The sequence below is a fragment of the Triticum aestivum genome, chromosome 4A (assembly GCF_018294505.1).
Source record: "Triticum aestivum cultivar Chinese Spring chromosome 4A, IWGSC CS RefSeq v2.1, whole genome shotgun sequence".
NCBI lineage: Eukaryota > Viridiplantae > Streptophyta > Magnoliopsida > Poales > Poaceae > Triticum > Triticum aestivum.
In genome coordinates, this window is record NC_057803.1 from 293,627,316 (window position 1) to 293,699,404 (window position 72,089).

Here is a 72,089-nt window from a genome sequence, read left to right on the forward strand (position 1 = left end):
ATGTATCCTATATGCATGCAGGACAAACTTGATGACGTGTTGCCGCACGTGCCTATGAGGCGCGACATGGAGCAACTCCTAGACCAGGTGATGGAAAACATGGACCAAGATGAGTTGGCCACCAAATCCGCACCTCCGGCCAAGTCTAGTTCGGTGGCGAAGCATACGCCCCCGGCAGCGAGTGATCTAGCTGCGAATTCTTCAACTGTGGCAGGGAGCGATCTCGTTGTAAAACCCGCCTCCCTGGTGACAAAGCTCGCTTCTTTAACCACATCAACATGCACCCCCGAAGTCGAGGAAAAGCGGTCATCGGGAGCTATCAATGACAAGGATTTTGGGATAACAGCAAAGAAGCCAAGGCCGTCTGCTTGCGGTACGTGTATAGTACCCCCGCCACCTTTGCATGAATTTTCTTTTGATGCTTTCTTGACTCTTTATCTTTTTGTCACCTTTATAGATGTCTCCAGCAAATCAACTAATCTACAAGGCTTTTATTCCCCTGAGGCAAAGGAGCTCCGTGTATTAATTGAGCAACACCAGAATATCCTTGCTGGAGAAAACACTCTGCTTGAGAAGCTCAAAGTCCCTCCAACTAATAACATCTCAACGCTAAGCCTTGTTCTCCCGCCCGGAATAGCAGCAAAGTACATCTCAATAGGAATCAAAGATATACAAGAGGCGCTAAGGGAGCAGCCGATCAATGAGGAGCTAAGCATAACGAGAATAGAGTCTGCGATAAGTATGTGGAAGATCCCGTATGCGAACGAGGTCCCGCCAGACCTCAAGATTCTGATTCGCCACCTTGAAGCAGTGGTGGCTCGTCTGGGCGGAAAAGGTGGTCTTGCCACTTCCTACACATCAGCACCCGCGCCGGCACATGTGTCATCTCTGCTGGAGAAACTCGATGCAGCTCATGCGGGGATCACTCAAGGACTTCGCCGCCTCGAGAAGGAAGGGCCGCGCCTGGAGAGACGCCTTACCGACCTTGCCTCCCTCTGCAAAAGACAAAAGAAGTTGGCCGAAGAACATCGGACACTTGCCGACAAACAATAGCAGCTTGCCAAGGAGTACAAGTCCCCCTGCGAGAAGGAAACCGAGATGGCAGCACTGGCTGAAAAGCGCACATGTGTCCTAGCTGACATGATGACTTCTAGCTCCCGCCATCTTGAAGCTCATGAGGATGTAGTCCGGAGTTTGTCGCAGGTGGCCGAGTCGTACACAAGACGCCGTGCGGAGCGGTTTTATTGTTTGAAGTTTTCTAAGATAGCAGGCCCCCTCGTCGCTCCCGTGCGAGCGCTTCGGGCGGAAAAAAGCAACCCTAGATCCCCGCCGCAAAATCCTCCCTCTCCTCTCCGCCGCCGCCAGAGGAAGCTGCAGGGCGAAGCCTCTGCGGCTGACGGTGGCGGCGGAGACCTTGCTCGCGTCGTGGGAAGGCCTCAGGCACGGCAGAGCCCTCCCTCGGTGGTCGTGGCGGCGTTCTCGTGTGGGTCTCGGATTTGGCATAGCCAGCTCCGGCGACCTACATCTCGTCCGTGCCGTGGCTTGGCCGCTCGAGTGCGGCGTTGGGGTGGTGGAGCGGTGTAGTGGATGACCCTGGTTCGATCCGGGACTGCCCTGTTGCAGCCTCGGTCTGCGTGGCAATGGTGGCCGCTGCGGCCGCTAGGCCGGCGTGGTGGTCGGGCCTAGGCGTGGTGTTGCTGCCACGCCGGGTGCTCGCGGAGGAGGATGGGGTTGGCTCTTCTTCGGCCTGCTCGGCGGCCAGCGGTGTCGTCCCAGTGTCCAGGGGATCAGGTCCGGTGGGTGGCTCCTCCGGCAGCGTCTCCTGGCCTGGTGTGGAGAGGATCCGGCAGTTAGGGACTGGCTCGTGTGGCGGCGCACGGGGCCCCTGGCTCGGCCCTCAGATCTGGCTGACCTCGATGGGGCGGGGTGGCAGCCCCCCCGTCCTCTGCTCGCAGGCTTACAGCTGCGGTGCGGTGGTGCTGCTCGACTTTGCCGGCGGCAAGGTGTGGTGCTCCTGAGGCGGTGGTGATGCTCAATAGCGGATGAGTAGGATCTGGTCTATAGTGGTTCGGATTTGGTCATGTGCGGCGGCGGGCTGCAGTGACCCTTGCTCTGTGGTGGTGTAGGGAGGAGTGATTCGCAGTCTACCGGTGCTCCTCGGAGGTGGTCTGCTCACTTGGGCGAAAGCCACAGCTCCTACCGGAGCCGGCGATGGTGACTCCCGCGGGTGCCGCTGACCTCCTTGGAGGCATCGCTGTCATAGTGACTTCCCCTTCGAGGCTCCTAGGGAAACCCATGTCCCTGGTCTGTCCGGAACGGCTGATGGCGGCGCTATTCGCGTTGCATTCCTTCCTGAAGGCATCAGCTTGGTGGATTGCGTGGTGGATGCTCACTGCGGGTTGGTCGGCGGTGGTGGCGCGGCCGACTTCTGCTGGTGTGCTCGGAGAAGCTATCAAGGTGTAGACTCGGCTCCTTGATGCCCTTCGGCTTCGCCGGCGGTGCCGCTGTTGTGATGTAGACTCGGCAGCGTGTGACTCTTCGTCCGGTGTGGACTCCGTCGCTCGTTGCCCTTCGACTGCACCAATAGCCTTGAGGCATCATGGATGGTCTCGGTTGATTGGAGCTCTTCGTCTACGGTGGTGGTGTTCTCATGCGGCTATGGTAATGGTTGCTCAAGAACCTCTCATGGTTACCGTTGTGTTGTGGCGAGCTTGGTGCTCTTGGTGTTGTCTCGACTCATCTTTGCTCAAGTATGGCGCAAGATTCCTCTCAAGCTGATATTCGTTCCGTTCTTTCTATGGCGGAGCCCCAGTCAAGGTTCGTGTCTGGGATGCCACTCGTTGGCCGTGGATGCTCCTGAGTTGTGCCATGGGGCCGGTTTGCCTGCCGATGTGTTCGACTGTTTGCAAAGTCCTCGTATTATGATCTCTCGACGACACCCCACATCTACTTGTGTCCCTCATGGTGTTGGTCTTATGTTTGGTTTTCGGCCCAGTTTGCCTTATAAACGGGGTCAATTTGTTTAAGGTTTTCGATTCGGTTTTCCTTATAAACAGGATCACCACTCTGGCATTTTGGCCAATTTGAGTAATATATTTAGGTGGGGAAACTCCCCCCCGGTGATTCTAAAAAGCAGACGCCGTGCGGAGGCAGCTGCCTTCCTGGCTGCCGGTGGAACACTTCCAGAGATTGCGACGATCCTAGCATACAAAGCTCCTGAGTGAGGGAGCGGGCTAAGAGATCATGGACTCCTCTGCAAAAGCTGCACTTAGTTCAAATAGGTTCTATCTTAGTTAAATTCAATTTGTCTTAGCTCATCCAGAACAAAGTTTGATTAGTCCCAGTGAACTTTTGTATCATCGATCAATAAAATGACAACTTTTATGATATATCTCTTTTTTTACTTTTACTCGCCGGGCCTTTGCTTCATACTGGCCATGGAGCTCGTATCAACTTCCAACAACGATGAGGCTAGCTAACCATAGCCTTCCTGGTGTATACGCTGCGCAGTCCTTCCGGCCCAGTCCTCGTTGGCACATCTAGACCTAAAAAATATAACGATCAATCCATCATATGTGCGGGTGTTTGTATGCTTATTTGTATGTCCGCCGTCGCGGCCGCCATGTATAACCGAGGCATATATTTCCGCTGTACATATTGCCCCCCTCAAGCATGCATGTATGTACGTAGGCAAAATTGCCATGCACCACGTACAAGATCAATCAAAAGATTAACTAGTTCGTTCATGCACTAGTCCACCATGTGTGTACATATACTCTTCCCTGTATATCCTGCACTCCCGAAAATTCCTTTTCGTTCAGAAAAAAAATAGTTAAGGGATCAATCATGTAAGAGAGAGAGGAAAAAGAGTTGATCCGTATCTTTTTAGTACTTATTTAAACTCTCTTCTTTAGTACAAAACTGCGTCAAACAAATGCCCCCTCACCAAATAAAGTTTGAGCATGAAGCGATCTAACTTAGTTTGGTGAAAACATTTTTTTGTAACAAATTGGCGCATCAACATGTGTGCAGCCTAGAGAGGTATTGACCCGAGGTTCGTGATATTGAGCATTGTCCCGAAGATAGTCGTCCTCGAAGATGATTGATTGATAGTAATGTAAATTAGTGTAGGCATGTCCATCCACACTTCTGTTCTCTAGGGTGCTCGTTGGATCGTATAACACGCACTATGCAAGCCAACGAAGGAACCCTATCCTGTCTTCATTCCATGGCGAAACATCATGCCTTGTCCTGAAAACAAAAAATAAAAATTTACCAATTTCGTCGAGGCCGTCCAGCTGCTACGGTGCCAGCCGACTTGATTGGAGGGTTTCACAGGTTCACACTGGCCGCACTAGCACGTTGCACTACTCCCATGATCTCCTTGTGTTGATGTAGGCGAGGCATCGGTATACCATCGATAGCTCCGCTTCGTTGAACGAACTGTCGCACCATCCATGCTGTGACAATTCTAGTGTTGCCTTCTAGCACCCATCGTGCATGTCCGTGTAGACCATTGGTTGCGGGGCTGTCGTCGGCGTTGTCAAGGACGCATGGGTATTGCTGCACCCAAACACCCCCGACGTAGTTCGATGTAGTGGCTTGTCGTCAGATTGCCGTCGACGATGACATGGATTGCCTCTCCATGGCTGCAAAGATGTCGGAGGAGCAGAATCTAGAAGCACCAAAGGAAAACAGGCGAAAATGAGAGGGGAAAAATGTTTGTGGGATTTAAAATGTTGGCTTTCCCGTTATACACCAGCTATAGGCGTGATATCTGAGAAGGCTACCGAAGAACTTGTCATTGGGAACCGTCGAAAGACCTTGACGATTGCAACTCAACAACTTAAATAGCTTTGGTGTACGTGTATGAAGACGTCGTGTTTCGGGATGCTTCCAAGAGGCAACGAATATTCATACTCTAGCCCATCATCATATTGAGGGCCCCACAGCTCGACATGCCCCCTGCACATACCCCATGTACCCAGAGACTTGGGTATGGTAAGTTCAGGGCAAGTGGTTTTGGGACAAAGGCTTGGCAATTTTTCTTCGTGCATATTGGGGGTGGTGAACGGCTACCTCCCGCCTTCCTTCCAGTGGGTTCCTTACTAATTGCGACCACTTGATTGCTTCTTGAACTATTGGGATCTTTTCTTGAATTTGCTTCTTGGACTTTTGGAACTTTATTATGATTGCTCACATGGATAATTGGTTGGTCGTGGACTTCATGGACTTATTTTGACATTCGGCTCAAACTTCTTGAGGACTCTTCTTCCAGGATTCTTTGGGACCCACCTTGAGAACTTGGAAGGCAACTATTCACGTCTGTGGACTAGGAAAAACCCTCTACACGTTATCTAGGGCTTCTGGTCACGCACCCCAGGGTTGCCATGTGACTATGCACCAAACCAACTTGTGTTGGGTCAGGCAACTCTCCATGATCTTTTCCTATAGTCTTCCCTGGAGTGCGAGCCTCTGTGAACATGAAGCATGCCAGGAAACATGAAGAGCGCGGGTCTCAATACTCAGAAGTGCCCAAGTAATCATCTCTACTGCCTCCGGAAGCATACACCTTCTACGTGTTGTGCATTATGGGTGTAGGAGCTGCTCCACCTGCAAATTGACACATTGTGCCGCCCTCCAACAAGTCCTAGGGTAGCTGAAACTTCAATCAACAGCGTAGTGCGATAGGGGAAAGCCATTCTTTTGTTGGACTTCGTCCGTAAAAATTGGGGAAAACTAGATATATCCACGAAATGCAATGGAGAATGCACCATGGATCTGATAGCCCATAGAAAAATATTCCCCCAAAAAAATCCGAAAGGCGGCAAAAGAGGCAAAATTTTAAGAAAAATATTTTTTGAGGAACCTTCCGTTGATTGGGGGCATAGGTCGGACTCCTTGGGAATCGATGAGCTGGTATGCTCCCCCGTCGTAAACTTGCTCGATGACGTATAGCCCTTCCCACTTTGCCTCGAACTTGCCCTTCGTCCTGTCCGTCACGACGATGGGTTGCCTAAGCACGAGAACCAAATCGCCTTTTCGGAAGATGCGTTCCTTGACGAGCTTGTCGTAGGTTCTCACCACATTCTGGCTGTAAAGCTCCTGGTTTTGTAGGGCATGAAGTCGCCCCTCTTCAAGGGCGTTGGGCTCCTCGAACCGCGGTTGTACCTGTTCGGCATGGGTGATCTCATCTTGGATAGCCACTCGTAAAGAGGGTAGATGGACCTCCAGTGGCAGGATCGCTTCACTCCCCTAAATGAGAGAAATGGAGTTGCCTGTGTTGGGATACGGACCGTAATGCGGTACGCCCACAAGGACTCAAATAGACTTTCATGGTAATCTCTCTGGTACCTTGTCATTGTCTTCTTGAGCTTCTTGTTGAAGGCTTCAATTGCTCCGTTGGCTTGGTCTAGATGATGGGGATGTGGTGATGAAATGAAGGGAGAGCGGTACGCCCATCGCTCTGGCTCTGCTAAGGCGTATCCATCCATCTTGTCATTGTCCAATGATGAAGTGGGTGGCCTTCGCCTCGTTGGTGCCGGGCGTGGTGGTGTCCGCCTTGTCGGGGTCGGACTGGATGACTTGCCTTCGCCTCATCGGTGCCTGGCAAGATATGGATTAGTTCATTGGGAAATGACATGTTGGTGGAGTACAACTTCGCCTCGCCGATGCTAAGACGATGTTGATGATGTGCATCGGTGTTGATGTTGGGGTAGATGTGGGAGATGTCCGATGTCGGTGTAGCCAAAAATCCTCGCCGATCCGAGAGTCGTCATAAATGATGCCCGACAATGACTTGTGTCAGCTCCAATGTAGACAGCGCCCCACCATGGAGTAGGCTCTGTTTCGACAAATGTGTAGAAGGATATCCTCCTCAGTAGTGGAGTAGACGATGACCTGGCATGGATGGGCTCCTGCGATGACAGTGATAATATAGGTTGTAACGCCCCGAGACCGATGTGCCAGGTGTCCGTCAGTTATTCGTTGTCGTTGTCATGTCATTTGCTTGCGTGTTGCATCTTATCATGCCATCATGTGCATTGCATCATCATGTTTTCGAAACTTGCATCCTTCCGGGTCTCCCAGTTCTCTCTGTTGTCCGTTCTGAGCCTAGACACACTTGCACGCGCCCGCGACATGTCCGAAATATTATTTTATAAGTGGCCGGAAAATGTTCTCGGAATGGGATGAAAGTTGGCGTGTGGTCTTATTATAGTGTAGATGGACCGCCTGTCAAGTTTCATCGCATTCGGAGTTCGTTTGATAGCCCAACCGTTAAACTATTGCAACATTATAGTCCGTCTAACGTCGGACGTTTTCGGTCTCCGGAAACAGATGCCGCCCCCCCTCTCTCTCTCTTCTCCCCCTCGCAGTCTCGCCACAACCCACCTAGTCCATCCCTCTTCGCTTCCGGAGTTGTCCGATGCGACCGCACGGTCCGAAACCCTCTTTGCTCAGTGCATCAAACCCCCTCACGCGCGCGTCCGGAAAGTTGTCCCGGACCCGAACCGGACTTTCGTCACCATTGGATCCGGATCATCCCCAAACATTTACAAAACGTCTCCGTTTTGTTTATTAGGCTTCCTAACCTAGTTTTTCTTGAACCGCCCGATTTTGATCGGAGGGTCCAAATCTACCCTAAACTCCCCTCTTTCCATATATATATAGTCCACTCCTAGACTATTTTGGACAAACCCTAAAACCTAGGGGAGCTGTCCCATCCTCCAAATCCTTCCGCCGCCACGCACCTAGTTTTCTTCCTCGGGATCCCCTCACTCCTTCCCGAGCCAACCCAGCGCCGCCACCTACCTCCATCGATCCCCACGCAGCGCCTCCTCCCCTCGATCCACCCGGCCAATCGGAGGAGCTCCTCTTCTCCCGCTCCTCCCGCAGCCAGCTCCTGTCCCGAGCGCCTCCTCCTCACCTCGTTCCCCCCTCGCGCTGCCCGGCCACCAGAGCCCCCTCTGCCGACGAGCACCACCAGCAGATGAGTGCCCCGAGAGCCCTGCTCCCTTTCCCTCCTGCTTCTGTTTCTCTCTCTCACACACTAATCTCCTTCTCTAAATCCTTCGCAGCGCCTACAGAGAACCCCCCCTGCAGGTTTCCGTCGCCATGGACGACCTCCTCGTCGTCCGTCCGTCGCCTGAGGCTCCGCAGCCGCGCCAAGTCCCGTGCCGTCAAGCCGTCGCCCTTGTTTTTTTCCTCACCATGGAGTCCCCTGCTCCTTCCCGGCGCCTGAAACTGGTTCCGCCGGCCTGTGCTTCCTTCTTCATCGAGCATGAGCTCGCTCAAGCCCCCTCTGTTCGCTGTTTCGACGCCGTCAAGCCATGGAGCCTTCGCCGTTCCTCCTTCACCGCCTGGATTCGGCCCCTTCGTCCGTCCTCGCCGGAGTGCGCGCCAAGTCCCTCGTCGCGCCACCTCGCCAAGTGCCGCTGCTACTCTGCTTCGTTCGAACCAGGAAGAGGATGAACGCTCGCGTTGACGGCATCCAGCGCCAAGGCCAGCCTGATTCCCCTCCAGAGCCGGCCTGCCTGGGCCTCTCCCCCCGATCTGGGCTTGGCCCATGGTGAGGCCATCCCCAGCACCTCATTTTTTTCCCTTCCACTGTTGGGCCGGCCAGTTCCAGCCCATGAACGTTTTTTTTCAGTCCTGGCCGATTTGTTTTATATCTCAGGTTTTACTGTTTTACAGAAAAGCCCCTAGGCTACATGCATATAATAACTCCCAATTGGTGCATCAGATTAAAATGAATTATATATGAAAAATGCTTAGAATTATGTGTAGGTTAATTATATGCCACTTTCAATCATGTTTAAAATGTTTAAAATGCGGTTTGATTAAATTTGCCCCTATGCCATGTTAAAATGGTTTAATTCATAACTAATTAACCGTAGCTCGGAATTTAAAAATCTTTATATGTAAGTGGGGTAGAATTTTGCCTAGTTTAACATGGTGGCTTCACTTTGCATGCTTAACAACTCTAAAATTATGTTTAGGGCAGAACAGTACCAAACCTAATATATGCATATGAGGAGTTTCTGGAATTGTTGTTCGTTGTTTCCGGCCTCAATTAAACTTGACTAGATAGGTAGTTTTCATTTGCTTCACCCTCTTTCCATGCTAACAACATTTAATCTTGATGGGTACATAAACGAGAGAGAACTAAATAAGTCATGTGGTGTTTTCTTCAATATGTAACTCCGTTGCATATTGAGCTCCACTTAATTTATAGAATTGCTTGTGCATTTTGCCATGCCTTGCCTCATTAAACCGGACATGCATCATACTTGTTTGCGCATCGTGCCATGTTGTTGTAGTGGTTGTTTACTTTGTTGTTTGATTTCTTTCCGGTGCACTTCGTCTCGGTAATCCGGTAACATCGTGTTGTGAGGATTCGTTGGCTATGTCCGTTTGTATTCTTCATGGACCAGTTCTTCTTCCTTGCGGGATCTCAGGCAAGATGACCATACCCTCGAAGTCACTTCTATCTTTGCTTGCTTAGTTGCTCGCTCTTTTGCTATACGTATGCTGTGATACCTACCACTTGCTTATCATGCCTCCCATATTGTTGAACCAAGCCTCTAACCCACCTTGTCCTAGCAAACCGTTGTTTAGCTATGTTACCGCTTTGCTCAGCCCCTCTTATAGCGTTGTTAGTTGCAGGTGAAGATTGAAGTTTGTTCCTTGTTGGAACATGGAGATGTTGTTCCTTGTTTGGAACATGTTTACTTGTTGGGATATCACAATATATCTTATTTAATTAATGCATCTATATACTTGGTAAAAGGTGGAAGGCTCGGCCTTATGCCTGGTGTTTTGTTCCACTCTTGCCGCCCTAGTTTCCGTCATATTGGTGTTATGTTCCCGGATTTTGCGTTCCTTACGCAGTTGGGTAATAATGGGAACCCCTTGATAGTTCGCCTTGAATAAAACTCCTCCAGCAAGGCCTAACCTTGGTTTTACCATTTGCACTAACAACCTATAACCTTCCCTTGGGTTTTCGCGAGCCCGAGGGTCATCTTTATTTTAAACCCCTCCGGGCCAGTGCTCCTCTAAGTGTTGGTCCGAAATGGGCAGCCTGCGGGGCCACCTCGGGGCAACTCGAGGGTTGGTTTTACTCGTAGCTTAACCTATCCGGTGTGCCCTGAGAACGACATATGTGTAGCTCCTATCGGGATTTGTCGGCGCATCAGGCGGCTTTGCTGGTCTTGTTTTACCTGTCGAAATGTCTTGTAACCGGGATTCCGAGTCTGATCGGGTCTTCCCGCTAGAAGGAATATCCTTCGTTGACCTTGAGAGCTTGTGATGGGCTAAGTTCGGACACCCCTGCAGGGATTTAACTTTCGAAAGCCGTGCCCGCGGTTATGGGCAGATGGGAATTTGTTAATGTCCGGTTGTAGAAAACCTGAAGTTGACCTTAATTAAAATACATCAACTGCGTGTGTAACCGTGATGGTCTCTTTCCGGCGGAGTCCGGGAAGTGAACACGGTGTTGGAGTTATGCTTGACATAGGTTGTTCTAGGATCACTTCTTGATCATAGTTTTTTGATCGTGCTTTGCCTTCTCTTCTCGCTCTCATTTGCGTATGTTAGCCACCATATATGCTAGTCGCTTGCTGCAGCTCCACCTCATACCTTTACCTTACCCATAAGCTTAAATAGTCTTGATCGCTAGGGTGCGAGATTGCTGAGTCCCCGTGACTCATAGGTACTTCCAAAACCAGCTTGCAGGTGCCGTTGAACCATGCAGATGACGCAACCAAGCTCAGGAGGAGCTCGATGAAGATCTTGTCCTTTGTGTTGTTTCGTTCTAGTTGATCAGTAGTGGAGCTCAGTTGGGGTCGATCAGGGACCTTGTCGTATTTGGGATTCTCCTTTTATTTTGGTTCCGTAGTCGGACCTTGATTGTATTTGGATGATGTAATGCTTTATTCATGTATTGTGTGAAGTGGCAATTGTAAGACAACTATGTATTCTTTTCCCTTATGTATTACATGGGTTGTGTGAAGATTACCTCACTTGCGACATTGCTTTCAATGCGGTTATGCCTCTAAGTCGTTCCTCGACACGTGGGAGATATAGCCGCATCGAGGGCGTTACAAGTTGGTAATCAGAGCCTTCCCCGACCTTAGGAGCCCCCACTGCTTGATCGTATTTAGCAGCCGTTGTTGAGTCGAGAAAAATGTTTTGAGTCATTTAGGAATTATATATCGGAGAGTTTAGGAATTCTTTTTCTCCCCAGTCCCTTCATTGCTCTGGTAAGGCATCCTGACGTAGAGTTTTGACTCTTCTCTTCTCAAATTTCACTAAAAAAATTTAGGATCACGCCGGTATCTTGGAATTGTTCCGATGGTTTTGTGATGAGAACAATGTTCTTGGTGCCTCCTGTCATTTAGGGGTTGTGGCAGTGTCCCGGGGAGTTGAGCTCCGAGGTGTTGTCGTCACAAATTTATCGTTGCAGTTGTGGAATACCTGAGTTTAGTTTCGCCGACATCGAAAATCTCTTTTATGCAGTTGTTGGTGAGATAACCTCGACGCCACCTAGTACTGGGGCGGGAGTTCGGGAGTATTGCCATAACTTGTATAACGGATGCTTTTCGAAGGTTGAGGTAAACGATTTCCGAAGGTTTCTTGGTTATGTGTTGAAGGATGGATACAACTGGATGTAGGATTTGCTAGATTTGGGTGAGATATTATGCTTCCCCTGTATCCCCAACACCTGATTGCATAATCGGAAAATTTCGGGAGTTTATAAGTGGGAATTCAAGTAGCTCTTAGGATATCTTTCCAACAGATGTATGATATGAAATTGGGGTTCGACGTCTAGTGGTCCGCCTATTCACGGTTGGTTTTACAGTGGTCTCGTTGTGTCTTAAAGAGTCCTTGGCTATGCCGACTCGGGGACGCTTTGTATGTCATGTGCACTGCCTTGTACATGATGGTGTTGTACGATCGAGCCCGTGTAGGCCCCACCACAAAAACTTCGGACGAAATCTCTATCATATGTTTGTTCCGGCTTATTCTGCAAGCCAATCCTGTGTTTTGTTTTGAGTTGTGGTATTCGAGTTGCTTCAAAGTCAAATGTTGATTCCATACCTTTTCCTAAGTGGTGTTCTCATACTCCGATGTGGATACCAATCCTTCTTGATCATCAAGATTGTCTTGTCAATCCTTTTCACCGGCGTGTTTCTCTTCAAGTGGATCCGATCATTTCAACATCAGCAAGATCAATTATCTTTTCTTCTCAACGGTGTTCGTTTCATTCTCAAGGTGTTTTCCCACCCTCCCACCCTTGTTTTCCTTGAAGGATTCATATTTCTTGATCAAGTATCCATCTTATTGATGTGTAGTCTCTTCATTCCTTTTCCATCAATGTTCTTGCACAGTGATGCTCATGAAGATTCTAGTGGAGCTTCAAGCTCATCATTCTCGGTTTTCTTTCTTCTCCGGTGGAACCAAGTCAAGCCTTGTAAATCATATCCTTTTTCCTTGTTTCAAATACCTTTTTCTTACTGGTGCACCTTCTTATCATTCACTTCTCGCTACTTAATTGTTCCGGAGTGCTCAAGATATCTCGAAGATTCGTGTTTTCCACTCTGCATTCGTTCAAGATCTTTCGAGGTTTGTTATCTCTTTCAAGCCATTTAATTCAACCGGGGCAACCTCTCTTTTCAAGTAATCTTTTCAACATTGTATCTTTTGAGTGGGCCCTAACCCACAGGTCTTTTCCCAGGATCTTACCTGACTCTTCTAATTTTCCCGGAGCTACCCTCAAATTTCATTTCGAAGTTTGACATAAGAATGAATCATCATAAGTTTTATGTTTTTCTCCAAGATCGTCCACATTCTTTTCATCATTGGCTCAATCTCTTCGCTTTTGATTCTTTCGGAGTATCTCAACAATTTGGTGGTGTTTCTCATCGCCATTCTCAGATTTTGAAGACCGAAGAAGAGTTTCTTTTAAATCTTGCCCCATTCTCTGCCATCCTCCCATAATTGTTTCGGTTGTGAGAATTTCTTTTCACCCATCCGGAGTAATTCAGAGTATTTTCAATTTGATTATCCGGAGCCCATCATTTCAGAAGATTTATTCATTCTCATCTCTTAACTATTGTTCTCCAAATTTTTACCGGTGCTTCATTCAAGTTTTATCTAAGCAGTTCTTGATCTCTTCATCCACTTGTATCTAAATACCCTCAAGTATCTTCACTCGTTCTTCATATTCTTCCCGGTTAATTGTGCCTTTGCTTCATTCATTTCACAATTCTTACCAGTGATTCATCCTTTTACTTTATTTGTTGTTCAATTCTTACGGTGGTTCTTCTAGGATTTTCTTTCGATGTTATCATATCAATTCATTCGTTGTTCCAATCATTCCGGTGGTTCATTGAAGACCTTTCCCAAGTTTATGTTATATCTCTCTTAATCTTTTCTACGAGAATAAGTAATATGTCGAATCCGTTGATTGTCATCAATTTAATTGGTGAAGGATACGCATAATGTAATTCTTATTCTTGTTTCATCCAAGTGATCAATTCCTTCCTTCGGAGTTTGCTCATGTCGAATAAATTCTTGATTTCTTTTATTCATCTTTCTTTTCCGGAGTTCCAAGTTTCCACTTTAGCTCGTCGCAAAGCTTCATCTAAATCATTGCAAGGTTTCACCTTGTGTTTTCAACTTCCCTTTCTTCTCGTTATCCTTTTGTTAACGGAGTTCTTCATGGATGTTCTACATGACAATTCATCAAGGATTTAATTCCTTCTCAAAGTTTTCATTGAGATTCATTTCTAGGGAGCTCAAGCATTCTTCTTCTTGCAATCCGGAGTGCAATTCCTTTCTTCCATATCATTGAAGGTGGTATTATGTTATTCTTGATAATTTTCCCTTCGTGTTTCATGATTCACAAGTTATCAAGAATGAGGTAGTTTAAATCCATTAATCTCTTCATTGGAGTTGTCTTGTGTCATATTTTCACCTAAATCCTTCCTGAAGGATTGTTGCTATCTATGGTGCTTATAATGACCCAAGTTCTTAATTTATCCTCCCGGTGAAATGAGTTTCTCGTCTCCTCGTTCATATCAATCCAATATTTTGTTTCCGTTAGTGGCAGAATTTCACCTCAGTTTTGAGATGTTTTCCTTAAGCCCACATCAAGCTTACTCTTTTCGTTGTTGGTTTTCCAACAACTCCGTTCAACTCTTCTCCTAAAGATGCTTTTCAAGCTCATTTGAGGTAGAAGATGTTGTTTTCTCCTACGTTCTTTTGATTCCATTATTACTTTTGTTCCAGAGGCATTGTGATGTTGCTCTATTCAACCCATCATTTTGTTTTTCAAGATCATGTTCAATTCCTTCCATTTACAGTCAGAGTGCTGCCCAAATTATATTATTCTTATTCCTTCTCTATCTTGTTTAACCGGAGTGTTGTGTCTATCTTTACTCTTCTAACCGGACTCTCATCCAAGTGCTTTCATTTTGCCAAGCTCATATTCTTTACCTTCCTTTTCCGATTGGAGTGTTATCGTAATTGATCTTTATTGTTCCTTGTACATCTCGTTTCAACTGGAGTGCTTGCATGTACTTCTTGTCCTTTGTAACCCTTTTCTTATGTCTTTCAACCTACAAGATTCTAGTAATGTTCATCGTTCCTCTTTTCTAACGGAGTGTTTTCAACTTCGTTCATCTCGTTGTATTCTTCTTTCAAATTGTTTAACCTCTCAAGGTTCATTGGTTTCACTCGTTTGTCAAAGAAGAAACTTAGTTTTACCTCTTCTCTTGCTCTTCCGTTTTCCCCTCCGGTGCCATTCTAGATCTCGGGACGAGATCCTCTCGTAGTGGTGGAGTGTTGTAACGCCCCGAGACCGATGTGCCAGGTGTCCGTCAGTTATTCGCTGTCGTTGTCATGTCATTTGCTTGCATGTTGCATCTTATCATGCCATCATGTGCATTGCATCATCATGTTTTCGAAACTTGCATCCGTCCGGGTCTCATAGTTCTCTCCGTTGTCCATTCTGAGCCTAGTCACACTTGCACGCGCCCGCGGCATGTCCGAAATATTATTTTATAAGTGGCCGGAAAATGTTCTCGGAATGGGATGACAGTTGGCGTGTGGTCTTATTATAGTGTAGATGGGCCGCCTGTCAAGTTTCATCGCATTCGGACTTCGTTTGATAGCCCAACCGTTAAACTATAGCGACATTATAGTCGGTCTAACGTCGGACGTTTTCGGTCTCCGGAAACAGATGTCGGGCCCTCTCTCTCTCTTCTCCCCCTCGCAGTCTCGCCACAGCCCACCTAGTCCATCCCTCTTCGCTTCCGGAGTTGTCTGATGCGACCGCACGGTCCGAAACCCTCTTTGCTTAGTGCATCAAACCCCCTCGCGCGCGCGTCCGAAAAGTTGTCCCGGACCCGAACCGGACTTTCGTCACCGTTGGATCCGGATCATCCCCAAACATCTACAAAACGTCTCTGTTTTATTTATTGGGCTTCCTAACCTAGTTTTTCTTGAACCGCCCGATTTTGATCGGAGGGTCCAAATCTACCCTAAACTCCCCTCTTTCCATATATATATAGTCCACTCCTAGACTATTTTGGACAAACCCTAAAATCTAGGGGAGCTGTCCCATCCTCCAAATCCTTCCGCCGCCACGCACCTAGTTTTCTTCCTCGGGATCCCCTCACTCCTTCCCGAGCCAACCCAGCGCCGCCACCTACCTCCATCGATCCCCTCGCAGCGCCTCCTCCCCTCGATCCACCCGGCCAATCGGAGGAGCTCCTCTTCTCCCGCTCCTCCCGCAGCCAGCTCCTGTCCCGAGCGCCTCCTCCCCACCTCATTCCCCCCTCGCGCTGCCCGGCCACCAGAGCCCCCTCCGCCGACGAGCACCACCAATAGATGAGTGCCCCGAGAGCCCTGCTCCCTTTCCCTCCTGCTTATGTTTCTCTCTCTCACACACTAATCTCCTTCTCTGAATCCTTCGCAGCGCCTACAGAGAACCCCCCTGCAGGTTCCCGTTGCCCTGGACGACCTCCTCGTCGCCCGTCCGTCGCCTGAGGCTTCACAGTCGTGCCAAGTCCCGTGCCGTCGAGCCGTCGCCCTTGTTTTTTCCTCGCCATGGAGTCCCCTGCTCCTCCCCGGCGCCTGAAACTGGTTCCGCTGGCCTCTGCTTCCTTCTTCATCGAGCATGAGCTCGCTCAAGCCCCCTCTGTTCGCTGTTTGGACGCCGTCAAGCCATGGAGCCTTCGCCGTTCCTCCTTCGCCGCCTGGATCCGGCCCCTTCGTCCGTCCTCGCCGGAGTGCGCGCCAAGTCCCTCGTCGTGCCGCCTCGCCAAGTGCCGCTGCTACTCTGCTTCGTTCGAACCAGGAAGAGGACGAACGCTCGCGTTGACCGCATCCAGCGCCAAGGCCAGCCTGATTCCCCTCCAGAGCCGGCCTGCCTGGGCCTCTCCCCCTGATCTGGGCTTGGCCCATGGTGAGGCCATCCCCAGCGCCTCATTTTTTTTCCCTTCCACTGTTGGGCCGGCCAGTTCCAGCCCATGAACGTTTTTTTTCAGTCCTGGCCGATTTGTTTTATATCTCAGGTTTTACTGTTTTACAGAAAAGCCCCTAGGCTACATGCATATAATAACTCCCAATTGGTGCATCGGATTAAAATGAATTATATATGAAAAATGCTTAGAATTATGTGTAGGTTAATTATATGCCACTTTCAATCATGTTTAAAATGTTTAAAATGCGGTTTGATTAAATTTGCCCCTATTCCATGTTAAAATGGTTTAAATGGGGTAGAATTTTGCCTAGTTTAACATGGTGGCTTCACTTTGCATGCTTAACAACTCTAAAATTATGTTTAGGGCAGAACAGTACCAAACCTAATATATGCATATGAGGAGTTTCTGGAATTGTTGTTCGTTGTTTCTGGCCTCATTTAAACTTGACTAGATAGGTAGTTTTCATTTGCTTCACCCTCTTGCCATGCTAACAACATTTAATCTTGATGGGTAGATAAACGAGAGAGAACTAAATAAGTCATGTGGTGTTTTCTTCAATATGTAACTCCGTTGCATATTGAGCTCCACTTAATTTGTAGAATTGCTTGTGCATTTTCCCATGCCATGCCTAATTAAACCGGACATGCATCATACTTGTTTGCGCATCGTGCCATGTTGTTGTAGTGGTTGTTTACTTTGTTGTTTGCTTTCTTTCCGGTGCACTTCATCTCGGTAATCCGGTAACATCGTGTTGTGAGGATTCATTGGCTACGTCCGTTTGTCTTCTTCACGGACTAGTTCTTCTTCCTTGCGGGATCTCAGGCAAGATGACCATACCCTCAAAATCACTTCTATCTTTGCTTGCTTAGTTGCTCGCTCTTTTGCTATGCCTATGCTGCGATACCTACCACTTGCTTATCATGCCTCCCATATTGTTGAACCAAGCCTCTAACCCACCTTGTCCTAGAAAACCGTTGTTTGGCTATGTTACCGCTTTGCTCAGCCCCTCTTATAGCGTTGTTAGTTGCAGATGAAGATTGAAGTTTGTTCCTTGTTGGAACATGGAGATGTTGTTCCTTGTTTGGAACATGTTTACTTGTTAGGATATCACAATATATCTTATTTAATTAATGCATCTATATACTTGGTAAAGGGTGGAAGGCTCGGCCTTATGCCTGGTGTTTTGTTCCACTCTTGCCGCCCTAGTTTCCGTCATATTGGTGTTATGTTTCCGGATTTTGCGTTCCTTACGCGGTTGGGTAATAATGGGAACCCCTTGACAGTTCGCCTTGAATAGAACTCCTCCAGCAAGGCCCAACCTTGGTTTTACCATTTGCACTAACAACCTATAACCTTCCCTTGGGTTTTTGCGAGCCCGAGGGTCATCTTTATTTTAACCCCCCCCCCCCCCCCGGTCTAGTGCTCCTCTGAGTGTTGGTCTAAAACGGGCAGCCTGCGGGGCCACCTTGGGGCAACTAGAGGGTTGGTTTTACTTGTAGCTTGACCTATCCAGTGTGCCCTGAGAACGAGATATGTGCAGCTCCTATCAGGATTTGTCGGTGCATCGGGCGGCTTTGCTGGTCTTGTTTTACCTGTCGACATGTCTTGTAACCGGGATTCTGAGTCTGATCGGGTCTTCCCGCTAGAAGGAATATCCTTCGTTGACCGTGAGAGCTTGTGATGGGCTAAGTTGGGACACCCCTGCAGGGATTGAACTTTCGAAAGTCGTGCCCGCGGTTATGGGCAGATGGGAATTTGTTAATGTCCGGTTGTAGAAAACCTGAAGTTGACCTTAATTAAAATACATCAACCGCGTGTGTAACCGTGATGGTCTCTTTCCGGCGGAGTCCGGGAAGTGAACACGGTGTTGGAGTTATGCTTGACGTAGGTTGTTCTACGATCACTTCTTGATCATAGTTTCTCGATCGTGCTTTGCCTTCTCTTCTCGCTCTCATTTGCGTATGTTACCACCATATATGCTAGTCGCTTGTTGCAGCTCCACCTCATACCTTTACCTTACCCATAAGCTTAAATAGTCTTGATCACGAGGGTGCGAGATTGCTGAGTCCCCGTGACTCACAGGTACTTCCAAAACCAGCTTACAGGTGCCGTTGAACCGTGCAGATGACGCAACCAAGCTCAGGAGGAGCTCGATGAAGATCTTGTCCTTTGTGTTGTTTCGTTCTAGTTGATTAGTAATGGAGCTCAGTTGGGGTCGATCGGGGACCTTGTCGTATTTGGGGTTCTTCTTTTATTTTGGTTCCGTAGTCAGACCTTGATTGTACTTGGATGATGTAATGCTTTATTCATGTATTGTGTGAAGTGGCGATTGTAAGCCAACTATGTATTCTTTTCCCTTATGTATTACATGGGTTGTGTGAAGATTACCTCACTTGCGACATTGCTTTCAATGCGATTATGCCTCTAAGTCGTTCCTCGACACGTGGGAGATATAGCCGCATCGAGGGCATTACATAGGTGCCCCCCAGCCTTGGGCGAGCCCCATGTTGGAGGTTGCTTCGACGGGCGCCCAACTTAGGGGCTTCATATTGGCGGTGACACAGATTGCAGATCACCTCGGGTGAGCTCCATGTTGAAGGAGGAGTAGACCACTCCTAACATGTATGGGATCCGTTTCAATGATGTACTAGATGACACTCTTCCATGGACGAGCCCCGACTCTGCTAGACACACTGGCTTTGACGAGCTACATGTTCAACGCGGCGTAGACGATGCGTCGCTTTGGGCATGCTCCAGGTTCGCAGTAGTGTAGACGGCATCTCGCCTTAGGATAGCTCCGTATCCGCAGGACGCCCTGGCTTGGGCAAACTCTAGGTTGGTGGCGGTGTAAAAAGGCTATCATGTCTTGGGCGAGCTTCGAGGTGGTGTGTGAATGATGCCCAACTTTCGGGTGAGCTCCATGTTAGAGGCAGAGCATAGGGGACACCCACCATGGGCGCGTTCCCAAGCTATGTAGATGGCACCTGCATTCAGGCGATGTTTCATGTCGGAGGCGTTGTGGACAACATTCCACTCCGGGCGAGCTCCACATCGGCGGCAGTGTGGACGGCACCCGCCTTGGCCGCCCTGCGTTGGTAGAGGTGCAAAAGGCATACCCGCCTTTGACAAGCTCCAAGGTGATGTCAACTGCGCGCACCCTTAGGCGAGCTCAGTGTCGGTGACGGTGTAGATGATGCCCCCGCCTGGGGTGTGCACATGTCTACGATGGTGTAGACCCAGCCCCACCCCAGGCTAAGCTCCTCGTTGGTGGCAGTGTAGACCAAACCCCTCCCGGGCCAAGCTCTGCGTGGATGGTAGTGTCGACCAAGCCCCGCTTCTGGCAAGCGTGCTCCATGTCGATGGTGGTGTAGATGGTGTGCCTCAACATCGATGGGCTTGGTGTGGACGGTGGTGTAGGTGTCCCGCATTGGACGAGCTCCATGATGTCGATGGTTGACGGCACCCCGCCTCGGGCGGGCTTTGAGGCGAAGTAGAGTATGGCCATCTTTACGCGAGTTCCGTGTTGGTGTAGAAAGTGACACAGAGCTAGCCTTGTATTGGCTTAGCCTGACATTGGCTCCCCTGACGGCAAACGCAGAGAGGCCACCATCCTGAACCCGATGCCATTGACCTCAATGACAAGCATTAAGGGACAACCTTATCATGGTCGCGCATGCCGCTGTGTATTCTGTGACGGATTCCGACGAAGAGCACGGAAAGCCAGCTTCATTGTGGCCGAGTCTGACTGCCATCAACTCCAGCCGAAGCATTGGAGACGGCGTTGGCCTCATCGTGGTTCAGCACGCCACCATCAACTCTGGTGGCAGTGTGGAGAAGTTGTAGGTCCAATGTGTCCGAGCCCACCGCCATCTTCCATCAGTGTTTCCCCCAACGGAGGGGCCAGTGCTTGATAACCCACAAGTATAGGGGATCGCAACAGTTTTCGAGGGTAGAATATTCACCCAAATTTATTGATTCGACACAAGGGGAGCCAAAGAATATTCTCAAGTATTAGTAGCTGAGTTGTCAATTCAACCACACCTGGAAACTTAATATCTGCAGCAAAGTGTTTAGTAGCAAAGTAATATGATAGTGGTGATAACGGTAACAAAAGGTAATAGTAGTAAAAGCAATGTTTTTGGTATTTTGTAATGACGATAGCAATAGAAACGGAAAAGTAAATAAGCGGAGAACAATATATGGAAAGCTCGTAGGCAATGGATCGGTGATAGAGAATTATGCCGGATGCGGTTCATCATGTAACAGTCATAACCTAGGGTGACACAGAACTAGCTCCAGTTCATTGATATAATGTAGGCATGTATTCCGAATATAGTCATACGTGCTTATGGAAAAAACTTGCATGACATCTTTTGTCCTACCCTCCCGTGGCAGCAGGGTCCTTACGGAAACTAAGGTATATTAAGGCCTCCTTTTAATACAGAATCGGAACAAAGCATTAACACATAGTGAATACATGAACTCCTCAAACTACGGCCATCACTGGTAAGTATCCCGATTATTGTCATTTCGGGGTTAATAGATCATAACACATACTAGGTGACTATAGACTTGCAAGATAGGATCAAGAACACTCATATATTGATGAAAACATAATAGGTTCAGATCTGAAATCATGGCACTCGGGCCCTAGTGACAAGCATTAAGCATAGCAAAGTCATAGCAACATCAATCTCAGAACATAGTGGACACTAGGGATCAAACCCTAACAAAACTAACTCGATTACATGATAGATCTCATCCAACCCATCACCGTCCAGCAAGCCTATGATGGAATTACTCACGCACGGCGGTGAGCATCATGAAATTGGTGATGGAGGATGGTTGGTGATGACGATGGCGACGGATTCCCCTCTCCGGAGCCCCGAACAGACTCCAGATCAGCCCTCCCGAGAGGTTTTAGGGCTTGGTGGCGGCTCCGTATCGTAAAACGCGATGATTTCTTCTCCTTGATTTTTTTCTCCCCGAAACTCAACATATGGAGGTGGAGTTGGAGTCGGAGAGGCAACAGGGGGCCCACGAGGTTGGGGGCGCGCCCCCCACCCTCGTGGCAAGACGGTGGGCCCCCTGGCCTTCATCTTTGGCAGGTATTTTTCTTATTTTCTGAAAAGTGTCTCCGTGAAGTTTCAGGTCATTCCGAGAACGTTTGCTCCTGCACATAAATAACACCATGGTAATTCTGCTGAAAACAGCATCAGTCCCGGTTAGTTCCATTCAAATCGTGCAAGTTAGAGTCCAAAACAAGGGCAAAAGTGTTTGGAAAAGTAGATACGTTGGAGATGTATCAACTCCCCCAAGCTTAAACCTTTGCTTGTCCTCAAGCAATTCAGTTGACAAACTGAAAGTGATAAAGAAAAACTTTTACAAACTCTGTTTGCTCTTATTGTTGTAAATATGTAAAGCCAGCATTCAAGTTTTCAGCAAAGATTATAACTAACCACATTTGCAATAACGCATAGGTCTCAAGTTTACTCATATCAATAGCGTAATCAACTAGCGAGCCATAATAATAAAACTCGGATGACAACACTTTCTCAAAACAATCATAATATGACATAACAGGATGGTATCTCGCTAGCCCTTTCTGAGACCGCAAAACATAAATGCAGAGCACCTTTAAAGACCAAGGACTGACTAGACATTGTAATTCATGGTAAAAGAGATCCAGTCAAGTCATACTCAATGTAAACTAACGATAATGAATACAAATGACAGCAGTGCTCTCCAACTGGTGCTTTTTAATAAGAGGATGATGACTCAGCATAAAAGTAAATAGATAGGCCCTTCGCAGAGGGAAGTAGGGATTTGTAGAGGTGCCAGAGCACGGTTTTGAAACAGAGGTGAATAATATTTTGAGCGGTATACTTTCATTGTCAACGTAACAGCCAAGAGATGGTGATATCTTCCATGCTACACACATTATAGGCGGTTCCCAAACAGAATGGTAAAGTTTATACTCCCCCTTCCACCACAAGCATCAATCCATGGCTTGCTCGAAACAACGAGTGCCTCCAACTAACAAGAGTCCCAGGGGGACTTTTGTTTGCAATTATTTTGATTTAGTTTGCATAAAGCATGGGACTGGGCATCCCGGTGACCAGCCATTTATCTCATGAGTGAGGAGCGGAGTCCACTCCTCTTGAGAATAACCCACCTAACATGGAAGATACAGACAGCCCTAGTTGATACATGAGCTATTCGAGCATACAAAACAGGATATTTATTTGAAGGTTTAGAGTTTGGCACATACAAATTTACTTGGAACGGCAGGTAGATACCGTATATAGGTAGGTATAGTGGACTCATGCGGAATAACTTTGGGGTTTAAGGGATTGGATGCACAAGCAATATTCCCGCTTAGTACAGGTGAAGGCTAGCAAAAGACTGGGAAGCGACCAGCTAGAGAGCGACAACAGTCATGAACATGCATTAAAATTAATCAACATCGAATGCAAGCATGAGTAGGATATAATCCACCATGAACATAAATATCGTGAAGGCTATGTTGATTTTGTTTCAACTACATGCATGAACATGTGCCAAGTCAAGTCACTTAAATCATTCAGAGGAGGATAGCACCCTATCATACCACATCATAACCATTTTAATAGCATGTTGGCACGCAAGGTAAACCATTATAACTCGTAGCTAATCAAGCATGGCACAAGAAACTATGATCTCTAGTTGTCATTGCAAACATGTTTATTCATAATAGGCTGAATCAGGAACGATGAACTAATCATATTTACAAAAACAAAAGAGGTCGAGTTCATACCAGCTTTTCTCATCTCAGCCAGTCCATCATATATCATCATAATTGCCCTTCACTTGCACGACCGAACGACGTGAATAATAATAATAGCCCACATGCATTGGACTAAGCTGGAATCTGTAGGCATTCAATAAACAGGAGAAGACAAGGCAATATGGGCTCTTTTGTCAGATCAACAATAATGCATATAAGAGCCATTTCAACAATTTAATTATGGTCTTCTCCTATCGACCCACAAAGGAAAGAAAAGAAATAAAACTATTTACACGGGAAAGCTCCCAACAAGCAAAAGAAGAACTGGAAATCTTTTTGGGTTTTCTTTTTAATTATTACTACAAGCATGGAAATTAAACTGATTAAAAGCTACAACTAATTTTTTTTGGTTTTTTAAGGTTTATTAAACACACAAGAAGAAAGCATAAAAAGGAAAACAAACTAGCATGGATGATACAATGAAAAAGTATGAGCACCGACATCTAGCAATGAGTATGTGAGCATAAATGTAATGTCGGTGGGAAATATGTACTCCCCCAAGCTTAGGCTTTTGGCCTAAGTTGGTCTATGGCCACTGCTGGCCTGGCTGATATCCATAATAATAGTTGTTGGGGTCGTACTGTGATGCAGCAGCTATCGCCTGCTGAGCTGCAGCGTGGCGACGAGCAGCCTCCTCTCTCCTCTCGTACTGATCTGCCTCCTCTCTGGTAATAGTATATCCTCCTCTTGCATGATAATCAAAGAAAGCAGGAGCAGGGAGAGTAATATGGACAGCACGGCATCTGTCAAAGATTAGTCGATACTGGAGAGGTGATTCCTTCCTCTCGACAAACTGGTGGTGAACCATAGCATTAATATCTAGATAGGCAGGAGGTAATTCAATATCATCTTCGCGCACATCTATACCAAGAAAATTAGCTACGCAGATTGCATAAATTCCACCAAAGAAATCTCCATTAAGTCTATTAAGATGCAACCTACGTGTAACAATGGCTCCCAAATTATATGATTTGTCTCCTAACACAGCACTCCTAAGAACACTAAGATCAGGGACACACACGTGACATGCCTCATCTTTACCATTTATGCGTCTACCTATGAAGAGAGCAAAATAATGTATGGCAGGAAAGTGAATGCTCCCTATGGTAGCTTGTGTAATATCTCTAGATTCTCCCACAGTTATATCAGCAAGAAAATCTCTAAATTCAGATTTGCGAGGATTCCTTATACTACCCCATTGTGGAAGTTTGCAAGCAGTGGTAAAATCCTCTAAGTCCATGGTATAAGATTTATCATAAAGATCAAACAAGTCAGTTAGAGAATTACGTGAAGTTGAAAATTCAAACCTCCTCACAAAGGAGCTAGTGAGCTCATGATACTGACTGCACTTCTCTTCCTCAAAGCTCATGAGATCAGCGTTATGCAAATATGCGTTGAACTCTTCTTTTATTCCCGCTTGCTTCATAAAATTTTCAGAAGGCCACTCACAAGGACGCACTGGAGCGTCTCTTGGTGGCTCTTCGTCAACATCACGCATTGCAAGCCTGGGTCCTTGCTTCTTTGAAGAACCACCTTGGAACATTTTCCTAAGCATTTTTCTTCCTCTGAAAAATTCTGAATTTTTTTAGTAACTTCAAAATAAAAGTAAACCAAACTCAATAGTATTGATAGTAACTACTCCTACAAGTGCCTAGGGCCTATATCATGCATCAAAACTACTTTTGACCATATAAATTTGACATGCAAGCTCAAGAACAGGGTCACCTAAGCAGCAAAAAATTGCAATGAATAAAGCACTAGAACAAAAACTAATTGGACCAATGGAGGAGTCACATACCAAGGAACAATTTCCCCAAGCAGTTTTGTGAGAGGTGCTTTGAGCAAGGAGATCGAAAATGGCAGCAAAACGAGCTTGGACTCGGGTTTGAGCTGGTTATTCGTGTTTGGAGGAGGAAGATGAAGTGTATGGGTGAAAGGATAAGTGGAGGAGGGCCACCGTGGGCCCACGAGGCAGGGAGCGCGCCCTAAGGGGGTGGGCGCGCCCTCCACCCTCGTGGGCAGGTGGTTGACCCCCCTGGTGTGTTCTCAGTTCCATAAATCCTCAAATATTCTAGAAAAAAATCATATTTAATTTTCAGGGCATTTGGAGAACTTTTGTTTTTGAGGTATTTTTATATTGCACGGATAATCACATAACAGACAGAAAATTATTTATTTTATTTTATTTAATATAAATAACAGAAAGTAGAAGTGGGGTAGAGAAGGTTGTGCCTTCTAGTTTCATCCATCTCATGATCATCAAAAGGAATCCACTAACAAGGTTGATCAAGTCTTGTTAACGAACTCATTCCGAATAACATGCAACCGGAGAATTTTCGAATAACACTATGTTACCTCAACGGGGATATGCACATCCCCAATAATAAGAATATCATATTTCTTCTTGACAGTAGGAAGAGGAAATTCAAAACCTCCAAATATAATCGATGGAATTTTTCCAATAGAGTTGATACTATGAACTTGAGGTTGTTTCCTCGGAAAGTGTACCGTATGCTCATTACCATTAACATGAAAAGTGACATTGCCTTTAGTGCAATCAATAACAGCCCCTGCAGTATTCAAAAAGGGTCTTCCAAGAATAATAGACATACTATCATCCTCGGGAATATCAAGAATAACAAAGTCCGTGAAAATAGTAACATTTGCAACTACAACAGGCACATCCTCAGAAATACCGACATGTATAGCAGTTGATTTATCAGCCATTTGCAAAGATATTTCAGTAGGTGTCAACTTATTCAAATCAAGTCTACGATATAAAGAGAGAGGCATAACACTAACACTAGCTCCAAGATCACATAAAGCAGTTCTAACATAGTTTCTTTTAATGGAGCATGGTATAGTGGGTACTCCTGGATCTCCAAGTTTCTTTGGTATTCCACCCTTAAAAGTATAATTAGCAAGCATGGTGGAAATTTCAGCTTTTGGTATCTTTCTTTTATTTGTAATAATATCTTTCATGTACTTAGCATAAGGATTAGTTTTGAGCATATCAGTTAATCGCATACGTAAAAAGATAGGTCTAATCATTTCAGCAAAGCGCTCAAAATCCTCATCATCCTTTTTCTTGGATGGTTTGGGAGGAAAAGGCATGGGTTTCTGAACCCATGGTTCTCTTTCTTTACCATGTTTCCTAGCAACAAAGTCTTTCTTATCATAACGTTGATTCTTTGATTGTAGGTTATCAAGATCAACATCAGGTTCAATTTCTATATCATTATCATTACTAGGTTGAGCATCATCATGAACATTATTATTAACATTACCACTAGTTTCAGGTTCATTACCAGGTTGTGTTTCAGCATCAGAAATAGAAATATCATTTGGATTCTCAGGTGTTTCAACAATAGGATCACTAGAAGCATGCAAAGTCCTATCATTTTTCTTTTTCTTCTTTTTAGAAGAACTAGGTGCATCTATATTATTTCTCTGAGAATCTTGCTCAATTCTCTTAGGGTGGCCTTTAGGATACAAAGGTTCCTGAGTCATTCTACCACCTCTAGTCATAACTCTAACAACATTATCATTATTCTTACTGTTCAATTCATTGAGCAAATCATTTTGAGCTTCAAGTACTTGTTATACTTGAGTGGTAACCATAGAAGCATGTTTACTAATAAGTTTAAGTTCACCTGTAACATTAGCCATATAATCACCCAAGTGTCCAAGCATATTTGAATTGTATTTTAATTGTCTACCAAAATAAGCATTAAAATCTTCTTTCTTAGCCATAAATTTATCAAACTCATCTAAGCATGGGCTAGCAAACTTAGTAAATGGGATTACAACTTTATCATATCTATAGAGAGAATTTACCTTTACTACATGTGTCAGGTTATCAAGACCATGAGTTTCTTCGATAGGTAAAGGATTTGGATTATATGTTTCTTCAACACGCGGTAAATTAAGACCATGTATTTATTCAATAGGACGTAAATTCTTAACATCTTCAGCTTTAATACCCTTTTCTTTCATAGATTTCTTTGCCTCTTGCATATCTTCAGGACTGAGAAATAGAATACCCCTCTTCTTCGGAGTTGGTTTAGGAATAGGCCCGGGAATTGGCTCCGGAGGTGTCCAATTATTTTCATTTGTCAACATATTATTCAATAGAACTTCAGCTTCATCCGGTGTTCTTTCCCTGAAAACAGAACCAACACAACTATCCAGGTAATCTCTGGAGGCATCGGTTAGTCCATTATAAAAGATATCAAGTATTTCATTTTTCTTACGAGGATGATCAGGCAAAGCATTAAGTAATTGGATAAGCCTCCCCCAAGCATGTGGGAGACTCTCTTCTTCAATTTGTGCAAAATTATATATATCCCTTGAAGCAGCTTGTTTCTTATGAGCAAGGAAATATTTAGCAGAGAAGTAATAAATCATATCCTGGGGATTACGCATACAACCAGGATCAAGAGAATTAAACCATATCTTAGCATCACCCTTTAATGAGAACGGAAATATTTTAAGGATGTAAAAGTAGCGAGTTCTCTCATCTTTAGTGAACAGGGCAGCTATATCATTTAATTTAGTAAGATGTGCCACAACAGTTTCAGATTCATAACCATGAAAAGGATCAGATTCAACCAAAGTAATTATATCAGGATCAACAGAGAATTCATAATCCTTATCAGTAACAAAGATAGGTGAAGTAGCAAAAGCAGGGTCAAGTTTCATTCTATCATTTAGGGATTGCTTACTCCATTTAGCTAATAATCTTTTAAGTTCAGTTCTATTTCTGCAAGCTAAAATGGCTAAAGAAGCATCTTGATCAAAAACATAACCCTTAGGAATGGCAAGTGGTTCTTCATCATCACTATCATCAGTATCATCAGATTCAATATTTTCAATTTCTCTAGCCCTAGCAAGTTGTTCATCAAGAAAAACACTAAGTGGCATAGTAGTATTAGGCATAGAGGTAGTTTCATCATAAGTATCATGCATAGCAGAAGTGGCATCATCAATAACATGCAACATATCAGAACGATAGCAGAAGAAGGTGTAGGTGTCGCAAGCTTACTCAAAACAGAGGGTGAATCAAGTGTAGAGCTAGATGGCAGTTCCTTACCTCCCCTTGTAGTTGAGGGATAGATCTTGGTTTTTGGATCTCTCAAGTTCTTCATAATGATAAGCAGATATATATCCCAAGTGACTCAAAGAATAGAGCTATGCTCCCCGGCAACGGTGCCAGAAAATGGTCTTGACAACCCGCAAGTATAGGGGATCGCAACAGTTTTCGAGGGTAGAGTATTCAACCCAAATTTATTGATTCGACACAAGGGGAGCCAAAGAATATTCTCAAGTATTAGCAGCTGAGTTGTCAATTCAACCACACCTGGAAACTTAATATCTGTAGCAAAGTGTTTAATAGCAAAGTAATATGATAGTGGTGATAATGGTAACAAAAGGTAACAGTAGTAAAAGCAATGTTTTTGGTATTTTGTAATGATGATAGCAATAGCAACGGAAAAGTAAATAAGCGGAGAACAATATACAGAAAGCTCGTAGGCAATGGATAGGTGATGGAGAGTTATGTCGGATGCGGTTCATCATGTAACAGTCATAACCTAGGGTGGCACAGAACTAGCTCCAGTTCATTGATATAATGTAGGCATGTATTTCGAATATAGTCGTACGTGCTTATGGAAAAGAACCTGCATGACATCTTTTGTCCTACCCTCCTGTGGCAGCGGGGTCCTTACGGAAACAAAGGGATATTAAGGCCTCCTTGTAATAGAGAACCGGAACAAAGCATTAACACATAGTGAATACATGAACTCCTCAAACTACGATCATCACCTGTAAGTATCCTGATTATTGTCACTTCAGGGTTAACGGATCATAACACATACTAGGTGACTATAGACTTGCAAGATAGGATCAAGAACACTCATATATTGATGAAAACATAATAGGTTCAGATCTGAAATCATGGCACTCGGGTCCTAGTGACAAGCATTAAGCATAGCAAAGTCATAGCAACATCAATCTCAGAACATAGTGGACACTAGGGATCAAACCCTAACAAAACTAACTCGATTACATGATAGATCTCATCCAACCCATCACCGTCTAGCAAGCCTACGATGGAATTACTCACGCACGGCGGTGAGCATCATGAAATTGGTGATGGAGGATGGTTGGTGATGACGATGGCGACAAATTCCCCTCTCCGGAGCCCCAAACGGACTCCAGATCAGCCCTCCCGAGAGGTTTTAGGGCTTGGCGGTGGCTCCGTATCATAAAACGTGATGATTTCTTCTCCTTGATTTTTTTCTCCCTGAAACTCAATATATGGAGGTGGAGTTGGAGTCGGAGAGGCAACAGGGGGCCCATGAGGTAGTGGGTGTGCCCTAGGGGGGCAGGCGCGCCCCCCACCCTTGTGGCAAGACGGTGGGCCCCCTGGCCTTCATCTTTGGCAGGTATTTTTCTTATTTTCTGAAAAGTGTCTCCGTGAACTTTCAGGTCATTCCGAGAACGTTTGCTCCTGCACATAAATAACACCATGGTAATTCTGCTGAAAATAGCGTCAGTCCGGGTTAGTTCCATTCAAATCATGCAAGTTAGAGTCCAAAACAAGGGCAAAAGTGTTTGAAAAAGTAGATACGTTGGAGACGTATTAGTGCTACGCCAACAAGTTGTGCACTAGCAGACTAGGGCGCCGCCAGCGTCGTCCCGTGCGCTGGGCCTCCACGCACCAGCGGAAAAGGCCATCGGAGTTCCTTCGCGTAGGGCGTGTATATGCATGCATGGATGAACACATGCATCCTCGTACGTAGGCCATCCTGCAAGATAGGTGATACAAGAAAATCTGACCATACCAAGGTAGTAAGAATGTGTCCGCTGATCCTCACACATATGGCGTGCATGTGTGTGCGAATGCACCAATGCCATCGCCGACACCCGGTAGAACGTACGCGGTCTCGCGTTTTGGCGCGTCTTGTCGCTTCCGCCTTTGACGCCTTTGCCTGGGCGCCAAGCCGCCGACATTGGCACGCAGAGCGACGACCAATGCACCTCGTCCTACTAACCTGAGTTGTAGCCGATGGACATCTCTTCACGTAGCTTGTGTACACATGAATTGCCACACATGCATACACTACAAAAAAAAGACACATCCATGACATTTTGGGCCGAGTGAATTTTTTTGTCATACTTATGACACTTCTATGACGATAATTGTGACATAACCCGGTATCATCATAGATGTGGTGGGGTCCTATTTCTATGACAAAAAATCATGACAGAAAATGGGCTTTTCGTCCTGGGTGGGCCGTAGACGCAACTGCATGACATTCTTTGGGCCGTCCATGACAGAAAAAACCGTGGTACAAGCCAGGGCGCGGAAAATATCAGGGAGTCCCTGGTTACGGTGTGTGTGCGAGGTGTTTGGCTCTAACTGAACCCGAGCGAGGCATTGGCCTCTAGCTGAATCCAAGCGATTGCACTGCAGGCTACGCGTCACTGAACCCGAGCGATCGATCGATGGCTATTAACTGAACCCGATAGAGCGATTCCTTCGCTACTGCTGCTAACTGAAGCCGTTCGATGCTGCCTCTGGATGAAAAGTGAGTGTTGGGGGGGGGGGGGTTGGATGAACAGTTCCCGGTGGGGGTGGATGAACAGGACCCCGTGGTGTTGCCTCTGGATGAACAGTACCCCGATCAATCGAGCCGGTTGGGGCTGGATGAACAGGACCCCCTAGAGGGCAGGATGAACAGGACCACCCCGTGGAGGGTAGGATGAACAGTAGACGGTGGAGGGCAGGATGAACAGGTAGCCCGTGGAGGGGTGGTTGAACAGGAGCCCGTGGAGAGGGCTGGTTGAACAGTGGCCGGTGGAGTAGCGCGCGATAGAGGCTAGATGAACAGGAGCCCATAGATGAACAGTCACAGGAGGAGGCTGGAGGAGGTCGACGGTGGATGAACAGCAGCCCGTGGAGGCTGGAGGGGGTCGATGGTGGAGATGAACAGTATCCCGTGGAGTCCCGTTTTGCGGTATGCCACACCCCTCCCGATGAACAGGACCCCCGTTTCGACCGTAGCGCTCCAACACAAATCTGTTTCCTCCGTTTTGCGGTACGCCACACCCCTCCCGATCAACAGGACTCCCGTTTCGACCGTAGGAGGTTCGTTTCCTCCGTTTTGCGGTACGCCAGACCCCTCCCGATGAACAGGATCCCGTTTCAAACGTGGCCGGTCGAATACAAGGCCGTTTCCTCCGTTCTGCGGTACGCCAGGCCTCGTTTCCATTGGCTGTTCCGTCCAAGCCCTCCCAATGAACACGACGACGCATTCTGTTCCGACCCAGCCGGTTGGCTCCCCATGAACATGACGACGACATTGTTTCTCCGTTTCGACCCAGCCATGTACACGAGCCCTGGCCGTACGTATGCGCGAGTAGGGGTTCGAGACCCTGCCTGTATGTACGTATGTGGTCATATTTTCTTTCTTGCACACTGGCCGCTATATGTACGTGTACATGCTACGTGCGTTCGCGACCAGAGTGACAACACTACGTATGCTTCGACCAGGTGGGTCCCGACTGTCATGCACTTCCTTGCATGCGAAGATGTAGCTGGTGGGTCCCAGCAGTCAGGGGGGCGAATTGTTTTTTTTGCCCGGACGCACTTCCTTGCGTGTGAAGATGTAGCTGATGGGTCCAAGCAGTCAGAGGGAAATGTTTTTTTTGTGAAATACGGTGGCCCGTCCGGTGGGTCCCCGCTGTCAGGTGGAGGAATAATTATTTTGCGCGTAATAAGGAGGCACTTCCTTGCTGTGGCCGTGCACCCAGCTGTCAGCCTCTCCATGTACAGTCCACGTCCGATGGAAACCGTTCCTTGACCACGTTGACCACGCCATGCTGAGAGCACCAGGGCGGTGGATGACGGCGAGGCCTAGTAAGGGGACGACGCGGAGCTGAGGAAGATGCGACAGTGGAAGCCCGCGTGGAGAGGAGTATGAGGGTTCACTGGTTCGGCTGCGGTGTGAGGCTGCTGTCGCTGCAGGGCCTGGCTAGCGGTGGGAATAGTAGGGGGCGGTGAGGCCTCCGCGGCAGCATAGCCGGCCATGAGAGGTAGGAGCATGCGGCACGACCGGTGTTGCTTTGGGCGGGTGGAGCAAGAAGACCAGAGGTTGAAGAAGCACAACGGCCGTTGGATGGACATCGTACGGTCACTGGAGCTAGAATCGTTCATATTGAGTAAGTTGACAAAGCACTCCATCCCCGTCAACTTAGTAGGCCCACAAGTCAGCCTCCCACCAAGGTGGGTCCCAACTAGCAAGGGGAGTATTCATTTATTTGTGCGTAATAAGGAGGCACCTCCGGTGGGTCCGAGCTGACAGCGGGGGGAACGTTTTTTTGCGAAATACGTTGGCCCGTCGTGTGGGTCCCAGGAGTCAGGGGGGAACGTTTTTTCTCCAAATATGGTGGCCCGTCCGGTGGGTCCCTGCTGTCAGGTGGAGGAATAATTATTTTCTGCGTAATAAGGAGGCACTTCCTTGCGGCTGTCGTGGACCCAGTTGTCAGTCTCTCCACGTATAGTACTCTTCCGATGGAAGTCATTCCTTGACCATGTTGACCACGCCGTGCCGAGAGCACCAGGGCAGCGGACGACGGCGAGGCCTAGGAAGGGGACGACGCGGAGCCGGGGAAGACGCGGCAGTGGATGCCCACGTGGAGAGGAGTACGAGGGTTCACTGGTTCACTGCGGTGTGAGGCTGCCGTCGTCGCAGAATAACAGGGGGTGTGGGTGAGTAGAGGGATGGCCTGGCCAGCGGTGGGAGTAGTAGAGGGCAGTGAGGCTTCCGCCGCATCGCAGCTGGCCACGGGAGGCAGGAGCAGGAGGCACGACCGACGCTGATTTGGGTGGCTGGAGCAAGAAGACCAGAGGTTGAAGAAGCACTATGGCCGTTGGATGGACATCGTACGGTCACTGGAGCTAGAATCGTGCATATTGACTAAGTTGACAAAGCCCTCCATCCCAGTCAACTTAGTAGGCCCACAAGTCAGCCTACCACTATACTGGGTCCCAGCTAGCAGGGGGAGTATTCATTTTTTTGTGCGTAATAAGGAGGCCTTCCTTGCGTGCAAAGATATAGCTGGTGGGTCCAAGCTGTCAGCGGCGGTAACTTTTTTTCGCGGATTACAGAGGCCCTTTCGGTGGGTCGCAGATGTCAGGTAGAGGAATCATTATTTTGCGCGTAATAAGGAGGCATTTCCTTGCTTGAGGCCGTGGACCCAGCTGTCAGCCTCTCCACGTACAGTCCACTTCAGATGCATGTCGGTCGTTGACCATGTTGACCAGGCCGCACCGAGAGCACCAGGGCGGTGGACGACGGCGAGGCCTAGGAAGGGAACGACACAGAAACAGGGAAGACTCGCCAGTTGTTTCCCACGCGGAGGGGAGTACGACTATACGAGGGTTTACTGGTTCGTCTGTCGTCGCCGGAGAATAACAGCAGGTGTGGGTGAGTAGAGGGATGACTAGGCCAGCGATGGGAGTACGGTGGGGTGGTGAGGCCTACATGACAGCAGAGCGGGCCGTGGGGAGGAGGGAGCAGGCAGTCCCGCCGGCGCTTGTTTGAGCGGCTGGAGCAGGAAGAGCAGAGATTGAAGAAGCACGACGGCCGTTGGATGGACATCCAACAGTCACTGCTTGTGCGTCAACCTTTTTTTAGGAAAGCCTCAAATATGTGGAAAACATCATACAACCCATCTGCCATTATTTCTAATAATATACAGCCCATTTGCTAATTCTTAATGTTGTTTTGGAGCCCATATTCTTTTTGTTAGCATTACAGCCCATATTGTGGCCAGGGTTAAAAAATATACGAAATTTTGCATATTTCGGTGCGGTCCGAACTGTTTTTAATCCCGAAATTTCGAGTCACATTCAAAATGATTTTAAAAATAAATGTATATCAATATAAAATCCAACAAATTGTCCACACATAAAAATCAATGCAATTTAAAATCTCGAAATGAAAAAAAGAAATTTGAAACTAATTGCCGGTTTGATGTGTTTTAAAAATGTACAGCCCATTTCTCATTACTGATAGGCCATTTTCTCGGCCAGCCGAATGAAGCTCTCCTCATCTTGAAAGATTTGCAGCCCAACAGGCCTGACAAAGCGACTTACTTGGCAAATCACAAAAAAACTGGGCTGTGGCTGTGGACCCAGCTGTCAGCCTCTCCATGTACAGTACTCTTCCGATGGAACTCGGCCGTTGACCACATTGACCATGCCGCACCGAGAGCACCAAGGCGGTGGACAACGGCGAGGCCTAGGAAGGGGACGACGCGGAGCCAGGGAAGACGCGGCAGTGGATGCCCACGCGGAGAGGAGTACGAGGGTTCACTGGTTCAGCTACGGTGTGAGGCTGCCGTCGCCGCAGAATAACAGGGGGTGTGGGTGAGTAGAGCGATGGCCTGGCCAGCGGTGGGAGTAGTAGGGGCGGTGAGGCCTCCGCGGCATCACAGCCGGCCATGGGAGGCAGGAGCATGCGGCACGACCGACGCTGGTTTGGGCAGCTAGAGCAAGAAGACCAGAGGTTGAAGAAGCACTACTGTCGTTGGATGAACATCATACGGTAACTGGAGCTAGAATCGTTCATATTGACTAAGTCGACAAAGCCCTCCGTCCGCGTCAACTTGGTAGGCCCACAAGTTAGCCTCCCACGATGCTGGGTTCCAGCTGGCAGGGGGAGTATTCATTTTTTTGTGCGTAATAAGGAGGCACTTCCTTGCATGCGAAGATAGCTGGTGGGTCCGACCTGTAAGCGGGGGGCATGTTTTTTCGCAAAATACAGAGGCCCTTCCGATGAGTCCCAGATGTCAGGTGGAGGAATCAAAGACTTGAGAAGGCGTACAGAATAAGCTAGTGTACCAGTAAAGAGACATTGCTGAGTTTTAGAAAAAAGAGAGACGTGCTCCTGTAGCTGGTTCAAATACAAACCTAGACTATGACTATATATAGTGCTATGCTATTCTGCAAGTAATGAAACTGACATATCCAACGTTCGCTTCTCCTCTTCTCTACTTACTCTGCCTAGCATCAGAAGCTCTGGCCGCAACAACCATGTTCGCTGGTTGCTCGTCCACCTGCTCTTCAGCAGGAAACAACCAAATATGGGCCAAGTCGCCACCCGTACCATCGCCTGTGGGTCTCATCACGCCCCCGCCGGCACGCGCACCGCAGCCGGTTGCTCATCGCAACCCGCTGTCGTTGGTGTGGTGCCACTGCTGCAAATCACGCAGAGTGATCCATCGCATCTCAACCACAATCCTCAACCCTAGCCGATTCTTCTACAAATGCCCGAATCATGGGGTAATAATATGTTTAAGTGTTGTTCTGCTGCTTTTAGTTGCTGATTTTTTTAATAGTTTGGTTGATGATCTTCCAATTTGATTCGTGCAGAAAAGGGAAGATTCGTGTGATTTGTATTTCTGGGAAGTTGCTGATGTGGGGGAGTGCAACTATGCTGATTATTTGGTTAGCCGAGGAATCCCAATACCAGCAGGTTGGGGTATTGTACAAGGAACTGAAGGAACGGCAGAAGAGGAAGATGCAGAGCAAAAGGTTAAAGATGCAGTTCTTCTGATCATGGCCAAGCAACAGCTGCTGAACGGCCTTGACAACAATAAGGAAATGAAAGAGCTTGTGAAAATAATGGGCAAAATCTATGTGCTCTGTAGGATGACTGTCTCTTTATTTGCAGTGTATGTAGCACTCATGATGTATTCAGTGGCTATGACATGAGCACTTTGCTGAAACTAGTAATGAATGAAACCTGTGTAGCAGGTTGGGTGTAGTGTTGTCAACATCTAATGATTTCTATTAACGGAAATCAGGGGGTATCCCCTTTTGCTCATAAATAAATAAATAGCAGAGGCCCTTTTGGTAATAAATAAATAAATTAGCAGAGGACCTGTCGGGTCAGCTTTGTTCTCATTCGAAGACGTTGAGCAAATTGCAGTCCAACATCAAACTATGTCATCAAATTCAAGTTCCACAGCCAAATATGAGTACAACTAAACAACAATGTCATCATGTTTTAGTCGTCATACAATCACCAAACACAAATCAGCATACATAACAAGTGATGTTCTCACATGAAAATACTAAACAACATGTTCATGAGGTTTCAGTTGTCATAGCAAACACAATTTCACATAGTAGATAAAAAACGTCTTCTGACAAGCAAATACGACAAAAGCAATGTAATCATCATCTGCAGCAGCAATGTCAACATCTTCGCCATGTGTATCAGTCCGAATCGTAATTCCCCATGGTGTCATCTTCTTCTTCATCCTCAACATCCTCGAACGTTGGCTTCATGTTGATCAACTCTTGTATGTCCACAGCACGACAGGCAATCTTTTCGCCGGCGTCATTGACGTGATGGTTCTGAAAGATATTAGGAACACCTGTGTTATCTTGTACATCAGGAGCAGTGTAAGCATCATCTTGTTGTGCAACTTCATTAAACGAATTCCTCTGCTCAAACCTTTGCAATACTCTCCAGCCATCGCTACGTGCAAATGTGTCTTCCAAGAAAAAATATTTGTGTTGCTTGATTTGCCAAAATAAAAGGCTCCTTGGTCTGGTACGTCACCTTGACATTGATGGATTTGAAATAATCATCCGCTCTGGGTTTTGTGATCCTGGAAAACAGGTTATACCAACGACATCACAATAGAACCACACACAAATGATCCTCGAAACTGGAGATATACTACAACTAAACAATGTATGTTATGTTAGCATACATTTTAGTTGTCTCTTTTGTAACGCCCCGAGACTGATGTGCCAGGTGTCGTTCAGTTATTCGTTGTTGTTGCCTTGTCATTGCTTGCGTGTCATGCATTGCATATCATGTCATCATGCGCATTTCATTTGCATACGTGTTCGTCTCATGCATCCGAGCATTTCCCCCATTGTCCGTTTTGCAATCCGGCGTTCTGTTCTCCTCCGGTGATCATTTCTACCTTTCTTACATGTGTGGGGATCAAACATTTCCGGACTGGATCGAGTCTTACCAAGCGGCCTTGGGTTACTACCGGTAGACCGCCTGTCAAGTTTCGTACCATTTGGACTTCGTTTGATACTCCAACAGTTAACCGAGGGAACGAGAAGGCCTCGTGTGTGTTGCAGCCCAACACCCTTCCATTTTGGCCCAAAACCCACCTAAATCTGCTCCATCATCTAGAGCGTTCGATCACGATCGCGTGGCCGAAAACCGCACCTCATTTGGACTCTCCTAGCTCCCTCTACCTATAAAAGAGCACTCCTCGAAATTTCGGATCAATTCGCGGATGAAACCCTAGATCCAACTCCCTCCGCGCCGCCGGACGTTTCTTCCTACACTGGACATGTCCATCGCCGCCGCCACCTCACTCCGACGAATCGGAGCTCGCCACATCACCCTGCCACTGCCGCTATCCAATTCGGAGCCGCCACCTCGCCCTCTCTCTCTCCTCCCGCGCGGTCGGGCCCGAGGAGCCCGTGGCCGGCCCGCCCGAGCCGCCCCCGGGCCAGATCTGCACCGCCGCCGCCCGAGTCTTCCTCCGCCGCCGCCTCCTCGCTTCTGCCGCACCGGAGCCTCGCCGCCGACGAGCACCTCGACCCCAGGCCGAAGTTCCCCGCCGCCACCTCGTTCCTCACCGGATCCCGCATCCCTAGCGCCGTCGTCTCGTCATGGCCAGATCCGGCCCCGGGGAGCCGAGCCCCACCGGATCCGGTGCTCCTTTGCCTCCCTGCCTCGCCGGAGGTCTTCCAACTGCCTCGCCGGAGCTCCTTCACGCTGCCGCCGCCGGACGGGATCGGGAGAGCCCCGATCCGCTTCGCCGTTGACTCCGCCCGAGCCTGCTGCCTCGTTTGCGCGGCCCAGCTTCCTCGGCCCAGCGCAGCGTCGCGTCAGGCCCAGCTAGCGCCCCCGCCTCGGCCTGCCTCCTCCTCCAACCTGGGCCGAAGCCCACTGGGTGAGGCCTCCCGAGCGCCTCTATTTTTTTTCCTTCCTACTGTTGGGCCAGTTCCTGATTCGGCCTGCATGTGTTTTTTTTTCCAGCGCCTGGGATTTTCCCATTTATCCAGAGATTGCCAGTTTTGCAGATTAGTCCCCCTAGTTCATGCATTTAATAACTCACTAACCGTGCATCGGATTAAAATATTTTATATATGAAACTTGCTCAGAATTTTGTGTAGATTAATAATATCCAACTTTCATCTATGTTTGAAATGTTAAAAATGTTGTTTGCATTAATTTGCTCCTATGCCATGTTAAAATGATTTAATTCATAACTAAATAACTATAGCTCCGTTTTTAACAAACTTTATATGTAAATGGGGTAGAATTTTGCCTAGTTTAACATGGCGGCCTTACTTTGCATGTTTAACAACTCTAAAATAATGTTTAGGGCAGAACAGGACCTAACCTAATATATGCTCATGAGGAGTCTCCGGAATTGTTGTTCGTTGCTTCCGGCCTCATTTAACCTTGACTAGATAGGTAGTTTTACTTTGCTTCACTCTCTTGCCATGTTTAACAACATTTAATATTGTTGGGTACATAAACGAGAGAGAACTAAATAATTGATGTGGTGTTTTGTCAATATGCATCCCGATGCATATTGAGCTCCATTTAAGTTGTAGGTTTGCTTGTGCTCTTTGTCATGCCATGCATAATTAAACCGGACATGCATCATACTTGTTTGTGCATCATGCCATGATTATGTGATGGTTGTTTACCATGATTGTTTGCTTCTTTCCGGTGTTGCTTCTTCGGGTTGTTTCCGGTAACGTTGCATTGTGAGGATCCGTTTGACTACGTCCGTTTACCTTCTTCATGGACTCATTCTTCTTCCTTGCGGGATTTCAGGCAAGATGATCATACCCGCAAAATCACTACTATCTTTGCTTGCTTAGTTGCTCGCTCTTTTGTTGTGCCTATGCTGCGATACCTACCACTTGCTTATCATGCCTCCTACTTTGTTGAACCAAGCCTCTAACCCACCTTGTCCTAGCAAACCGTTGTTTGGCTATGTTACCGCTTTGCTCAGCCCCTCTTATAGCGTTGTTAGTTGCAGGTGAAGATTGAAGTTTGATCCATGTTGGAACATGGAGTTGATGTTCCTTGTTGGAACATGTTTACTTGTTGGGATATCACTATATATCTTATTTAATTAATGCATCTATATACTTGGTAAAGGGTGGAAGGCTCGGCCTTATGCCTGGTGTTTTGTTCCACTCTTGCCGTCCTAGTTTCCGTCATATCGGTGTTATGTTCCCGGATTTTGCGTCCCTTACGCGGTTGGGCTATAATGGGAACCCCTTGACAGTTCGCCTTAAGTAAAGCTCTTCCAGCAATGCCCAACATTGGTTTTACCATTTGCCACCTAGCCTTTTTCCCTTGGGAGTCGCGCATCCTGAGGGTCATCTTATTTTTAACCCCCCCCCCCCGGGCTAGTGCTTGTCTAAGTGTTGGTCCAAGTGAGCGATGTCCAAGGCTACCAGGGGCAACTCTGGGCTGGCTTACCCGACGTCTTGCTCATCCGGTGTGCCCCAAGAAAGAGATATGTGCAGCTCCTATCGGGATTTGTCGGCACATTTGGGCGGTGTTGCTGGTTTAGTTTCACCCTGTCGAAATGTCTTGTTGTACCGGGATACCGAGTCTGATCGGAACGTCTCGGGTGGAGGTCTATTCCTTCGTTGACCGTGAGAGCTTGTCATGGGCTAAGTTGGGACACCCTTGCAGGGTTTTGAACTTCCGAAAGTCGTGCCCGCGGTTATGGGCAGATGGGAATTTGTTAACGTCCGGTTGTAGAAAACCTGAACTTGAGCTTAATTAAAATGAATCAACAGCGTGTGTAACCATGATGGTCTCTTTCCGGCGGAGTCCGGGAAGTGAACACGGTTGTTGGAGTTATGCTTGACGTAGGTTGTTATAGGATCACTTCTTGATCATACTCCTATCGACCGTGCTTTGCCTTCTCTTCTCGCTCTCTTTTGCGTATGTTAGCCACCATATATGCTAGTCGCTTGCTGCAGCTCCACCTCATACCTTTTATCTTACCCATAAGCTTAAATAGTCTTGATCGCGAGGGTGCGAGATTGCTGAGTCCCCGTGGCTCACAGATACTTCCAAAACCAGCTTTCAGGTGCCGATGAGTCCGAGCAGATGACGCAACCAAGCTCAGGAGGAGCTCGACGAAGATCTTGTCCTTTGTGTTGTCCCGTTCTAGTTGGTCAATAGTGGAGCCCAATTGGGGTCGATCGGGGACCTTTGTCGCATTTGGGGTTCTTCTTTTATTTTGGCTCTGTAGTCGGGCCTTGATTGTATTTGGTTGATGTAATGATTTATTCATGTAATTGTGTGAAGTGGCGATTGTAAGCCAACTATGTATCTCTTTCCCTTATGTATTATATGGGTTGTGTGAAGATTACCTCACTTGCGACATATGCCTTCAATGCGATTATGTCTCTAAGTCGTGCCTCGACACGTGGGAGCTATAGTCGCATCGAGGGTGTTACAAGTTGGTATCAGAGCCTTCCCCGACCTTAGGAGCCCCATTGCTTGATCGTTTTTAGCGGACGAGTTGAGTCTAGAAAAATGTTTTGAGTCATTTAGTAACTATATATCGGAGAGTTTAGGAATTCTTTTACTTCCCAGTCTCCTCATTGCTCTGGTAAGGCATCCTGACGTAGAGTTTTGACTCTTCTCTTCTCAAATTTCACTAAAAATATATTTTAGGTTCACGCGGGTATCTTGGAATCGTTCCGATGGTTTTATGACGAGAACATTGTCTTAGTGCCTCATGTCAGGGGTTTTGTGGAAGTGTCCCGGGGAGTTGAGCTCTGAGGTGTTGTCGTCATAATTTTATCGTTGCAGTTCTGGAATACCTGAGTTTAGTACGCCGACATCGAAAATCTCTTTTATGCAGTTCGTTGGTGAGATAACCTCGACGCCACCCAGTACTGGGGCAGGAGTTCGGGAGTATTGCCATAACTTGTATAACGGATGCTTTTCGAAGGTTGAGGTAGATGATTTTCGAAGGTTTCTTGGTTATGTGTTGAAGGATGGATACAACTGGATGTAGGATTTGTTAATTTGGGTGAGATATTATGCTTCCCCTGTATCCCCAGCACCTGATTGCATAACCGGAAAGGTTCGGGAGTTTCATAGGTGGGAATTCAAGTAGCTCTTAGGATATCTTTCCAACAGATGTATGATATGAAATTGGGGTTCGACGTCTAGTGGTCCGCCTACTCACGGTCGATTTTACAGTGGTCTCGTTGTGTCTTAAAGAGTCCTTGGCTATGCCGACTCGGGGACGCTTTGTATGTCATGTGCACTGCCTTGTACATGATGGTGATGTACGATCGAGCCCATGTAGGCCCCACCATGAAAACTTCGGACGAAATCTCTATCATACGTTTGTTCCGGCTTATTCCGCAAGCCAATCCTTTGTTTTGTTTTGAGTTGTGGTATTCGAGTTGCTTCAAAGTCAAGTGTTGATTCCATACCTTTCTAAAACGGTGTTCTCATACTTCAATGTGAATACCAATCCTTCTTGATCATCGAGATTGTGCTGTCAATCCTTTTCACCGGTGTGTTTCTCTTCAAGTGGATCCGATCATTTCAACAACCGCAAGATCAAGTATCAGTTCTTCTCAGCGGTGTTTGTTTCATCCGTCTCCAAGTTGCCTTTGTTTTTCCCGCCCTCCCTCCCTTGCTTTTCTCCGAGGACTCATATATCTCAATCAAGTATCCTTTTTATTGATGGGAAATCTCTCCATTCTTTTCCGTCAATGCTTTTATCCGGTGGTTCTCATGAAGATTCGAACGGAGCTTCAAGTTCGTCTCTCATGACTCATCTTCTTCTCCGGTGGAACCAATTCAAGTTGTTGGTGTTGATCATATCCATTTTCCCTCGTTTCTAATGATTTCTCATGCCGGTGCAATTCTTAATCATTCACTTCTCGCTATTCAATTGTTCTGGAGTGCTCAAGATATTTTCGAAGATTCGTGTTTCCACTCTATATTCGTTCAAGCTCTTTCGAGGATGTTCCCTAATTCAAGTCATTTAATTAAACCGGTGCAATCTCTCTCTTTAAAATCATTTAAACGGTGTTTCTTTTCAGTGGGCCCTAACCCACAGGTCTTTTCCCAGGATCTTACCTGACTCTTCTTATTTCCCGGAGTTATCCTAAATTCTTTTCGAAGTTTGGCGTAAGAATGAGTTATCATCAGTCAAATGTATTTCTCCTAGATCTTTCAAATTCTTTTCATCGTTGGCTCAACCTCTCCTCTTTTAATCATTCCGGAGTGTCTCAACAATTTGGTGGGTTTCTCATCATCTTTTTCAACACTTGAAGTCCGAAGAAGAGTTTCTCTTTAATCTTGCTCCATTCTCTTCAAGATTCGTGGTTCTAGCTTGTTGCCATCCTCTCATAATTATTTTTCGATTGTGAGAATTCTTTTCACCCATCTGGAGCATTTCATGAGTTGTTTTTCATTTCTTTTATCCGGAGCCCATCATCTAAGATTTATTCATTCTCAGCTTTCAGCTCTCTTTCTCTAAATCTTACCAGTGCATCATTCAAGTATTCTCTTATCAGCTCGTGATCTCTTTGTTCTTATGTATCTAAATCCCCTCTAGCTTCTTTGTTCATTTTTCAATTCTTCCCGGTGTTTCGTTATCTTTTATTCGTTCATTTGCAATTCTTACGGTGGTTCTTTCAAGGTCTCTCTTCCTTGTTCATCATATCAATTCATTTGTTGTTCCAATCCTACCGGTGGTTCCTTGAAGACGTTCTCAAGATTATGTTATATCTCTCTTAATCCTTGATACAAGAATAAGTAGTATGCCAATTCCATTGCTTGTCATCAATTTTAATTGGTGAAGGATACGTATAATGTAATTCTTATTCTTGTTTCATCCAAATGAGTATTTTTTTCCGGAGTGGTTCATCATATCATATTCGCAGTTTGAGATGCCTTATCTTTTCTTTCCCGGAGTTCCAAGCTCTAATTATCATTCCAAAGATCTATCTAACCATTGCAAGGGTTCAACTTGTGTTTTCAACTTCTCCTTCATTTCTTTTTGATCATCTTTTTGTTACCGGAGTTCTTCATGGAAGTTCTACATGATGGTTCATCAAGGATTTATATTTCTTCTCGAAGTGTTCATCGAGATTCTTTTCTAAGAAACTCAAGCATTCTTCATCTTGCTATCCGGAGTGCAATTTCTTTCTACCGTATCTTTGGAGATGGTATTATGTCCTTCTTGATAATTCCCCTTCGTTGCTTCGTGAGTCACAAGTTATCAAGAATGAGATATTTTAAATCCATCAATCTCTTCTTTGGAGTTATCTTGGGTTATATTTCACCTATAGCCTTCCCTAAGGATTGTTGCTAATTTTGGTGCTTATAATTGACCCAAGTTCTTCATTATCCTTCCGGTGATATAGCTTTCTCGTCTCCTTGTTCATTCCAATCCAATTCTTTTTCCGTGAGTGGCAGGTTGTCACCTCATATATTTGATATATATTCCATAAGACCATATCAAGCTTAGTATTTTCATTGTTGGTTTTCCAACAACTCCGTTCGACCCTTCTCCTAAAGATGCCTTTTCAAACTCTTTTGTGGCAGAAATTGGCATTTTCTTCTCAATTCTCTTATTTCAATTATCTATCTTCTATTCTTTTGTTCCGGAGGCTTTCTGATGTTGCTCTCTTCAACCCATCTTTTCGTTCTGTCAGGATCATGTTCTTTTCATGCCTATCCTTTTAACCGGAGTGTTGTGTCCTCTTTTCAAGTATCCTTTCATCTTGTCAAGTTCAATTCCTTCCATTTACAGGCGGAGTGCTGTCCAAATTATATCACTCTTATTCCTTCCCTATCTTGTTTAACCGGAGTGTTATGCCTTTTTGCTCAAGTTCTTTTCGCCTTATCAAGCCTTGCATCTCCTTTCAACCGGAGTGCTGCCTGAATTTGGTCTTTCTTGATCCCCTTCCTTAACCGGCGTGTTTTCAATATATATCTTGCCTTTCAACCTCAAGGTTTTTTTAGCAATGTTCTTTGTCCCTCTTTTCTAACGGAGTGTTTTCGACCTTGTTCACCTTCGTTGTTTTCTTTTCTCGGATGTGTTCAACCTCTCAAGGTTCTTTGGTCTCACTCGTTTGTCAAAGAAGCAACTTAGTTTTATCTCTTCTCTTTCTCTTTCGTTTTCCCTCCGGCGCCATTCTAGATCTCGGGACGAGATCCTCTCGTAGTGGTGGAGTGTTGTAACGCCCCGAGACCGATGTGCCAGGTGTCGTTTAGTTATTCGCTGTTGTTGCCTTGTCATTGCTTGCGTGTCATGCATTGCATATCATGTCATCATGCGCATTTCATTTGCATACGTGTTCGTCTCATGCATCCGAGCATTTTCCCCGTTGTCCGTTTTGCAATCCGGTGCTCCGTTCTCCTCCGGTGGTCATTTCTACCTTTCTTACATGTGTGGGGATCAAACATTTCCGGACTGGACCGAGTCTTGCCAAGCGGCCTTGGGTTACTACCGGTAGATCGCATGTCAAGTTTCGTACCATTTGGACTTCGTTTGATACTCCAACGGTTAACCGAGGGACCGAGAAGGCCTCATGTGTGTTGCGGCCCAACACCCTTCCATTTTGGCCCAAAACCCACCTAACTCTGCTCCATCATCTAGAGCGTTCGATCACGATCGCGTGGCCGAAAATCGCACCTCATTTGGACTCTCCTAGCTCCCTCTACCTATAAAAGAGCACTCCTCCTCGAAATTTTGGATCAATTCGCGGATGAAACCCTAGATCCAACTCCCTCCGCGCCGCCGGACGTTTCTTCCTGCGCTGGACATGTCCACCGCCGCCGCCGCCTCACTCCGACGAATCGGAGCTCGCCACATCACCCTGCCGCCGCCGCTATCCAATCCGGAGCCGCCACCTCGCCCTCTCTCTCTCCTCCCGCGCGGCCGGGCCCGAGGAGCCTGTGGCCGGCCCGCCCGAGCCGCCCCCGGGCCAGATCCGCACCGCCGCCACCCGAGTCTTCCTCCGCTGCCGCCTCCTCGCTTCTGCCGCACCGGAGCCTCGCCGCCGACGAGCACCTCGACCCCAGGCCGGAGTTCCCCGCCGCCACCTCGTTCCTCGCCGGATCCCGCATCCCTAGCGTTGTCGTCTCGTCATGGCCAGATCCGGACCCGGGGAGCCGAGCCCCACCGGATCCGGTGCTCCTTTGCCTCCCTGCCTCGCCGGAGGTCTTCCAACTGCCTCGCCGGAGCTCCTTCACGCCACCGCCGCCGGACGGGATCGGGAGAGCCCCGATCCGCTTCGCCGTTGACTCCGCCCGAGCCTGCTGCCTCGTTTGCGCAGCCCAGCTTCCCCGGCCCAGCGCAGCGTCGCGTCAGGCCCAGCCAGCGCCCCCGCCTCGGCCTGCCTCCTCCTCCAACCTGGGCCGAAGCCCACTGGGTGAGGCCTCCCGAGCGCCTCTATTTTTTTCCTTCCTACTGTTGGGCCAGTTCCTGATTCGGCCCGCATGTGTTTTTTTTTCAGCGCCTGGGATTTTCCCATTTATCCAGAGATTGCCAGTTTTGCAGATTAGTCCCCCTAGTTCATGCATTTAATAACTCACTAACCGTGCATCGGATTAAAATATTTTATATATGAAACTTGCTCAGAATTTTGTGTAGATTAATAATATCCAACTTTCATCTATGTTTGAAATGTTAAAAATGTTGTTTGCATTAATTTGCTCCTATGCCATGTTAAAATGATTTAATTCATAACTAAATAACCGTAGCTCCGTTTTAACAAACTTTATATGTAAATGGGGTAGAATTTTGCCTAGTTTAACATGGCGGCCTTACTTTGCATGTTTAACAACTCTAAAATAATGTTTAGGGCAGAACAGGACCTAACCTAATATATGCTCATGAGGAGTCTCCGGAATTGTTGTTCGTTGCTTCCGGCCTCATTTAACCATGACTAGATAGGTAGTTTTACTTTGCTTCACTCTCTTGCCATGTTTAACAACATTTAATATTGTTGGGTACATAAACGAGAGAGAACTAAATAATTGATGTGGTGTTTTGTCAATATGCATCCCGATGCATATTGAGCTCCATTTAAGTTGTAGGTTTGCTTGTGCTCTTTGCCATGCCATGCATACTTAAACCGGACATGCATCATACTTGTTTGTGCATCATGCCATGATTATGTGATGGTTGTTTACCATGTTTGTTTGCTTCTTTCCGGTGTTGCTTCTTCGGGTTGTTTCCGGTAATGTTGCATTGTGAGGATCCGTTCGACTACGTCCGTTTACCTTCTTCATGGACTCGTTCTTCTTCCTTGCGGGATTTCAGGCAAGATGATCATACCCTCGAAATCACTACTATCTTTGCTTGCTTAGTTGCTCGCCCTTTTGCTATGCCTATGCTGCGATACCTACCACTTGCTTATCATGCCTCCTACTTTGTTGAACCAAGCCTCTAACCCACCTTGTCCTAGCAAACCGTTGTTTGGCTATGTTACCGCTTTGCTCAGCCCCTCTTATAGCGTTGTTAGTTGCAGGTGAAGATTGAAGTTTGATCCATGTTGGAACATGGAGTTGATGTTCCTTGTTGGAACATGTTTACTTGTTGGGATATCACTATATATCTTATTTAATTAATGCATCTATATACTTGGTAAAGGGTGGAAGGCTCGGCCTTATGACTGATGTTTTGTTCCACTCTTGCCGCCCTAGTTTCCGTCATATCGGTGTTATGTTCCCGGATTTTGCGTCCCTTACGCGGTTGGGCTATAATGGGAACCCCTTGATAGTTCGCCTTAAGTAAAGCTCTTCCAGCAATGCCCAACATTGGTTTTACCATTTGCCACCTAGCCTTTTTCCCTTGGGAGTCGTGCATCCTGAGGGTCATCTTATTTTTAACCCCCCGGGCCAGTGCTTGTCTAAGTGTTGGTCCAACTGAGCGATGTCCGAGGCTACCAGGGGCAACTCTGGGCTGGCTTACCCGACGTCTTGCTCATCTGGTGTGCCCCGAGAAAGAGATATGTGCAGCTCCTATCGGGATTTGTCGGCACATTCAGGCGGTGTTGTTGGTTTAGTTTCACCCTGTCGAAATGTCTTGTTGTACCGGGATACCGAGTCTGATCGGAACGTCTCGGGTGGAGGTCTATTCCTTCGTTGACCGTGAGAGCTTGTCATGGGCTAAGTTGGGACACCCCTGCAGGGTTTTGAACTTTTGAAAGCCGTGCCCGCGGTTATGGGCAGATGGGAATTTGTTAACGTCCGGTTGTAGAAAACCTGAACTTGACCTTAATTAAAATGAATCAACAGCGTGTGTAACCGTGATGGTCTCTTTCCGGCGGAGTCCGGGAAGTGAACACGGTTGTTGGAGTTATGCTTGACGTAGGTTGTTATAGGATCACTTCTTGATCATACTCCTATCGACCGTGCTTTGCCTTCTCTTCTCGCTCTCTTTTGCGTATGTTAGCCACCATATATGTTAGTCGCTTGCTGCAGCTCCACCTCATACCTTTTATCTTACCCATAAGCTTAAATAGTCTTGATCGCGAGGGTGCAAGATTGCTGAGTCCACGTGGCTCACAGATACTTCCAAAACCAGCTTGCAGGTGCCGATGAGTCCGAGCAGATGACGCAACCAAGCTCAGGAGGAGCTCGACGAAGATCTTGTCCTTTGTGTTGTCCCGTTCTAGTTGGTCAGTAGTGGAGCCCAATTGGGGTCGATCGGGGACCTTTGTCGCATTTGGGGTTCTTCTTTTATTTTGGCTCCGTAGTCGGGCCTTGATTGTATTTGGTTGATGTAATGATTTATTCATGTAATTGTGTGAAGTGGCGATTGTAAGCCAACTATGTATCTCTTTCCCTTATGTATTATATGGGTTGTGTGAAGATTACCTCACTTGCGACATATGCCTTCAATGCGATTATGTCTCTAAGTCGTGCCTCGACACGTGGGAGCTATAGACGCATCGAGGGTGTTAAATCTTTGTCATACGTATCCATGCTCATGATGGCACTGTTTTGTGTCTTCCTGCCTTCGTCTCGTGCAAGGGTGTTGTAGCGCACATCTCCAACAACGCAAGATTCATAATGTCTTACCCGAGTATCAGGACCCATTGCTAGTGAGTAAAGGGCATCATCAACTGCCTGCCCATCCTCCCGCATCTTCTTAACCTATGGTTAGAAAATAGACAAGCTGATCATCTTATGTACTCAATATATTAAAAAAACTAATAGTGCAATTCAAAAGCTTGCATGGCTCTTGAACCATTTCGCAAATCCTGCCATAACCAGTTTGTCAATGTTTCTTGGATTTTGCGGCAGTAACTCCTTTTTGTAGATGCTGCACAACATAGTGATCATGTCAAACATCTAAATATATAAGAATGTGCTGCAAGTTTAGTAGATTACGATGTATAAGCTACAGTACTTAGCACTTACTTGATATAAGGTAGTATCTCAGGACAGTTATTCAACACATACCAAACCATTTTGTCCAAATCTTTAGGTTTGTCCTCTTGTCGACTCTTCCCTGTAACTCGAACAGAATAAACGAAAACATTGAGCCCAGGATTGTCTTCATCCATGTCTTTGCTAAGCTGATCAGCTGTTTCAATGTATTTTGAGCAGAATGTCAACGCTTCTGTAGCAATGTAGGCCTCTGCAATGGAACCCTCGGGTCTAGCTCTATTCCTAACGTAGCCCTTGAAAGTGCCTAGCCGCCTTTCAATAGGGTACATCCAGCCATACTATACTGGACCTCTAAGTAGTGCCTCATCAGGTAGATGAACAACCAAATGCACCATCACATCAAAGAAGGCTGGAGGATATATCTTCTCAAGGTCGCATAGGATAGTTGGTATTCTTGTCTCTAAGACGCTCCAAAGCATCTATCCTGATATTTCTACTTCAGAGTTCCTTGAAGAATTGTCCCAACTCTGCAACTGCTCTGTATAAGTCAGGGCGGCCCAATCCTCTAAGGATAACAGGTAAAACCCTTTGAAGTAGGACGTGGCAGTCACGAGTTTTCAACCCTTATACCTTGTCTCCATCTGCACTGACTCTCCTTTCAGGGTTGAAAGCAAATCCATGTGTGAATCTCACACGTGATAGGACCTTGCAGAATTCTTTTCTTTTTACCATGTCCAAGACGTACACAGCTGGTGCCATATCCCATGGTTTACCTTCATCTTGCACCTGCAAATCCTGTCTGATACCCAGGTGTGTCAAATCAATCCTAGATTTTAAGGTATATTTCGTCTTGCCTTCAATATTAAGAAGTGTGCCGATGATGTTGTCATATATATTTTTCTCGATGTGCATCACATCAAGATTATGCCGCAGATCCAAATCTTTCCAATACCCCAAGTCCCACAAAGTGGACCTGCGGGTAAACAATAATCTCTCTTCTGCCCTGCCACGCTTCCTTTTCCCGCTACCATTATCAGGATGGTTTCCTGGTGTAATATGCCTGACCTTCTCTAATTCCACTTGCAACTCATCAGCGGTGAGCCTCTTTGGCGCATCACGGTTTTCATGCTTTGCATTGAACACATGTCTTCAGTATTTTCTAGGATGCGGCTTGTCCTTGGCAAGGAAACGGCGGTGTCCAATGTAACAGATCTTGCTAAGTATTGCGTATGACAGCGGATTCCTGTCACAGTGAACACATGCATTATAACCATGTGTCATTCGCCCTGACATAGTGCCCAAAGCCGGATAATCATGGATGCACCAAATTATAACAGCACGCAGAAAGAAATCAGCTGGTGGGCTGCTATATAGGTCTCGAGTGAGAACACCCCTCCATAGCTGTTGAAGTTCCTCCACAAGAGGCTCCATGAACAAATCAAAATCCTTTCCAGGACTTTTTGGACCTGGGATGAGCAAGGCCATCATGTAGTTTGATTCTTTGGTGCAGACATTTGGAGGCATGTTGTAAGGGATAACAAGCACTGGCCACATGCTATATGTGGCGCTCTGGTGGCCAAATGGGTTAAATCCATCTGAAGCTAAGCCAAGTCTAATGTTTCTCGGGTCAGCAGCAAACTTTTCGTGCTTCTGATTGAAGCTTTTCCACTCACTACCATGTGATGGAAGGCTCATTACATTCTGATCTATGTACTCCTTGTTCCTAGAATGCCACAGTACATCCTCTCTTGTTTCAGCATCATGAAACAACCTCTGCAATCTTGGTGTAATTGGAAAGTGTCTCAGAACATTATGAGGAATCCTCTTCACAGCATCACCATCTTCCCATCTTGATGATTTGCATTTCGGGCATTCACTTAAGTTGGCATAATCCTTCCGGAACAGAACACAATTATTCTTACAAACATGGATCATATCATGTCCAATTCCAACTGCACGAAGGAAATTCTTCATTTTTACTATAGGTGTGTGGCAGATCAGACGCATCTGGGAAAGCTTTGCGGAAAGCAGCCAACATCGCATCGAATTATTTCTTGGTCATCCGCTCAGATGTCTTCACCTGAAGAAAGGTGACCATAGCTGAGAATACTAACAGCTTATTTCCCGGGGTGACAACCACGTTGCATTGTTCCAACATGCGGGCCCACCATTTTTCTTCTGCAGGTGAAAGTTCACGGAATGCACGAGCATTTTGTAGCATTGTTTCAATGTTGGTCAAATTCACTGGCTCCGCCACCACCACCTCCTCCTCTTCCACCTGAGCATCAGGCAGATCAAGATGGTGATCTGCTGCTTCCATGTAGTCAATAACATTGACGTTCACTACTTCACCATGATGAACCCACCTAGTATATGTGACCGACATCCCATACAAGTGTAGATGATTTTGCACAGTTGACTGGGGTCCTATAACTGAATTCATACAACTGCCACACAGGCAGAGCACATCTGATTTCGGACCACCGTACTCAGCTCTGATAAAGTTCATGAAGTTTTCAACCCCCTCGACATATGCAGCGGAGAATCTTCGAGCAGAAGTTATCCAAGTCCTGTCCATCTATTAGACATACAAATTAGTTCTTCTACTAGATATTACAGGAAAAACATATATGCTTTTTTATGAAGTCCAGAAGAAAATACCTAGGTCGATGTCTAAAGCTATGGCAAGATATTTGGACGAGCAGATCTAAGTAATGAAATATATGTAAAGCCAATTCAGCAAACAGATTTGAGTGCTAAATTATGGCAGGCTGTTTCAGCAGTCAATGAGGCCGAGCACACAACCATCGAACTATCGAAGGCTATCGCAGCAACAAAGATCGAGTATAAAATGGTGTAGAGCTATTTCACCTAACAGATTGGCTACTAGACCATGGCAATCTACGTCACAATAAATATATGGCAGGATATTTTAGCAACTAATCGGCCTTGGCATGCCATCTCAGCTAAGAAGATTGAGTGCAGGACAGGGCAAGGAAGATTCTTAAGTAGAGCATATTGACTGTAAACTACTTCGGCAAACAGTGAGATTAACAGCGTCTATCAGCTAACATTCAGCGCTACACCGACATGCACGGGGCCTCAGTCTAGAATGCGTGTACCGTGGGAGAAGCTGACCGTCGTGCGTCTCCACACGAACGTCGCCAGCGGTGGCGGCGCTGACCGTCGTGCGCCTCCACAAGAATGTCGCCAGCGGTGCCGGCGTGGCTAGAGGACGTCTACGAGAGAGTACTGTGGGAGCGAGAGGATCGCCGTGCGTCCCCTCGACGAACCGCGGCGCCGACGTATCGACGTGGCGGGGAGGGCGGCTTTGGCAGAGCGAATGGAGTGAAGGGGGACGGGAGGAGGAAGGTTTGGGGAATATTATTGGCTAGCTGGCCGAAGGGCGGTTGAATCTAGGATTTGGGGAGAATTTTTGGGTGGAGGGGAGGATTTTCGCGCGGTGGGCGGGGGAGTTTGGCGCATGGTCGGTTTCTCCAAGTGCAGTCCCACGTGTCAGTGAAGAGGAAAGCCGAAGGGCGTTCCGTTTGCGTGAGCTGTGTGCAGGACCGAACGTGTGTGGGGTGCAATGCGACCGCGACAGGGGTGTTGTGAGTGTACCGCCTTTTTTTCCTTTTAAACTAGGTGCTTCGCCCCCTCGAAAAAACTTGTTGCTTCGTGCGATCCATCGGTACTACTACTAGTAATCCGGCAATCCCGACTAAAACGGCGCGGCCGGGTCTTTTCCCGCGCGATATGCTGGGAGGTTAGCTTAGTTGGGTTTTTTAGGATGAGTAATGCTACACCTACGTAGTCCCAGTTACGTAATTAACATAATGTCAAAAGTGTGAGCTGTTGATTGTAGATTGGGGCAGGAAGGGGCCCACCACCATGAAAATCAGGGGAGGAGAGAAAGAGGCAATTTACGTTAACCCTTTCGTAGGTTCCTGTAGATGTAGAAAAATGTGAAATGCGTGAATGTGCATTTGCAGATAAGGCCTTCCCTCGTTCATCCTTTTCTCCGACAAGATCTTGATCTTCCATGCAACGCACGGGCATCTTGCTAGTACTCCTACAATATACTATATTATTGTGAAAGTTCATATACACCGGCCGAGATTAATGCAAACACGGCAGATTTTCATTACATTTCGAACTTTTATAGGACAGAAAAATAAAATAAACCCGACCCTAAACCTATTCTACGACGGCAACCGACGTCCTCCATCTGCGATCTCCATGTACGGGGGCGGGGTTCAAGACTCGTGAAGTGAAGGTGCGGTCTCCGGCGAGGAAAATTAGAACACGGGAGACGGACCGGCCAGTTGGCACACCATGCCCTGCCGCCTCCCATGCCCTACTCATCCTTGGAGGAGTCCCCGACCTCGGCGGTGTCGGACGTTGGACGGTGGCAAGTAGGACGCGTGGCTGACGGTGCTCCTGTCGTCGGTCACCAGCGTGGCCACCGCTTGTGCGGCGACTTGAGCGAGGGCGGCGACCTCGAGCTCCATCCTCGAAGACAAGCTCTCCCGCAGAGCGTTCGCGCTTGTGGTCATGGCAGATGTGGTGCCAGGTAGGAGGACGATGCGCTATGGTGTGGAGGTTAGCTGGGCGTTGCCGCTTTAAGTAGCGCATTTCGGTGAGGCCAAGCGTCTTGGTGCGTCCTTAAGTCGCCAGAGTTGGTTCCTCAGGCACCAAGCCTCTTAACGACGGCATACGGACGGACGACATGAATGCGGGCAGCTGGCGCCGGCTGGGAACGCACCGCACGATGGCGCGAGGGACAGGGTTTTTGGTGTGCCATGGTAGTCAGCTGCGGGCGTGGCAATGTTGGAGATGCCCTTTGCTCACATGCGATCGACGCATGTCATTGAAAAATCAAGATGACCCGGCATGGCCTCAGGTCCTGAGGATGCAGTTGGCCGCGCTACACCACTCCGCGGATGCGTCCTGGTGCCCCGTGCATCTCAACGAGCCGGGTGTTGGGGTGTGTTTGGATTGTGGCCAAAGTGCACCTTACCAAAATTTTGGTCATGACCCAAAGATTGGTCCTTGTTTGGATGGTTGCCATTTTTTTTGAGGTTTTGGTCATGACCCAAAAATGGATGGTTGCCATTTTTTGGCATGCCAATGAACTCTAGCCAACTCTAGTTCATTTTTCTTGCCGATGCCGGCCAAATCATGGGCAACCAAAACCTCAACCAAAATTTTGGCTACCCAATGATTTGATGGGGCAACCTTGGGCACAAACCAAACATACTGTTGGTCGTGCCACGGCACTAACGCCACCCTCGGCACACTAAAACCGACCGTGTCTAGCGACGATGAGAGTGTCGCTCACCGCGGTCTCCATGTCCAGAGGCGGTGCTGGAGCTGCGCCACGTTGTTGGCCCCCACGACCCACATGAACGGTTCCCGGTGGCAAGGAGGTCGTGGGCCAGCTCCTCCATTGGACTAGTTTGCGCTACATCGTCCCGACAGGTGTGCCCCACATGTCGGTTTCTCTGTTTTCCCGGCCATATTCGAGCGTCAGTGCTCCGTGTTGCGCATTAGGCCTTTCACTATGTAGGCCAAGCGAGACAACTTATTCTTTATTTGAGCCGTTCAAGTATAATCATGTGGCATTTGCTTATTTCTCATTCCTCTCCAACCCTCTTCTCCATCGATCATGTCATGCTCCGGTCGAGTCCATCCTCCCGCATGCCTCATTTGAACATTCCGCCGAGTATCATTCGCATGTGGGCCTAGACCATGCTTGTATTTCCAATGTTTATTTGTAATTTGTCCGACATGCATACAAACAAACGGTTCGTTTGAAGTTTCACTTTGCCTCCACTACGTGTCGCTTCGCGTCTTAGTTTTGACATCCCATTCGGTTCATGCCCCGACACATGTTGACGAGATCGATTGATGTTCAGAGATCAATTGCGTGTCGTGCAAGGAGATAAAGGTTTGGTCTGTTTCTATGATAGAAATGACCCGTGTGGGGAGGGGGGTCTGTGGGGACCAGAGGGAGTATATTGTACGTTCATAAGCGAAACGAACGTATTGTACCCACCCTAGTCCTCTTTCAATCGATCTTCGGACCCCGAGATGAAATCGAGAGAGAACGAGTGGGGGCATGTGTGATACCTAAGGCGGATTCAAAATTTTGAACCGGTGATCATAGCATCCGCAAATCATATATAAAGGGTATTCAATGTTCGTTTCGTTTTTGAACGTACAATATACTCCCTCCTATCCTTTCTAGTTTACATATAAGTTTTATGTGTAGTCAAAGTATCTCTACTTTGATAAAAAAAGTATCAACATTCAACAACGCCCAATCAATATTGTTAGATTCGTACGTACTCCTAGATTTGTACTCGAGATGGTTTCCAATTTGTTTTCAACCACGTGAATGTGCTTGTTCTCGCGCATGCTCTTCCTACTAGGATTTCGCCACGTATAGCCAGTCCAATAGTAACTTTTTTAAGCTCCCTGTCCAAATAGTACTACTGGAGTACTGACAACATCTGTACTAGAGTATGCAGTGCTCATAGTTGTACTCCCTCCTTCCATTTATATAGGGCCTATGTGGAGGAGAGAGATGTGAAAAAGTAAGGGGAGTGAGCTCTCATGCAAGAGCCTAGCTATATACGCATTCCTAGTTAAATACGTACAATAAATATGAAGAAAGAGATGGAGAGGAGATGGAAAAAAGTACTAATACAATAGCCAACCTTATAATTTTTTGCGGGAAATAGCCAACCTTATAGCCCACACTACTGTATGAGTGCATATAATAGATGATGGCTATAGATGACATGGCAGTTCCTTATAGCCATCGACTGGCTATATTATTAACCATGCTCTAATGTGTTTTTCAAAACCGCATTTGACTATTGACAAGATTAATAGTACATGAGATGTATAATGTGAAATTTATATCATTGGAAGCTCCTTTCACATATGTATCCCTGCCTTACCCTCCCTTTCGGTCACTTACTGGCGGACCCCATGCTTGCTAGGCCCCGCATGTCAGTTACTCAACAGGTTCCTCATCCGTAGTATACTCCCTCTGTTTTTATTTACTCCGCATAAAATGACGCGGGCGGGGGAGGGGGGACGTTGGTTTGCTCTCAACTGTGGTCCCACAAGCGAGCGAAAACGCAAGACGAAGCATGTTCCATTCAGTGAGCGACGTGGAGGGTCAAGCGTGCCGGGCAATAACGCGAATGTGAAAAGAGCGATGTACAGTCAAAACCGATTGACCGGCCGTCACCGGAACCACTATTCACACCAGAACATTCGCTACTCGGCCTACGCCAGCCACTGCCCTAAAACCACACCTAATCTCCAGCCCCTTCCCCCACCCTTCGATCCCCTAGCCCGCATCAAGCGTCCCCTAGTTCACCGGAAAGCCATGGCGCGCCGCAAGATCACGTACTACAAGATGCTGACGCCAGAGCACCGCGCAGAAATCGCGGCGGCGGTTGGTGCCAGAGACCTCCATTCCCAAGCTCGCTTTGCGGCGGGCCAATCCCCAAGTTCTCTGGAGCCAAGCTACAAGGAGGAGGAAGCCGATCCAATGTTCATGGCGGAGGTCGAGGCGCAGAAGGCCCCCGATGGGTATGAGACGATGGACGTCGACTTCGTGCTGGTGTCCGAGTCCCCCATGGTGCAGGCGGACCAGCGGTTCAACCTGGCGATACTAAAGGGGGACCGGGAGGCAGAGGCTCAACTCGACATGGAGCGCGCGCATGCCGCTGCCATCGAGGCTCTCCTACAGGCGGAACCGGATGTCGTGGATGTGAACCGGGCGGCGGAGGCTGAACATGAGGTGGAGCGCGCGGATGCCGCTACCATCGAGGCCCTCATGCAGGCGGAACCGGATGTCCTGGACTTGAACTGGGCGGCAGAGGCTCAACTCGACGTGGAGCGCATGGATGCCGCTCTCATCGAGGCCCTCCTACAGGCGGAACTGTACGTCCTGGACTTGAACCGAGCGGCGGAGGCTCGACTCGACGCGGAGCGCGCGAATGCCACTGCCATCGAGGCCCTCCTGCAAGCGGAATCGACTTCCTCGACTTGAACCCAGCGGTGCTCTCGTCCGTGCAGAGCGCTCGCACGCTCCGCGTGAATGAGTAGCTAGAGGCCGAGGACAACCACGGTGAGGAGACACACGTCGGCAGCTACGGCTGGTTCGCGCCGGCAGCCAAAGACGACGAGGCTGTCTCGTTCCGTGAGCAGTGATAGTTTTTCTTTATGTTGTTGTTTTTATGGATCTTTTGCTGTGTAGTAAAAACATATATTGTTATGCAAGTCGCCTGACTTGGCTCAGTCTACCATTTTAGGCAGTTGGATGAATATCCTACGTCTACTAACCCTTCTTCCTCACCTCTTCTTCTTCCCCAACAGACCACAGCACGGGCCGTACGGATACTCCCCAACATGCGGTTGGATAAACATACTCTATGAACGAAAATTATGTGTCAGCGGTAGGATGGCTGAGTTTGGTTTGTTCACACACGATAGCACGTGTTAGTGAGGGTGCGTTCCCTTGGTTGGGTTTGCGGTGTGCAGGAGCGACTGTGCATGTGAGGGTGCGGTGCGACCGCGGCATGCAGGATTGACCGTGTGAGGGTGCGGTGCGACCGCGACAGCCGTGCGCAAGTGTACCTCCTTTTCATTTTGAAAACTTTAGGCAAGCTTGGCAAAAATGTGTGGCGAAGTATGGCAATGCAAGGCCTAGACCCAAACAGGATAAGTACGTAGTACTACGTACTAGGAGTACTAGTGTTAAAAAAGAAAGGCGGGGTTTTCCTTCGCGGGATTAATCGATACAAATCCTCGTTTCACGTGTCAATTAATGCGTATTTTTTCTCCAAAGCCCAAAGAGCTAACCATCTCACTCCTCATCGCTTGATTAATGCAGCGCCATGCAAACCAACCTTCTCACTTCCGCATGCATGCAGGGGATATTAATGTCCTTGGTTGCTAGTACGAGGCAAACCCCATCAATTTTGCCTCGATTAGTGTTAGTGGCCTTTTGCAAATTGTAATTTTGATATACTGGCCTTGTGTACAAAAAAATGGAGGTAGTAACTATATTTGACTTCCTTCCCCATTGCGGTGACGTCGACGATATCTCGAACGTTGTGGTTTGGCGAAGTGCGTTCGACGGAGAACACCATTGAGGGAGACCACGGTAAGTCGTTCGCAAGTGCCGCCTGCAAGCCGAGACAACCGCCTTATTTGCATCCAGGAAGTCCGTTGAACCAAAGGACGCGTAAATGTACTAGTACTACTCGTACACAATAGCGTCGTCCGTCCAGCTTAGTGCGGTGAGATGGTTTCTCGAAGAAGACGATGGAGAAGCGGAGTCAGCGAAGAGTGAAATGATGGTTGCTTCGTCCGTGCTTTGTGATTTGACGCCTCACTGCTTTGTGATTTGTGATAGAAGGGACAGGGGAGTAGACTCTGTCCTCTATACTGTACATGCGTCCAAGCACGGGAGAAAGAGGAGAGACGTTGCATTTTTCTATTCCTTCATCAATCAATCAATCAGGGAGCTTCGGTTCCATCCTTTTGGCTTTGGCAACACCGTCCACAATGGTTCCCACGATGCCAAAAGCTATTTTCACATTTGGCTACACATTGTGGATGCCCTTAACCGTACCACTTGGTTTTGCTCCTGTGTGCTATCTATACAAATCTCAATTATATTGATCTAAAAAATTATAGAATCAAGATTAGTAAAAAGGAGGTGATTTTGCCGCGCGGATGGCGGGGGAGGTTTCTTATTTTTAGAGGACGTTGTCCTGGCGGTTTGCTAACATGCGGTCCCACGTGTCAGTGCTTTACCAAGCCGATCCGCTTCCCACATGAGGCAGAACAACGGCAGAAGCAACACGTGGTTAACTTGAAGAAGATGAGGGAGAAGCGGATTCAGCAACGAGTGAAATGATGGTTGCTTCGTCCCTCCAACTTCTTTTTTTAGCATTATTACTTCGTCCCTCCAACTTAACTGCGGGAAAGGTGCAGCTTTGTGATTTGACGCCTCATTGCTCATTACTACGCCGGCGCCATGACTGGGTGCTTCACCCCGGCTGCTCTGCACTGTATTCCGGTATGGCACGTGGACCCGGTAGCTTGATGCCCCACATGTCGGCGAAAGGGACTAGAAGATTTATGAAAGCGAGCGCTCCACTCTTACGACGGAGGAGTACACGACACGACGGCCCAGTGAACTGTCACTTGTACTGTATATAGTACTATAGTTTTGCTGTTTCGCACGATCCATCGATACAAACCCGATTAAACAGGAAAGGGCGGGATTTTTCCCGCGCGGTATATGATACTGGCCATACATTTCAAAGGCAATTTTAATGTATGCAAACTGAATAATTAAGTAACAATATGATATCTAGTAAAACTAAAAACACATATGATTTATTGTGTTAGAGTGTAGTAGTAGTGCTGTATTGCATAGTTGTTAGATGTAACATGCGAGAACGTGTAGAGATGTAGTTTTGGAGGGCCTACAGAGAGAAAAGCGTAATACGTTCACCGAACTTCAGAATAAGCTGATTACGGTCACTATATACGTTTTGCGGTGATTATACGGTCACTTGCTCACGGTTCAGCATCGGATTGCACTCTGTTGACCGGCCAAATAGTCTGCGTGGCACCATGTTGACTAGTTAAATTGACCACGTTCCTTGTGGGTCCCACCTGTCAGTTCGCATAGGGAAAAGGTCAGATAAACACAAATTTACGCAGGCGCGACAAGACTCCACCCCGTGCGCGGGAATCACCTGGTTGTGTATGTGTCTGTCAGGGCCTGATGTGTGCGCATGCACGTGTAGGTTGAGCACTTGAGCGTGAGAGTGTGTGTTGGTCGTGTGGTGTACTGGTGTGTGCATGCATGCGTGCGTGTGTGCGTGTGAGTGTTGCGTGCGTGCGTGGCTGCGTGTGTACGTGTGAGTGTTGCGTGCGTGCGTGGGTGCATGTGTTCGTGTGAGTGTTGCGTGCATGCAGTTCGTGTGCATGCGTGCGTGTGTGTATAATCACCACACCAGCTCCTGTGTGTTAAAACAGACGGCTCAGCATACCAATACAAGGCCACCTTGTCCGCTGTGCCCGCGGTCATGACTTCGAACCACCGTCCAATATTTTTTTGTCGTTTGTTTTCATTCTTACTAGCAAGATGCCCGTGCGTTGCACGTAACATCAAGATGCATTTGTATGACTAGTTTATCTTGTGAGAGAAAAGGATGAACGAGGGAAGGCCTTATTTGCAAATGTGGAGAGGTGTGTGGGTACATCTTAGGCAAAATTGTCATAGTTTCTTTCCTATCCGTCAGATATAAATCGGACGGCCTATATTGCAGGATGGCAGGCACACCATCATCACCAACTCTGTTTTTTATAAGAGTGTATTTTATCCCTACTCTTATAAAAAGCATAGTCGGTGATGATCGTGTGCCTGCCATCCTGCAATATAGGCCGTCCGATCTATATCTGACGGATAGGAAGGAAACTATGGCAATTTTGCAAAAAGATACCCACACCCCTCTCCACACTTGCAAATAAGGCCTTCCCTTGTTCATCCTTTTCTCCCACAAGATAAACTACTCATACAAATGCATCTTGATGTTCCGTGCAACGCATGGGCATCTTGCTAGTATTTTATAAGAGTGTAGATGTAGAGTAGATACAAGCCGACAGGTGGGCCCGATGGTAGTGAGATAATGTGATGCAACACTAGAGGTGCCACGTGGAGCGTTTAACTGGTCAACTAGTCGTGTCTTGAGCAAATACAGAGTTGTACGGTGAGCCCGTGACTGTATAATAACCACAAAACGTAAATGGTGACCGTAATGAGTGGATTCTGAAGTCCAATGTACGTATCGTGCTTTCGCTTCAAATACAATGATCGTCACTGTATATATCGCGAGAGAAAGATGAAACATGCGTGAATGTGCTGGGGGCTTACTTTTAGAGGACCTGGAGATAGTTTGTGTGCGTACGTGAAAGGGGCGTAGAGGGGGGTATGCGATGGAGAGAGAGATGCTCTTCGTTTCTCTTTATTATGACTAACTTTATATATAGTATAAAAATATACAAATTCACAGTGCGGAATAAATATCATTGTGGGCACCATGCAATGCAAGCGTTCATACTCCTCCATATAACTTTGTAATGTTGTATATATGTAGAAATTCTAAAATATTTTTTTGGCCACACTTTATTCAAAAGGAATGTTGTATGCGAAATAAACGTGAAGAGAGGGCTTTTTAGATCAATGGGGTACGTGATGTAACATGTGTGAATGTGTAGTTGATGCATTTGGCAGGGCCTAGAGAGGTATGTGTGTGTATTACGTATTCGAGAGAGGCATGGATAGAGGGGCCGACAGGGGGGCGTGGGAGAGATAGCACGAGAAATGAGAGTGGTCTAGAGAGAGAGACGAATATGACGTCACGGCGAGAGATTCCCTTGAGTGTGTATATGCAAGGGGGGAGTGGATAGAGGCACCAGGAGAATATATTTTTGTGTGTGGTGTCTGTGTTGGTATGTGTGGGTGTGAGAAGATAACGAGACATGGGGGCAGAGGGTGTGTCACCGCGTGAGGTCCGGTGGGTCGAGGTGAGGCCCTTCGTTCGGTTCCGTCCTGCGCCACATTGGTCGGCCCGTGACGCATTTAGGGAGACCCATGGATGACTAGTCGTACAAGACAAAGATAGCATAATTGTGAAGGACTCTATGTCCACTGACAAAGCCGGCTAGGATTTGTAACCCTAGGTTCTCGGACTAAGGTAACCCCTTTATCTCTGATATTACTATTCATCCAACCTAACTTTAAGGGGCATCCTACAGAATGCTCTGCTAGAATCATACTCGTCGATTAGGAAGAGAGGTGTGAGACAATGCGTGAGAGACATGCCTAAAGATAATGTGCGTACAGGAGACACGTAGGCAGGTCTATGTATATAGAAAGGGTCGATGGGGATTGTGCGTGTGTATGCTTGCGAGAGGAAGAGTGCTTGTGATAAAGGTTAGTGAAAACAGTCGTAAATGGTTACGAGAGGGAGGGAGGGTTATATCGAGAGCATGTGTGCGAGAAAGACACCTCGGGAGAGAGTGTGTGAGCATGTGTGAGAGACCACCGATGGAGAGTGAAACTACACGTACAAGACTGTTGTACACATTGATTAAAGATATAAATTGTATCCAAATATTAGGATGGGATCATGATATTTGCAATTCGCGTAAGGAACGGTCATTGATCCATCAGACATCTAGATTCTATCGAATTTGAGCATGTCTATGTTATTATTCGACACAATTGATCCACATAGTTAGTATTTTGAACTCCAGACAATGCATCGCTTTAGCAATCGAATATAAACGTGAGTATAGTTCATGTTGTGTGTGTAAAGCACATTATACATACGAAAGTTACACAATGAACATTATAAATAGCTACCTATGAACTAGCATACATTTGAATTCAACTTAAGGTGGTTTTAAAAAATCGAATTCAACATGAAGTCCATTCAATTATTTGAATTTGATATCATGGCATTTGTAAATCATACCTAAATTATGGGGGCACCAATCTTTGCTCTGATTTTGTACATAATAGCATATGTAGTCGTGTACAAAATAGATTCTAATTTAGCTCCTCCATTCCAAAATAATCGTAGTTATAGGATTTTCAAGTGTCAAAATTTCAAAAAGAAGCGGATAATTTAATGAGGTTTTCAAACATACAAGGTCAAATTTAACGTTGTCTATTTAGGTCAATCCTCAAAGTTCAAGAGTACTCTAAACGTGAATGCTTGTGTTTCAAAATTTCGAACGAAGCGCCAAAAGAGCCTCTACTCGCCCGAAACCGCGTGAGACCAATGTTTGGTAGTACAAGGAAATTACTTTTCTAATAACTCCGACCCGTGAAACCTACCGGCCCGACGTCCAAAGGTCTAAACCGGGGTAGGTTTGTAGCTTCATCTAGACGCCACGCAACCGCCTCCGAAAAACATTCATACACAATGGCCGCCTAAGCACACATGCGCGCGGCCGAAATCGCTCCCGCCCACTATTTGGGACACCTGGGATTACCATCCTACCCCCGACCCGCAGTAGGTCCGAAATTTAAGAGGGGGGCAAAGTTTGTACTTTCCCCAAATTTCAAACAAGCGCGTCCCATCTTCTGTTCAAAAAAGCCAAAAACAAGCGCGTCCCAGACCGAAACATGGTTCTCCCCCTCCCCCCCCCGCCCACCCGTCCGATTCCCCATTCGTACTCCGTGGGCGCAAAAACTACCTCTCCACCAGCCGCGAAACCCCGACGTCCTCCGTCCGCCACCCCATTCCACCCATCAACCACCGCCCTCCTCCATCACGCCGGAGCCGATATCCCGACGTCGTCGTCCACCGCAACCTCAACCGCAACGCCCTCCACGGCTAGTAGTTGAAGCCGAGGCCGAGCCGTACGTACCCGAGCCAGTTCAACCACGCCGTCCTGCGCCTCACCGCTGCCGCTCCAACTTCGCCACCCTCCACCGCACCGGAGCTGTTCCTGCTACGCCGTCCTTCGCTGCCTCGGATCTGCTTCCCCTCCGCCGACATACGGCCACGGCAACACAGTCAACAATTTGGCCATGGGTTCGTCCAAGCCTGCACCCTCCAGAACATCGGTTTCCCCGGCAAAAAGAAGAAGATCGGCGCGACATGTGGAGGCGACCACACCGACAACCGAAAATGGTACTCCTCTTCCCTTATTCGTGCATATCTTATGTGTCTGCTTGCATGGTATTCATCCCACAGAAGACACTAGTTGACCGCTTCTTCTTGATACTAGATGTTCCTAGTAACTCGCGATGCACAAGGTTTCTCCTCATATACTATTTCACCTTAGCTAGAGGTCCGTCGCCCCCCTGAATTTCAATTCCTGGTCAGTTGATTCCCAATTAACGGAAGCATTCCCCGGCGTAACAGGCGCTAGTCCGCCTATTACGCCGGGGAAGCAGCGCCTCGGTGTTTATCTTAGGGGCGTGTGGGGCCTAGAGCTACTGGCGCCCGATCTGGAGGTCGGCCGGGATTAAAGGGATGGCCTGGGGGCGCTGCCAAGCACGGCGGTGGTGTGAGGTCGAGGGGAGGGCGGGGCGGCGGAGGCAGGGGTCTGGGCCGGTGGTCGCTGGCGGTTCGAGAAAGATCGTCAACAGTGACTGGCGGGAGGTAGACGAAGGCCATCTGCCCATTCCTTATAGATCAGACAGTTCATAAAAAAAATCGACTGACCTATTTATTTTCAGTCGACTGTTATCTGGATATGACCACATGTGGTGGTGTGCTGGAGGAGTACCTGCATTTCCTGTGCTCATATATTACAAAATCATACGGAGTAGAATCTAATTTTGTTTGCCATGCAATGTTGTAGAGCTATCATATGTCTCCTGTCATTTATTTTTCAGCCACCTGCTATCTACTACTTTTATAGTGCACTAGTTCTGCAGACACTTCACCCATACTCTCACTATTGTGTTTTTATGCAAGGCTATTTCAGACTCTGCCTTGAGAGAAGCAGAAAAGAAAAGAGAGAAGTCGCTCCAGCGTCGTACGCGGTAAGCCAGACACGTTTCAGCTTATAAAGGGTGCAGTGTCAGCAGATGGAGACGGTAAACGTAGCTCTGGAGTTGATGACCTCGCTCGCAATGAACCACCATCCCAGGTGCTTGCTTTAACTTCGCGGTGTCATATGTGGTTGCATGTTCCATATGGTGTCTAGCTTGTATTCGAAAGGCCGAAGTCGGTCTTTATTAAGATAAGGAAAGATATTTTTTACATGAACCACCATCCCGTGAGCACCAGAAGACAAATAGCTAGTCAGGGCACTGGCCGAGCCAGTGACAAGCCCAGCAAAGAGAGGCATCACCTGGAAGCCAACTAAAAAGCCGCGATGGTGGCGAAGCAGCCCGCCTCCCACCAGGCTCTCAGGTCCTAGATGATCATGCTCACCACTCCAGCCGGATGTCTAGCTTGTATTGCTTCCAATTTGGTTAAATTGCATCTGCTTAGCTTACACATTATACCTTTGAATATGACATGCCTTTCTGTTTTTGGTACATACTAGTACATCTGTGTATTAACCATGTTCTTACATCAAACTAATGTTCTTGTGTATCCCTCATCAATCACTTATGATGAGGCAGTCAGGCAAGTGGAATTACTCCTCATTTAAAGAATGCAGCGTCAGCCTCCCGACATGATTCTCAAGAAACAGCAAGGCTAGATGAAGATAGTGAACGTAGCTCTGTAGTTGATTACCGCATTTCCCCTACACTAGCATCGCAGGTGCTTGCTCTAACTTGGCAGCGTGATATGTGGTTGCATGTTGCATATGGTGTCTAGATTGTAATTCTTCCAATCTGGTTAAACTGCATGTGCTATTCTGCTTAGCTTATACATTATACCTGTTAATGTGACATGCCTTCCTGTATTTAGTACATAGTACATCTGTCTATTAAGCATGTCCTCACATAAAACTATTGTTTTTTTGTATCCCGCATAAATCAATATGACGAGACACCTTCAGTATATGCAGTGTGATATTAGTTGCATCTTTGATATGATTTATAGCATGCGCTGCTTCTAATTTGTTGAAATGCCATTTATGATGGGACACTTTTAACTTGGCAGAGTCATATTGGTTGCATCTTTCACGTGGTGTCTAGCTTGCATTGCTTCTTATTTGGTGAAATGGTTTCTGCTTAGTTTACACAAACAGTTGTGAATATGCCATGCCGTCCTGTTTTTCGTATTATTCCATCCTGGAATCATGTGTTTGCCTTACATCAAAGTAGTGATTGTCAGTATCATGCACGAATGAGTTCTGAAGAGTGAATTTTATTGCTTTTTCTTGTCGGTTTTACTTGACAATTCAAAATCAATAAAGCGGAAGGAAGTTAGCAAGGCAGCGGATGAAGGTGCTCCTTCCAAATGGAGGGCCTCTACAGATTCTACTCCTCCATCCCCCCAAGATGATTTCCAAGACAACACATGCATAGACACTCAACGTAGCTGTGTTGGTGATGAGCACGTCTCCCCTAGTGCACCATCACAGGTGCTCCCTCTAACTTGGCACTGTTATATGTGGTTGCATGTTATGTATGATGTCTAGCTTGTATTGCTTCTAATTTTGTTGAATTGCATCTGCTTACTTTACACATTATACTTGTGACTAAGACACGTGTTCCTGTTTCTAGAACATACAATATCTGTCTATCACACCATGTTCTTACATCAAAGTACATTTGTTCTGAAGAACTAAATTGTTATTCGTTTTTCTTGTCGGCTTGACTTAACATGGCACAGAGAAAGAGGAAGCAAGACAGAACGACAGGGAAAGGGAAGCGGAACAATCCTGCAGATTCTGCTGGTACTGATGGTGCAATAGAAGGTCAAAGTCCAGCGGAAAATTGTACCGACAGGGTATCCCATGCTACACGAGCTGCAGAACAAGCCAAACAGAAACAAATAGCTGCCACCAAACAAGCAGAGACAACCCTAGTTGTTGCAACACCTTCCACAGTACCACCAGCTGCACGATTTACTCGTTCGTCAACTCAGCTAGCAGCACGTTCCCAAGCTCCCTTGCCACCTGACACTACTTCCGAAGCACTCTTGACACAAGATGAGTTGGCAAGATCAGATGAACTTTGTGAGCTTCAACAGCAAGAAGGTAGTTGCTGGAGTCAAGTTACAGTTGCATGCTTCTTTATATGTAGTCTCACAGTTTGATGTACACTAACACTTCCTATGTTTGTTGTTGGACTAGCACCTAGGCGCAAGAGGAAACAAACATCAGGGATAATGCTCGATAGGTTAACTAAATCTAGAGGAGGAAGAATGGAGATCCGTTTTGAGGCAGGTTTAAAAAGGCCACGTGATGCTACAGAGTCAGCCAAGTTAGTATCAGAGGCAGCGGTTGCTGTTAGGTGTCATGTACGTATCCTCCCAACATGGATTCAGTACAGGAATGACAAAGACGAAACCCAGTTCAACACCTTCCTCGACCATTTATCTGTAAGTATGGTTATGTATGGAAACTAGTAATATCGTCTTGCTCTGTCCAATACTTTCTAGGTTGCTGATAATGAGACTCCCATAATTTTCAACAGATGAGGTTCAAGTTGGATAGCCAAGATGATGCAACCAGACAAGCTTGCACCCATGTTTTCAAGTCTGCTCTGCGACAGTATCGGTATAACTTGAGGAAAACTCACTTTGAAGGCAAGGCTAACAGTGAACTTGCCCAAACATCTCCAGTGGAAAATATATCTGATGAAGACTGGAGAGGCCTCGTTAAACACTGGTCCGATCCGAAGTATCAGGTACATTATATATATGTGATCAGATCACATGTTGAAGTCCTATTTACGCATGTGCCACACAAATCTATCTTCTTGTAGGTGAACTGTTCAAAGAACAAGGCCAACCGTACGAAAGTGAAATTCCAACAGACGACAGGATCTCGTAGCTATATTGCACACTGCGAGGCTCTTGTAATTAGCTGTTGTTTCACTCTTTTCGCTGTACCATATTATCAGATCTATATTGACTTGTTCCAAATGCAGAGGAAAGCCCGCAAGGACCAAAAAGTACCTGAACCAAATGCTGTGGAAATCTTCAAGGACTGTCACACCAGCAAGAAGAAGGGCATGACTACACCAGTCAAAGCCGCTGTTGTAAGTCCTTAATCCTCATGCCTTTTAACTACTACTTACTCTGACTTGTGCCTTGAACTGCATGGTTTGCAGCCAATGTCTATTACTCTTTTCAATTTTATACACAATTGTCTTAGCGTATCATTGCACCTTACAAGGTTTAAAAGAGAGGAGTGATGTTCCTTTGATCTTGACCTGTAATCTAGTTCCGTGCTGGACTTGCCCACACAACGTTACAATTGCCTGTTTGTCTGTTCTCAGTTGTTTTGTGATATGAATGATGTCATACTATGCTTACCGTATTATAAACTTCGTCTCTTTATCCTTAGCCCTCAATACAATGTGAAGAAATAGACAATACATTAGCGATGGTACATGGTCATATGTTTGGAACCTGGTTTTATTATGTACTTTGCAATAAAATACAACTATTATTTTACATGGGTTCACCAGAATAAGTTCTGTATATAGACCAAAGCTATTTTGTTTGGTTTTGCTGCCTCCTTAATATCTTCTGTTCTGGTACTACTAATGTAAAACCACAACTTTTCAGCGAGCTATGGAAAAAATGGTGGAACCGCCACCTTCTGAAGGTGGCGAGGCAACTATAACCGCAATGTCAGCTCTTGCTGCAGTGGGTCAGTACCTGTCCACTAACAGTGCCAAAAGCACGTTCCTGCGTAATACTGGGTTGGTTGTTAAGGCAATCTCGTCCAAACTGCCTCATGATCAAGATATGCAAGCTCAAAACAATGTTGTATCTGCGCTCCAGACACAAGTCCATTCCCTAACAGAGACCCTTTGTGAAACAAGGAGAGACATTGTTCGATGTTGTCAAGATATGCATGGTTTTGAAACCAGACTATCAGACATTTGCTATGTTGTTCAGGAGCCTAGGAGAACTGAAGGCGAAGGTTATGGTGCTCCATCGGACAATACAACATGAAAACGTAACAGTCAGGTCAAATGAACTGAGCTTCTGAACTTCTGGTGGTGCATTTATCTGCTAGACTGTTAACTTTTATGCCAACCTTCCTTTTGTTTTATAGTTGTAATTTGTTTTGGTGCGATACAAAATTTGTTCTTAACGTGCAGCCACCGGCTGAAGAAAACAGCAAGCCATTTTTGTATAGTGTAGGGTGTTCCCTATATTTGCACTGGTGGCGAACTTTGATGCCCACCGGCTGTAGTTAACATGGGCCTCCTACGGGCCGTAGAAACAATGGGCCTTCTAAGGGCCGTAGAAACAATGGGCCTTCTACGTGGCGTAGAAACAATGGGCCTTATACGGGCCGTAGACACAATGGGCCTTCTATGGGCCGTATCATCAATGGGCCTTCTACGGGCTTATGATCGGTTGGCCAAACATGGGCCAATAACAGACCACATTATGGCCGTAAATGGGCTAGAGTTGAAATCGTCCGTTCATGGGCCGACCATAACGGGCCGTCGTTAATCGGCCGTATTTTGATGACGCTATGAAAACGGCCCAACGTATTAACGGGCCACAAACGGGCCGACTGTAACCACGGGCTGAATTTGGCCCACAAGCAGAAAATGACAGTAACGGGCCGTAAGTAAACGAATGTGGAAATGAGCCCAAGAATAAATGGGCCCCGAGAAGGCCGAAAGATAACATGGGCTGGAAACGGCCCAACGGAATAATGGGCCGTTAATGGGTATAAAGTGATACACTGTTCATTACGGGCCAGTTTCACCACGGGCCGTTAATGGGTATAAAGTGATACACTGTTCATTACGGGCCAGTTTTACCACGGGCCGTTAATGGGCCGAGAGTAATAAGGGCCTCATATGGGCCGAAAGACGTCATGGGCCATACATGGGCCGGAAGTTAAAACGGGCTGGAATTATATTGGACGGCCCAGATGACGCTACTGGGCCTAATTCGGTTAGGCCGTAAACGGGCCCTGGGTTAGCGGGCTGTAAATGGGCTATATGCGAACATGCCGTTAACAGGCTTGCCGTGGGCCGGCCCGCCACCTTTTGACCAAGTCAAACGGGCCGGCCTTTTCACAGGAATGGGCCTCTGTTGGGCCGTGCCACGTGTCGACGTATCATAGGCGCTTTGTGTCCAATGAGTGGATGACATCTGTCCCAACGGTGAGCCGACACGTGTTTCCTCCAGCCAATGATGATTTTACACGTGGAAAATCCCCATTGGTCGGGGCTGTTAACGGGTTATCGGATCCAAAACCGGACCCGATAGCTTAACGGCGTTCCGTTACGGTGGATGCCACGTGTCGGTCACCCTTGACGAAAGCACTTCTGTGACGCGCGATTTATCGTCATGGAAGTGGACACTTCCGTGATGATAATTTTGGTAATTTCATGGAACACTTCTATGACAGCACATGTATGACTATCTTGATTCTGTCATAAATTTGTCATGGATGTACATGCATGACAGAAAACGTGACCTACTGTGACAAACACGTATCATCACGGAAGTGTATTTTTTTGTAGTGATACATGCTGCACCTATCATCATCCATTGGCCATCTGCAAGCCGGCTCACACTTTCTTGCCATCGGCACGCCCATGGAGCTTGACAACACGTTCGAGGGCGTCGGCGCCGTGATGCCACAGACATGTTTGTCCACAACCTCACCTCTTGGCCTATGTTTCCGCCGCCTTGCACGGAGGCGTTGAGCTGCCTCCACTACTCCATGGATGTCCACTCATGTTGCCCCCTTCAATAGGGCGACACTCGAATATTAACTCACAACACTCCTTCTTCGCCATGGGGCCCCCGCCTTTGCACCTTCTTGGACATCATAGTTTAAAACCATGTAGCCCTTGGCACCAAGCTCGAAGACCATGTGAGAGTCCATCATGATTTGCATATTGGGAGATGGGTGAAGACAATTCCGACGACCAAAATGAAGCAGAGATGTGAGGAGAATCAGGTCCAAACAGGCGTGCCAATTTGTTTGACACGAGAAAAATCTTATATGAGCTCCAGCAGAAGGGAAGAGAAGGAGTATGGATTTCTCTCATGCGCTGGGGAAAAAGAAAAATGCGAGCGTACTAGTGTACCGTAGTACACAAAGAAAAGTGATACGGGAAACAAGTATTTCATTTATCTCTTTGGATGAACAAAATTACAAGATCCCATAAAAATGGTTGCGCTTCGTGGCCTACTAGCGCGGCCTGCTTGACTATGGTGATGTGCAGTCTCCTGGTTCCTGGGGCCTCGAAAAGCTCCCGGTTAATTACTCCCGCGGGTTGCTCCACGAGATACCTCCGATTAAGCCGTGTGGTCGTCTTTGTCGTCTTCGCTTCGCGTTCTCCATGCATGATGATGATGGTGTGTGTGATGTGGTCGACGGCAAAGCCCGTGTCCTCGTTGGTACACGTGCCGCTCAAAACCAGGGGTGGACCCAGGACAAAAATGACCCGGTGTCTCATGTCCATCACATGTGTGGATATCGAGTAGTAATATACATAATAGTAACACACATAACAATAAAATCAATATAGGATATGATATAAGAGTGAATATGCTTACCAGAAATCCAAATATAAGAGGTTCACTCGAAATATTAGTTTATCATAGAATATGGAGCAATAGCAGAGCATCAAATTGTCCAAATTATAAAAATAAGTGCGAAAGATGGTGACAAAATGCAACATTAGAGCTTCCTACAGAACAAAATAAACAAAACCACTTGTTAACATATTAAGTATAATTCTCCAATAAATATATATGTTAAGACCAGTACTTGTTATCATCGCCAATGTAGAGACGAAGGTGATGTCTAAGGTCCTTAGTTCTCCATCATCAAGATCTTTTGGATAATGTCTAGCTAGACTCATCAAATGTTGTAACTGGCCTAGCAGATAAGCAGTTCATAAAATTTCTGGCTCATATTTTTCCATTTTTTAGTCCACAAACTGAGCTTCTACTATAATTTAAGATTTTTTTCCCAACCGCTATTAAGATAATTAAAATTTGCACAAAGAGGAAAAGAACTATAAAACATAATACTGTACTTGAACTGCTAGCTATATAATTAGACTTATTTGACATTGTGCTTGTGCGTCTAGCCGGTAGGTGCTCAAGAGTATCGCAGTCTTTCTCCAATCTCCACTCAGTGCATGATAATTCTAGATAATCCAATAATACCAAATATAATTAAATTCTCTAGCCTTATCCAGTAGCCCTAGTGCTCTAGGGTAGAAAAGCAATCAAGAATTGGATTCTGGACGTTATAGATGCACATAGCATTGAGGATTTGCGGCTTTGGTGTAGCAGCAGACATACCAATTTAGTTCCCCAATGATCTGGCTTCCAGCGACTTGGCAAGATTTGGAGTCACTGACGACTTGCAGCGAGTTTGACGAAGCGGACGAGAGGCAGAGGCGCAAGTATGAATCAGATCGATCGATGTGGTGTGGAGGACCTGGCGGCGAACTGCTCGTTCACGGCGGTGGCAAGACGCATCCTTAAAGTGGGCCGCCCTAGCAGCTATTCTCCTTACTGGGCCGCGTGAGGAGTACCGGTGTCCCTCACTTTTTTTTACCGGTGTCCCTCTCTATTGGGCTCCATGTTTATAAGGTAA